Below are 72,089 nucleotides of genomic sequence, written 5' to 3'. Positions count from 1 at the left end.
ACTTCAGGTAACCCCCAAAGCCAATAATCGCACGGACTGAGGTCTGGGGACCTGTGAGGCCGAGCATGACGAAATTGGCGGCTGAGCACACGATCATCACCAAACGGCTCGCGCAAGAGATCTTTCACGCGACTAGCAATATGGGGTGTTTTCTTTTTTTTGGTTCTAATAAAATCCCATGTCATTTCAAGCATGTGTGTCAATTTTTATCTCTCTATCTACATTATTCCGTGGTTTATTGAGTTTTCAAATTTATACAGGCTTTTCGATCACTCGGTATTTTTTATTTACCTCTCTAAGAAGAAGTTGGCCACCCTAAACATAGTTGTTGTGTAACAGAAAACGCTGAAAAAATTAAAGAAATCACTCAAACCCGGGGACCAAGTGAAAACACTGATATAGCTGAGATAACCGACAGAGACTTGGGCCAGTCGGTTTGTCTTACACCGAGAGGAAACACTCAAACTCGGAGAGTGAGTTAATAACACTCGTGTAGCTGACATGGCCGCAGAGACTAATTTCATTCGGTTGTTTCAATGGGCTGAAACAAACGACTGGACGAAAAACAATCGACAATCTTATCATTCTCCCATCACTGGGAACACTGCGATCATGATGAACTGCATCTAATGACTAGCAACCAGCCATCTTTCTTGACTGTAGAATTTTTATTTTATTTTCCTGTTACCGAATTCCTGTCGCCTAGCAACTCGTCATTAGATGGCAGACAGTTGTTTGATATTTTTGTAACATTGTGTGAGTAGTTGTGTACGTACCTGTGCCAAGACAGAAAAATCGAAACAAGGCAGCACTGAACGTGCAGCGGTGTCTGGACTTATTTATAGAATAATGTCGTCTCTGTGGCGTTATTCACAGCGAGTGTGTTGCGTAAGATTACTTCGGGTTGTGCACCAGGAGTAATATAGCTCCAGACAATCTCTCAACGTTCAGCAGTTACGCGTTTGGATTTTTGTCAAATGTCTGAGAGGAGCGAAAGCAAAGATTCCCTAGAAATTACAGTATCGCTCTTTGTCCGAATTTTCTTAACCGAATGAAGAGCAGAAAATGGACAAATGCAGTATCAAACTGACCAGCGTATGGTATAATTATGCAAGAAAAAAGGGTTAAATTGCTTGAAAGTAATCAGGGTACTTGAGAAATACGTAGTACGTGACTTGATAGAAAACTGGAATATTTCGGAGACAGCTGCTGCCAGCTGGTAAAAAAAAAAAAAGTGTCAAAAATTTCATCTCTTCAAGGAGTAACTATTTTGAGCATAAAATGTTACGCTGGTGTAGAAATCGTGAAATTCTTCCTTTGGCGTTGAAAGAATTATCAAATTATAGTATAAACTGAAATATCTCCGATTCCTCGTGATCTACATACTCTTAATAACAACAGAATACCATTCTCTATTCAAAAATATTTCATGCTTTCCGAACAACACTTGACAATAAAAAAAAAATTGAAAAAATACAGTCAAATGTTTTGTGAAATGATTTGTCTGAAACTAAAAAATAAAACAGATTAGAGAAACATTGAACGTGCCTCATTTGCTGTGCATGTTTCTGAGCATAATGCGAAGGCGTATCAAATGTTTCTATACTCTATTTTACTTCTTACTTTTGAGAAATTATTCCACAAAACATTTGACTGTCTTTTTCTTCAATTTTTTAATTCCGTTTCGCCACAGGTACACAGCAAGCCCAACAATGCTACAAACAATGACGAACAACCGTAGACCATCTCATGGTTAACTAGGCGAGTGGACATCGGTAACGGCAGAATAAAAGTTCTACCATCACGAAACGCGACAGGTAGCGGTCATTACTGGAGACCTTTACGTCCACCTCCTCTACACCACTTGTACTGTGCGAGTATATACTATTTTTTTCTTTTCTTTTGTTAACACACCTGATACGTATACCAAATATACACAAAATGCAAAAATTGTTTGCTAAGTTCTAATTTTATTAAAGAAATAGTCTGGGCCCGCAAATTAAATGGTATTCATTTTTTTACACTGCGATCCATTTAGAACAATGATTCCCAAACTATCTTAGATAGACCATTATCCTTGAGTGCCATCAGACAGTAGCTAGTAACCCACCCCCCACCCTCCACCGTCACCAAATTTACTGCCTAACTAAACTGTAGAATGAAAGACTCTTATTAGAACACTTTTATTTTTAATATAATGAAAGGTGGATGATGATGATGATGATGATGATATGTGTGTGTGTGTTTTATAATGGATGACGGAGCCATTAGTGATGCATCACAAGTGCTACCCACAACTCATTCTCTCAGGTAAGAAAACTAACCACCCACAGTGAGGACATCGTACTACCTCTGCGTCACTCCTTTCCATTGCAGCAATTGCTTGACCTGCACACTGCAACCCCATTTTAAATCAACAAAGTTCAGATGTGTACACTATTCTTACTGTTTGTAAATCACTTCATTGGTGCACTCCTTACTTCTGAACTGGCAGAAATTGGACAACTTCAGGCTGTTAATGCTTTGTATCTAATCACTGTGATAATTAATAATAATAAGAAGAAGAGCAAGGTGTGCGGCACTGTGGTAGCCATTATGTAGTTACTGCTATGTTGTGCTGTCAATTAATTCATTTATCTGTCTCGAAGCGAGCAATGAAGCAACTTCTGGAGTATTGCAGTTACAGCCTACAACTCGGAGAAGACATTTTCTTGAGATATTTAGCATTTCTTACATTTATGACTCACTTTTGTCATCAGCGATGTAAGGAACAAACCGAAAATGTATGTAGTGGGTGGACTGTGTAGGAACACCTTCACCACATCAATATTAACTGAATCATATACCGTTCACCGTCATTCCGGAAAGTGACAAATTTTGCCTTCTCCATCATTCCTGAAAGTTTGTAACATCACCACGGAATCATCAACATCAACATCATCATCATCATCATCATCATAGTCATCATCTTGGACAGTTTCCAGCCTCTGGCCGGGTCTGTATGGAACATAGGCCTCTCCATCGTCTTCTGTCTTGGCACCAGCACTCCGTCTTCACCCTGGTCCAGTCTTCTCCTTTCTTCTGGATGCATTCTTCAACTCCTTTCAGCCACCTGTCTCTCGGTCTTCCTCTTAGTCTCTTTCCTTCCAGTTTCGTGTATCCTCCTGAGTATTCTCTTCTCCTCCATTCTCTTAACGTGTCCTACCATCTTAGCCTTGATTTCGCTATCTCCTCTGGCAATGGTTCCACCTTCATTATCCCTCTGATGCTCCCATTTCTTAATCTGTCTTTTTTTGTCACTTCAATACAGTTTCTCCAGAATTTAATCCCACTAGCTTGTACTTTACTTTTGTCTCTTCCTTTCATAACCCAGGTTTCTCATGCACATGTCAGTGTCGGGACATACTATGACTGGTATATAACCTTTTTACTGATTTGGGGTGAAACGTCCCCTTAGAAAAATTAATGAATTACTGTGCTGATACACCTCTCACGTTATTTGAGTTTCAAACAGCTGAGCAGAACTGAACGTAATCAGATATTTCTCTCTTTACTTATCCTGATCAACACTAAACTCACACACAACATTTTTAGCGCAACGCAATCTGACTTTCAATAATCCCTACAAAAGAATGCCCCTGACCAACAATAACCTATATCTTACATGAATCACTTACCTCACAAAAATCTTCGTTACTCGAACTACTGCAATACAGCGAGCGCCAATACTGCCAGCTAAATAAAAGATTCTAACTAGTGAAGGCACTGACTACTGATAGGCATAGTTAGCAAATGAAAGATTTTGATAGAGAACAAACAATGTATTTACCTTAATAATATTCAACAGTCATTATATATATATAAATCAGTTCATGATACACAGTACGGCAAATTTACTCTTTCTGATGGACACACGTCCAGATCGTCCGCTTTCAAAATTCTGCCATCTCTCTCCCCACATCCACCACTGCTGGTGGCTCACCTCCAACCGCGCAACGGTACGCGCTGTTCACATCCAACTGCCCAACACTACAATAGCGAATATTCCATCAATGCCAACCAGCCACTGACTGCACACAGCACAGCCAGTGATTTTCATACAGAGCACTACGTGACGTTACCAACATAAAAACCTGAACAGCCTACTTACAGGGGTACATCCTTGCTCCATATCAGGCTTCTGACACTCACCACAAATGCTTCTGCTTTTCTCCCCCGCTCGTTTGTTTCTCTGTCGCTTTTTTCCATCTTCCTGTATCAGGCTTGCTAGGTACTTGAAACTCTCCACTCTCCTCAATCGTTCCCCACCAATTGTTATTCCAGTTCTTGCTCTCTCCTTCTTTCTTGTTGTGATAATCATCTCACTCTTACTCATACTAAATTTCTTCCCATATTCTTGTACTGTTCGTTCCCATACTACCAACTACTCTTGTACTTCCTCCTCCTTATTGTCCCAAATCATCAGATCATCTGCAAACACCATAGCTTTCATATTCCTTTCACCAGGTACTTGTCCTACTGTACTCATTATATCATCCATATCGACAATAAAGAGTAATGGTGTAAGTGCACTTTCCTGCCTCGAGCCATTCTTCTGTTCAATCCAGTCACCACGGAATCACCCTGTAGAAATCTTACATACTTGTACTCTACATAAAAATACGTGGTCGTTGCTGTAATTACTTTACCTTGCGCCAACTACAAGGGAAGTGCCGCGAACACAGAGTGCCATTATATGTGGCTTTTGTTGACCTCAACAAAGCCTTTGGCACCGTCAGTAGGGAGGGACTCTACAGCATATTGGAAAAAATTGGATGTCCCCCGACTTTGGTGTCTTTAATAAGATCTTTTCACTTTTTGGAATTTTCCTCTCGGGTCTGCTCCAAGTGGCTTTCGAGAATTGCAATGTTCGAGTACATCTGCATACTAGGAAAGATGGAAGGCTTTTCAATCTCGGTCTTCTGAAGAGTAAGACAAAGCGCTACGAGATAGTCCCTCGTGAACTCCCGTATACTGATGATGCTGCAATTGTTGCGAACTCCGCAGAAGAGCTGCAAGAGCTAGTATCAAGATTTAGTCACGCATGCCACCTATTCTCGATGAGTGTAAACAGCAGTAAGACCGTAATTATGGTTCAGCGTACTAACACAAAGCCGAATATCACACTAGATGGCACTACTCTGCAAGTCGTAGATAACTTCTGCTACCTTGGATCTACTATAGAATCAAACATGTCTGTTGACAAGGAAATTGATGCTCGAATTGGAAGAGCTACGACAACTTTTGGCAAACTCTGCACACGTGTTTGGAAAAAGAACAAACTCTCTTTGGCCACCAAAATTCTTGTGTATCGAACTTGCGTCCTCAGCATCCTTTTGTATGCATCGGAAACATGGACTCCCTATGCCAAACAAGAACGTCGCCTTAATGCTTTCCACATGCGGTGCCTGAGATCCATCCTCGGAGTAACGTGGAAGGACCGAGCGACCAACGAAGCAGTGCTATCTGAAACTAACGGCAACAGTATCTCAGCTATCTCGAAGCAGAGACGACTCCGCTGGCTGGGACACGTCCACCGTACGGATCCTGACAGATTACCACGTGAGGTGATACTTGGAGAGATCTCTACAGCCAATAGACCTGTAGGACCTCCTGTAAACGAGATATGGAGAGCTTTGGAATCGACACAAACAGATGGGAGGCACGGGCTAGCACGAGACCAGAGTGGCGTGACGATATATCATCTGGAATGTCGAAGCACGATGAAGGCTTGTTAGACAGATTGAGGCACAAAAAGCTTCGCAATGCTACCACTGCTCCTGCCTCAGCAGCCAGATACACTTGTGACAATTGCGGCAAGAGATGCCGTGCTGCCATTGGCTTGACAAGTCGTATGAAAAAATGCAACCCATAAAGACATACACTGCAACAATCATGTACCAAGATGTCGTGGCCAATATATATAATTCTGTTATCATTTTGCCATCCGATTGTTTTCTGCACGGAATCTGAATAGTGTGATGTCTTTTGCGGAGTTCTTTCGAAGTTTTCAGAACCAGAAATTTTATTTGAGAGACGGGAACTATTAACACACAGTGGTTACCATCGCTCCTGACACCTCGGCTGTACAGTTTGCTCGCGACGGGAGTCCTGGTCCACCCCCTGCCGGAGTCGGCTGCTCCGCCGCAGAGCACTTCCGCGGCACGCACGCGCCCCGCGCGCCAACGCATGCGTACAGGTAGCATTCACCTCACGCTAGATGAGGAGAACCCTACGTCATAATGACGTAACGCTACGCCATCGTGACGTAAATAACCTAAATCGACTAAATGAGTACGTATATCGATCTTTGTAGTTGTACCGATAACGTCAAAGCTAAATGTGAATACATGTGTACAAACGAAGTGGCAGGAGTTGTGTGATGTGCTCATCCCAGCTGAATGAATTATTAAATGTAATCCCAACAATTTGCGATGTTATTGTGTATTTTTGAACATAATTAATGTCTGAACGAAGGAGCCGTAACGAAATAAAAAAAGCTTGTCATTCTTTTTAAATCCGATGAATCGTGCATAAATCGTGTGGACACAAAAGTGAAGTAATTAATTATTAAGCTGCAATCAAAAGAATGTGGGATGTCATTGTGTGTTTCGTGAACGTAACGAATATCTGAATGAAGGAATCATAACGATAACGAAAGTTAAAAAAAAGTGTCTAGTCATGTTTTCAATCCGATTAATATTGAATAAATCATGTGGATAAAAACGTGAAATAGGAAGAAATTAAAGTGTTTCGTATATTTATAAAATCCAATGAATTGTACATAATTCATGTGGGCAGAAACGTTAAACTGAGAAACTGAAGTGGTTCTGAAGATGGTTTAATGTTTCTAGCAACATTCGGAACTATCTAGTTCCATTTAATTTTGCCTTCGTGTTGTAAATCAACTAAGAAAGATAGTGACATCTTTCAGACTATCTTCATGGATCTGCTCGAAAGTTCTCTCATCTCCGTTAGAGCCCATGTTCAGAACGACGTACACGCTAACAACACCGGACAATACGACAATGAAAGCACATAAACAAATAACAATGCAGATTCAAGACGCAAACAACAGTTCATATACACAGAATGCACACAACAGTCGATAGGACAACTCGTCAAACTCATGATGAGCGTGCCTACGTCACTATGACGTAGGGCTCTCCTCACCTAGCGCGAGACGAATGCTACCCCATGCGTACACGCAGACACGCGCGCGCGCGCCGCAGCCGTGCGCAACGGCCGACTTCCGCTGTCGCTGCCTGCCGCGCCAGGGCCCTGCCTGCGTGTACGCACTGCGGACAACGCGTTGTAAACAGCCGCATCGGGGCTGCCTCCAGGCGGCGGCAACTTTCCAGTTTTCGCATTCGCCGCAAACCGCCTGTTACACAGCTTCTACGTCTGCGTCTTTACTCCACAAAACACGTAACGGTGAGTGGCAAAGGGTACTTTGTATACAGTGCTAGTGTCGCCCACTTTTCCTGTTCCAGTTGTGACTGGTGCGCGGGGAGAACGATCGGATTTCACATTCGCGATATTTTTGCGAGATATACGCAGAGGGAAATATTAAGCCGGTATTCCACGATGCGCCTGACGTGTACCAGTGAAGTGTAGACGGCATGCCACCTAGCGGAGGAACGGGTGAATCTGCCAATTCAGTAGACGTTTTATCCGCCGCGGAGAAATAGGAACCGTTCTATTCTGCCACATGCGCGAAAGGTGTACGGGTGCATGTTCAAAACGCAGCGTATCGCTCGTGTTTTACTGCTTGTATTGTTTTCACCTGCGGTCAGCAAACGAGACATACATGACCTCCAGAGAAAGATGCCTATTGTGCAAGACGTTCTACGCGTTTTTCAGTGAGCAATATCTTACAAGTGCAGTAATAAAACAAATGAAACAAAACCAGAATCTGTCTTGAATGACGAAAATGACAATATTTACAAATGTATCACCTCTGTTTGCAGTAACTGGTTGCATTGTTAAATTTACAATCTACACACACATAATCAAACAATGAAAAATCCAGGATGGAATGTAACAGTATTTTGACAAGATTAGTTTCGACTCACCATATACCAGAGATGCTGAGTCGCAGATTAGGCACAACAAAAAGACTCTTACAGTTAAAGCTTTCGGCGGCCATAAGGCCTTCGTCAACAATAGACACACATACGCACACACACGACTGCAGTCGTGTGTGTGAGTTGCGTTTGTCTGTCTGTGTGTGTGTGTGTTTGTGTGTAAGCTTTAACTGTAAGAGTCTTTTTGTTGTGCCTATCTAAGACTCAGCATCTCCGCTATGTGGTGAGTAGCAACTATCCTTCTCATAATATACATTTACTTATATTACCACGACATCCCCCAAATGTACAAGGGATTGACTTCATTTGGAATATCGTCACACCAACAGTTGTAACCCATGTCAGCTTGAAACTGTATGTACATCAACTAATGGTACAAATTGTACATCTGTCTGCATATCTTAAAGCATTAACCAGTGCACTGCCCAAAACATTTACGCAGTTGTTATATTTAACAGATATAACCTTAAGAACCCCTGCTTTGGAAAGTTTGCTCTTATCCAATCTCTGCTTCCAGTCTCTCTCTCTCTCTCTCTCTCTGCCTCCAGCCTTTTATTCCTATCTGTGAATCTCAATCAAAATACGTATAATTTTACCACTGTAGCCAGCATTATTATTGTACTTAAAGTTTGCAACATGTCACTCGATTATATAAACGAATATGAAGTTTAAGCCATATAAACTTGAAAAAACCCAATTTACATATAGCTCCTGAACTGTTTATTCCAAAGTATGTGTTCAACACCTGGAAACTAAGATCACCAAATTGCTTTACAACTTTTTCTGCAATAATGTTCTTATGATGTATATTTTTTGTGCTTTGTGACAATGTTTCTCTTCTGTTATATGATCCTTTCACCTAATACTTTCCAGACTTTCCACAAAATATAACAGTATATATGTGATGTGTTGCGACAGTGTGAAACTTCCCCTTTGAATATAAAGAAAGAGTGTCCTGGTAAACTTCTGCGTTATTTGATACTGAAACAGCTGAGTAAAACTGAATGTACTCAGACATTTCTCTCTTTACTTATTCTGATCATCACTAAACTGACACACAATGTTTTTTTAGCGCAACGTAATCTGACTTTCAGTAATCCCTACAAAAGACTAGCCCTGACTGACAACAACTTATACCCTTCATGAATCACTTACCTCACAAAACTCTTCGTTACTCGAACTACTGCAATACAGTGAGCACCAATACTGCCAGCTGCATAAAAGATTCTAACTACTGAAGGCACTAACTACTGATGGGCGTATAGTTGGCAAATGAAAGATTTTGATAGAGAAGAAACAATGTGTTTACCTTAATGGTGTTCAAATGTCATAATATATATATATAAATTCTTGACATCTATTTTGACAAATTTCCTTTTTCTGGCAGACACACGTCCAGATCGCCTGCTCAAAACTCCGCCATCTCTCTCTCCACATCCACCACTGCTGGCGGCTCACCTCCAACTGCCCGACGCTACGCGCTGTTCGCATCCAACTGCCCAACACTACACAAGCAAATATTCCAACGATGAGTCCAACCACCCACAGACTATGAGAGGTTCCATGCCCTCTTTGGCATGTCGCCTCTGATTTTCATCAATTTTATTAATGTTCTATGTCACTGCACGATGGTAACAGACCGAATACGGTTACTGTAATGAGAGTATTTGTACTGAGAACTCAGAAAATACTTTTCATCGATTCCTATGCATTTTGTTTTACGTCCCTTCCTTCCTCTACCATAACCTATCGGGTATGGAACCGAGGGTAGCGAGCGATACTCGAGTACTCTTCAGACGAGGGTTTTGTAAGCTGCTTTCTTCGTGCGTGGGCTGCGATTTAAGAGGACTCTTCCAATGAATCCGACTCTCGTGTCTGCCTTATCTGCGATTAGTTTTACGTAGTCGTTCCACTTTAAATCGCCCCGTATGAATATTGCCAGATACTTTGTTGACTTGACTGCTTCCAGTGATTGTTCTGCGTGATCATCCAGTAATGGACATTTCTCCCTATTTACGAGCAATACGCTACATTTATTTATGTTCTGGTACAACAAACAATTCGTGCACCAAACGACGATTCTATACAGGTGTTCGTGTACTGCGCCACAATCCTCTAGCGTCGCGACTTCTCCGTATAGAACAGCATCATCACCCGCGAATAGCCTCATCCAACATCCCACGCTAACCATTAGGGCAGTGGCTGGCAACCTCTTTAGTCAAAAGAGGCCATATATCAACAGCACAACGACTGAAATTTCTTTTAAGAGCCAAACTTTTTACACCTTAACTATATACGTACATACGTTGTTATTAACTTCATTTGAGTACTGCTAATCTGTTTTTTTTTAACCACATTAATCTGATACAGTAGCAGAGGTCTACCATTTCCAATTTTCCCGTCCACACTCATCTACCTCCTTTCGTAAATCCTCTCCATATGTCCAAACCATCTCGACATACCTTCGTCAGTACTCGGCAATACATCATCTTACACTCCACAACCGTCCCTAAAATCAATGTAACAAACTTTACTTGAAGTTTTAAATCTTAGTTAGACCTTACATACGTTGAATAAAACTTGATATTACACTTCATAACAAAATTAGATTGTAAACTTTCCATAAAATTAAATCATGACAGTGACTGAGTAAATCTCATGTCAACAACGGCCTTACGTCTGCTTGGAAAGTTTGGATGAATCAGTTTTCTATGTTGTTTTTAATTTTAGGTAAGATTGCTGGTTCTCAATTTACTTTTGATAAGGTTCATGCCTTAAGTCACCAGACAGTCACACGGCAACCAGAGCCGTTATCGTCTTATGAGTACTGATAGTACTTATAAGTACTGATAGTATGCCGTGTTCGCATCGACCATCTCTTTATAAAATGGTTCAAATGGCTCTGAGCACTATGGGACTCAACTGCTGTGGTCATAAGTCCCCTAGAACTTAGAACTACTTAAACCTAACTAACCTAAGGACATCACACACATCCATGCCCGAGGCAGGATTCGAACCTGCGACCGTAGCGGTCGTGCGGTTCCAGACTGTAGCGCCTTTAACCGCTCGGCCACTCCGGCCGGCTCATCTCTTTATAAGTATGCTGTACTGATGGAGGTGATATTTTAATTTTAACTACTGACGACGCCTTTGGCACGATTGTTTTATGCAACTTCACAGCAGGATGTGATTTTAGCGTAATTTTGCTTCTGATGAAGGTGTATTTAGATATACCGAAACCGTGGTCAAGGATTTCATAAATCTTAATCCTGCAACTATTTGGCTGTTATCATTTACTGTATTAGAGAGAGATTATATATATATATATATATATATATATATATATATATATATATATATATATATATATACGTCTGATAAACCCCTAACCCTAAGAAATGTTTCTCTCCTTCATACCTCCTCTGTGTTACCACAGATGTATCACTGATCTCATTTTTTCGGCGACTGCAGTACACGTGACATGCCTATTTGCTTCCATCGCTCTGGGTGTAATGTGTAAGTTCCCTGCGCAGAAAACAGCACGTTGATCGTGAGTCCTTTATCCTGAGGCTGTAGGAGACCCTTAGCGAGGAACCGTTATTTTAGAAATAACTAAGTTTCCAATGCTTGCTTATACGGGCTGCCACTCGCTTTTTATTAGAAGGACACGAGAAACTACACAACTACATTACCACTTTAGAGTCACAATTTCTGTTCTTCAGGAAATTAATGAACTGAGTATTTTACGTAATTACCATCATACTGTTCTCAGTTACATGTCTGAATAACCACATTGCCAATAAAGTCTTGACACTGACTGCGACACACAGCATGTCTGTCCTACGAGACTACCCAACGAGCTCTCACGTTTATAAACTGGACATTGCAAATTAGGTCTTAAATGATACTTCGCCAGCCATCCAATGTAGGCACGATCCGAAGATCCCCGAAATGCTTTGTCTGCATTTTCGTCAAGCAGTTGTTTATTATTCTGCTGGTTATTAATGGCAGATTAACTATCTTTTGGTTCAAGAAATCGATTTTTTAAAATTGTATTTTTCGATCGATAAAAGTGTTTGGAATCCACCCCTGAAACGGTTTTTCCGAATACGGAAAGGAAATGTTTGCTATTCACGGTTGAACAAAAAAAAAAAGCACCTGCCTGAAATCGGCCTTTTTCACGGACCAGTTTTTTTCTTTCGGAGGACGAGTTATTGTACCGGTGCTTGGGAGCAAACACACAGAATTCAAATGAAAGTTTGAACGCGTGTGTTTGGAAGTTAGCCCCCAAGCATTTGCATTCTGCTGCGAAGACTGTGGAGAGTGCGACTTTCCTGGCAGTGAGCAGCTTCAACGAAGGGTATTCAGCAATTCTGAAGACCGTGACAACGATGGACGTCACCCTGGGACCCTATTCGACGCAGTTCGCTAAGCATTCGGACGACCACCGGATTCAGGCGGCATAAAACCGCTTGTCACCGGCCGTACGAGCGGCTCTGGAGCAGCGCAGGATGGCCCAGATTGAGTAGAACGCCCTCTGTGAGCAAGAGGAAGGACTAGTTTATGGGCCCGGAATAGCAGACTGAAAGTAAGTTGCATAATGTTGTATTTATATGTAGTTAAAACTTCAAACGCCTTTTCCTCGAAATGACTTTCTTTTTATCGCGCGGTGTGGTAACTTCAAATCTACTGAACCGATTGGCATGATTCTTTGTTTCCGACGAAGCTAACTAAATTGTCTAGGAGTTGTACCACTTTTATTCCGATCCATCAACTAACAATATTTTTACTTGGCCGACGAAGTCGGAAAATCGATGAAAAGCCCCTATTTTTTTCAAATGGCCGCCATTTTGTTTCCTATAATCCAAATAACTTAAGCGAGGTACAAATCCTAAAGAACCTTATATACTTCGCTAACGTCAACTTAATTTTGATTTCAGACGAGCCGGCTGACCTGTGACATACCGTGCGTGGAGGTCTACATCAAAATTTTGTTTCGTTCCGACGGCACTTCCGCCTTTGCTCTTAGACATTGCCGGTCGAAAAAATTCCAGTTTGTAGAGGAAATATCAATAAACATTTTGACCAAATTTGACATTGATATCAGTAACACATCCTGAGAAAAAAATTCTGTAAGATCATGCTTTTTTTCGGGCCAAAGATAGTAAACCTCCCCTTAATACTTGTTAGGCCTAAATAGTGGAATGATAGCACGTTATTGAGAGATGTTTTAATTTGAAATTCAAGTAAATATGCTGTTTAGTTTTCGTAATATAATAATATAAGATTATCATTTTGGCGCGCAACTTCCGGACGCAGAAGCCAGTCGCGGGGGAGGACCAGAATTTGGGCCGTCTTTCTCACGACACCAAACCATCTACCATCTGTATCTCACACCACGTTACGTTATCTTGCCACTTCTGCCTTCTAAACTGCTCTAAGAAGAGCTCGTTTTACCTGAATATGATGGCTGGAAAGTCAGAAATATTACAAACACATGGTGGCTGGTTGAATGGGTTATCTCCATAGGCATATAGATTAAGGGAAATACACTACTGCCCATTAAAATTGCTACACCACGAAGACGACGTGATACAGACGCGAAATTTAACCGACTGGAAGAAGATGCTGTGATATGCAAATGATTAGCTTTTACGAGCATTCACACGAGGTTGACGACGGGGGCGACATCTACAACGTGCTGACATCAGGAAAGTTTCCAAACGATTTCAAGTACACAAACAGCTGTTCACCGACGTTCCCTGGTGAAACGTCGTTGTGATGCCTCGTGTAAGGAGGAGAAATGCGTACCATCACGTTTCCGACTTTAATGAAGGTCGGATTGTAGATTATAGAAATTGCTGTTCATCGTATCGCAACATTGCTGCTTGCATTGGTCAAGATCCAATGACTGTTAGCAGAATATGGAATCGGTGGGTTCAGGAGAGTAATACTAAACGCCGAGCTGGATCCCAACGGCCTATCACTAGCAGTCGAGATGACAGGCACCTTATCGGCATGGCTGTAACGGATCTCGCAGCCACGTCTCGATCCCTGAGTCAACAGATGGGGACGTTTGCAAGACAACAACCATCTGCACGAACAGTTCGACGACGTTTGCAGCAGCATGGACTATCAGCTCGGAGAACATGGCTGCCGTTACCCATGACGCTGCATCACGGACAGGAGCGCCTGCGATGGTGTACTCAACGACGAACCTGGGTGCACGAATGGCAAAACGGCATTTTTTCGGATGAATCGAGGTCCTGTTTACAGCATCATGATGGTCGCATCCGTGTTTGGCGACATCACGGTGAACGCACATTGGAAGTGTGTATTCGTCATCGCCATACTGGCGTATCACCCCGCGTGATGGTATGGGGTGCCGTTGGTTACACGTCTCGGTCACCTCTTGTTCGCATTGACGGCACTTTGAACAGTGGACGTTACATTTCAGATGTGTTACGACCCGTGGTTCTACCCTACATTCGATCCCTGCGAAACCCTACATTTAAGCTGGATAATGCACGACCGCATGTTGCAAGTCCTGTACGGGCCTTTCTGGATACAGAAAATGTTCGACTGCTGCCCTGGCCAGCACATTCTCCTGATCTCTCACCAATTGAAAACGTCTGGTCAATGGCGGCCGAGCAACTGGCTCGTCACAATACGCGAGTCACTACTCTTGATGAACGGTGGTATCGTGTTGAAGCTGCATGGTCAGCTGTACCTGTACACGCCATCCGAGCTCCGTTTGACTCAATGCCCAGGCGTATCAAGGCCGTTATTACGGTCAGAGGTGGTTGTTCTGGGTACTGATTTCTCAGGATCTACGCACGCAAATTGCGTGAAAATGTAATCACATGTCAGTTCAAGTGTAATATATTTGTGCAATGGATACCCGTTTATCATCTACATTTCTTCTAGGTGTAGCTATTTTAATGGCCAGTAGTGTACAAAAGTTGACGATTGTGAACTACGCGGGAGTTGGGTACAATTGGGGGAAACGCCGCATCGCGGTCTGGTGAGGTCAGGCCACGTCCCACAAGGCGGACCCCGGGCCTTGGGTCAAAGCTCCCAGCAGCGTGATACGGCCGGCCCGCGCTTGTCTGTCAGGACACACGCAGCCACGCACGCACGCACTTCCTCCGCCAGTACAGCTGCCGCTCTCAGCCATAAACTCCGCACTCACCAGCAATCACTGCTCAAGCTCATCCACTAAAATTTCGGGAGATCAGCCGCATAAACTTCGTTTCTTCTTTTCGTAATGTTTCGGCCGTACTTCTTCCGCTCATCTTCAGAGTGAGACAATTGAACCAACACTAAGCTACAGTACTTGTTCCGTCACATTTAACCAAAGAAAATACAAAGTACTTCTAAACTGACTGTGTTGCTGCGCGGTCGACCTACGGTGGGCTATCGAGGTGTCGTTATTTAGCTGTACAGTAGCGGCCACTTTGTACGTTTACTAAAGAAAGCGCCGGATCCCACGGTTTGTTTAGCCTCAAACCGGTATCTATGTCAATTAAATTCTTCTCCAACTGAATTTCAAATGCTTCTTTCACCACCGAGTCCCCAACAGGTGACGTCGACACTAGAATATCGACATTATCATCCCGCACATAGTGTGGCTCGTATGGATGTAGCGCTGTGCCACAGCCGATTTATTGGGCTGTTAAGATCCAGGTGTAGCTGCGACGTTCCATGCATCTTTCACGGACTGTACGATGATGATGATGGTTATTACACTACTGGCGATTAAAATTGCTACACCAAGAAGAAATGGAGATGATAAACGGGTATTCATTGGACAAATATGTTATACTGGAACTGACATGTGATTACATTTTCACGCAATTTGCGTGCATAGATCCTGAGAAATCAGTTCCCAGAACAACCACCTCTGGCCGTAATAACGGTCTTGATACTCCTGGGCATTGAGTCAAACAGAGCTTCGATGGCGTGTACATGTACAGCTGCCCATGCAGCTTCGACACGATACCACAGTTCATCAAGAGTAGTGACCGGCGTATTGTGACGAGCCAGTTGCTCGGCCACCATTGACCAGACGTTTTCAATTAGTGAGAGATCTGGAGAATGAGCTGGCTAGGGCAGCAGTCGAACATTTTCTGTATCCAGAAAGGCACGTACAGGACCTGCAACATACGGTGGTGCATTATCCTGCCGAAATGTAGGGTTTCGCCGGGATTGAATGAAGGGTAGAGCCACGGGTCGTAACACATCTGAAATGTAACGTCCATTGTTCAAAGTGCCGTCAAGGCGAACAAGAGGTGACAGAGACGTGTAACCAATGGCACCCCATACCATCACGCGGGGTGATACGCCAGTATGACGATGAAGAATACACGCTTCCAATGTGCATTCACCGCGATCTCGTCAAACACGGATGTGGCCATCATGATGCTGTAAACAGAACCTCGATTCATCCGAAAAAATGACGTTTCGCCATTGGTGCACCCAGATTCGTCGTTGAGTACACCATCGCAGGCGCTCCTGTCTGTGATGCAGCGTCAAGGGTAACCGCAGCCACGGTCTCCGAGCTGATAGTCCATGCTGCTGCAAACGTCGTCGAACTGTTCGTGCAGACGGTTGTTGTCTTGCAAACGTCCCCATCTATTGACTCAGGCATCGAGACGTGGCTGCACGATCCGTTACAGCCATGCGGATAAGATGCCTGTCATCTCGACTGCTACTGATACGGGGCCGTTGGGATCCAGCACGGCGTTCCGTATTATCCTTCTGAATCCACCGATTACATATTCTGCTAACAGTCATTGGATCTCGACCAACGAGAGCAGCAATGTCGCGATACGATAAATCGCAATCGCGATAGGATACAATCCGACCTTTAACAAAGTATCAAATAATAGGCCATATTCAAACTTAGAAAACAAAATTAACTGCAGGAAATGCGTCCAGTCACAATTATTTGTACCTAGGCACGTATTAAATGCATCTACACTACTGGCCATTAAAATTGGTACAACAACGAAGGTGACGTGCGACAGACGCGAAATTTAACCGACAGGAAGAAGGTGTTGTGGTATGCAAATGATTAGCTTTTCAGAGCATTCTCACAAGGTTGGCGCCGGTGGCGACACCAACAACGTGCAGACATGAGGAAAGTTTCCAACCGATTTCACAAACAGCAGTTGACCGGCGTTGCCTGGTGAAATGTTGTTGTGATGCCTCGTGTAAGGAGGAAAAATGCGTACCATCAAGTTTCCGAGTTTGATAAAGGTCGGACTGTAGCCTATCGCGATTGCGGTTTATGGTATCGCGACATTGCTGCTCGCGTTGGTCGCGATCCAATGACTGTTAGCAGAATATGGAATCGGTGGGTTCAGGAGGGTAATACGGAACGCCGTGCTGGATCCCAACGGCCTCGTATCACTAGCAGTCGAGATGACAGGCATCTTGTCCGCATGGCTGTAACGGATTGTGCAGCCACGTCTCGATGCCTGAGTCAACAGATGGGGACGTTTGCAACACAACAACCGTCTGCACGAACAGTTCGACGACGTTTGCATCCGTGTTTGGCGACATCGCGGTGAACGCACATTGGAAGTGTGTATTCGTCATCGCCATACTGGCGTATCACCCCGCGTGATGGTATGGGGTGCCGTTGGTTACACGTCTCGGTCACCTCTTGTTCGCATTGACGGCACTTTGAACAGTGGACGTTACATTTCAGATGTGTTACGACCCGTGGCTCTACCCTTCATTCGATCTCTGCGAAACCCTGCATTTCAGCAGGATAATGCACCACCGTATGTTGCAGGTCCTGTACGGGCCTTTCTGGATACAGAAAATGTTCGACTGCTGCCCTAGCCAGCTCATTCTCCAGATCTCTCACCAATTGAAAACGTCTGGTCAATGGCGGCCGAGCAACTGGCTCGTCACAATACGCGAGTCACTACTCTTGATGAACTGTGGTATCGTGTTGAAGCTGCATGGGCAGCTGTACCTGTACACGCCATCCAAGCTCTGTTTTACTCAATGCCCAGGCGTATCAAGACCGTTATTGCAGCCAGAGGTGGTTGTTCTCGGTACTGATTTCTCAGGATCTGTGCACCCAAATTGCGTGAAAATGTAATCACATGTCAGTTCTAGTATAATATATATGTCCAATGAATACCCGTTTATCATCTGTATTTCTTCTTGGTGTAGCAATTTTAATGGCCAGTAGTGTAAATTAATGGATGGGGGAAGTACGCGTTTCATACATCAGACAATATGCCTACAACACGCACACTGCTCAGTCAAAACAACATGACCGCAACATTCTGTGACAACCAGCGTCATCAGTTGCAGACGAACAGCAGCCGCAATAGAGAATTATGGCCTCCATGCGTGGACTGCCGCTAACACCGCAACACAAACGGCTGTGCTTGGAGCGGTGCCGTCACCAGGAATGGTGTCGTATTGTGTCCAGTGATGAACTGCGGTTCTCGGCGAGTGTGGCGGCCATCTCGGTCGAGGTCCAGTTCCAGTTCTCGCAGTGTTTTGGGGAGTCACGGCCATGCTACTCCCGGCGACGTGGTGTGAATATCCACCAGGTCACTACTCGCAGTGTCAGAGAGAACTCTGATAGAAGCAACATAAGTTACAACATCCTGTGTCCTCGTGTGTCGCCTATCAATCGACAATATCTTGGTGCCATTTTCCAACATGACAATGCTCGGTCAAATATGGCATGTGACTGTGAAATACCTGCCTGACGTTCTGTTACTCCTGTGGCCAGTACGATCCCCAGATCTGTCGCCGAGAGAACACGTGCGAGAGCAACTGGACATCAACTACATCCCAGGGACAGTGTCCACAATACAGAGGATTGTTTACAAAAGTTGTGGGCCAGCTCGCCTCAAGGGAGGATACGATACCCTCCGAACTGAATTAGTTCATCGATCAGGGCCAGAAGAGGCCAGAGGGCCATACTAATAAGCAGGCGCGTTCTGTGAAGTTCCTCATAAGTCTGAGTCGATTTTGCACTGAAGAGCCAAAGAAAATGGTGCACCTATCTCATACCGTGTAGGGCGGCCGTGACCACGCAGTAGTGCCGCAACACGACGTGCCATGGACTCGACTAATGTCTGACGTAGTGCTGGAGGAAATTGACACCACGAATCATGCAAGGCTGTCCATAAAGCCGTAAGAGTACGATGCAGTGGAGATCTCTTCTGAACAGCACGTTGCAAAGCATCCCAGATATGCTCAATAATGTTCATGCCTGGGGAGTTTGGTGACCAGCGGAATGGTTAAGATCAGAAGAGTGTTCCTGGAGCCACGTTGTACGAATTCTGGACCTGTGGCGTGTCGCATTGGCCTGCTTGAATTTCCAAGTCCGCCGGAATGTACAATGGATGAAGGTGATCAGACAGGATGCTTATGTACGTGTCACCTGTCAGAGTCGTATCTAGACGTATCAGGGATTCCACGTCACTCCAACTGCACACGTCCCACACCATTAGAGAGCCACCACCAGCTTGAACAGTCCCCTGCTGACATGCACGGCCCATCGGTTCACGAGGTTGTCTCCATACCCATACACGTCCATCCGCTCGATACAGTTTTAAACGAGACTCGTCCGACCAGGCAACACAGTTCTAGTCATCAACAGTCCAATCTCGATGTTGACGGGCGCAGGCGAGGCGTAAAGTTTTGTGTCGCGCAGTTCAAAAATGGCTCTGAGCACTATGGGACTTAACATCTGAGGTCATCAGTCCCCTAGAGCTTAGAACTACTTAAACCTAACTAACCTAAGGACATCACACACATCCATGCCCGAGGCAGGATTTGAACCTGCGACCGTAGCGGCCTTGCGGTTCCAGACTGCAGCACCTAGAACCGCACGGCCACTTCGGCCGGCTGTCGTGCAGTCATCAAGTGTACACCAGTGGGCCTTTCGCTCCGAAAGTCCATATCGATGATTTTTCGTTGAATGGTTCGCACGCGGACACTTGTTGATGGACCGGCATTGAAATCTGCAGCAATTTGCGAAAGGGTTGCGCTTCTGCCTCGTTCAACGATTCTCTTCAGTCGTCGTCGGTCCTGTTCTTGCAGGATCTTTTTCCGGCTGCAGCGATGTCGGAGATTTGATGTTTTACCCGATTTCTGATATTCACGGTTCACTCGTGAAACGGCCGTACGGAAACTCGCCACTTTATCGCTACCTCGGAGACGATGTTTCCCATCGGTCTTGCGCCGACTATAACACACGTTCAAACTCAGTTAAATGTTGATAACCTGCCATTGTAGTAGCAGTGACCGATCTAACAACTGCGACAGACACTTGCTGTCTTATATAGGCGATGCTGACCGCACCGCCGTATTCTGCCTGTTTACATATTTCTGTATTTGAATACGCATGCCTATAGCAGTTTATTTGGCGTTTCAGTGTCTAATAATCAGAACCACATATCACACCCTTTCATCGCGTGTAGTTTCATTTCTTTCAACCTCCGTTTGTGGATGCTTCAGTCCTTTTATCAGGCAGTGTCGAGTGAAGCCATGTCCTAATTTCGTAATGACTGTTGCTGAAGATGTAGCTGGCACTAAGTCGAGAGATTTTTCAAAATTTATGAATCCGGAGCGAAGCGGTAAGTCGTTCTCGCTGGTTCGTTCACGACTTGAAAATTGTTCGTCGCGCTACATCCACTTCTAAAGCCAGCTTGTTCCGTCGCCCAGTGACAATCTAGCGTTTCTGTTGTCAAGGCGGTTGATATAAAAAGCAGTTATCCGACACGAGTGTTTGATATCTCATAATGACAATAGGTTTGTTACGTCAATGCCATTTGCTTTCGGAATAAGTTTCTCAGCCGACACTCATGCGAGCTGACGTAAAACGATAGCAAGCTCAGAAGAGATGTCTTCTGGGTAGATGTAGATTGCGCGATAAGATAAATTTCCACTTGATCAGACCGTACATAGGCAAATTAAGAAGTAATAACGGTTTTATCTTTGATAATATGACACAAAATGGGATTTCGTTTGGTATAATACGTAGAGAAACATGATTTACAAGTCGACCAACTAGCAGGTGCGTCAGCTTATCTACTGAATGTTACAAACAAGTTCTTTTCAGTTTGTCGAGTCTTTTAGCCTTTAAACTTCGTTATGTTGATTTGTAAATTATATAACCACACATAACACTGTCATAAGTGTGGAACTGTTGTTAGAATCAAAGATGTGTTCCTCTTTCGGAGAAATGTACGAACACGCGAGACGCCTTATCTTAGAAGATAAATTGAAGAAAGAAAAAATTATGATTATAACATTTGTAGACTCAGAGAAAGCGTTTAGCAATGTTTCCTCGCATATACTTTTTGAAGTTGTGAAGGTAGTAGGGATAAAATACAGACAGAGAAAGTTAACCGGACTGCAGTTACAAGAATCGAATGACGTGAAAGGAAAGCTGTAGTGGATGTGAGAACAGAGACAGCATTTAACCTCTTACCAACATTGTTCAGTCTGTACGTTAAGCAAAGTGTGCAGTAACTAAATTGAAATTTGCAAAGAGAATTAAAGTCCAGGGAGAATAACTTAAAACTCTGAGATTTTCGAGTGACACTGTAATTCTGTTTCAGGCGCTAAACGAGTTGAAAGAGCGGTTGGACGGAACGTATAGTGTCTTGAAAAGAGTTTATAGGATGAACATCAGGAAAAGTAAAACGAGAGTAATAGAATGTAGTCGAAACAAATCATACAACTCCGCGGGCATTAGTGTACGAAATACGACGCTAAAAGTAACAGATGAGTTTTGCCATTTGGGCAGCAAAATAATAACGACGGTCGAAGCAGAGTGTATATACAATGTAGACTGGGAATGGCAAGAAAGAGAGTCAAAACGCCTTCACACCACGAAGGAAATATCCGAATGGGTCGGAAATCTGTGATGTGATGTAGATAGAGAGACAAACAAATGATTACAGCTTCAGAAAAAACTGGATGACTTATTCAAGAGAAAGAGCTTCATAAATTGAGCAAGTTATTAACGCGTTGTCGATCTTCTGATGGGAATTGTTGGATTCTTCCTGGGGGATATTGTGCCAGATTTTGTCTAAGTGCCGCGTTACATCGCCAATATTTCGAGCGGGTTGGAGAGTCCTGCTCGTAGTGATCCAAAAGATTTCAGTTGGGGAGAGATCCGGCGACCTTTCTGGTCAAGGTAGGATTTGGCAAGCACGTAGACAAACACCTGTGTGCGGGCGGGCATTATCTTGCTGAGATGTAAGCCACTGGTTGGCTCCCCATTAAGGGTAACAAAACGGGGCGTAAAATGCCATCGTCGTACCCGTGGGCTGTAAAGCTGCCAACCAGAGGTGTCCTACTGTTAGAAGGAATGCCACACGAGACCATCACTCCCGTCTATAGGGCCTTACGTTGGGCGACAGTGAGGTTGATGTTCCACCAGTGTCTGGGGCCACTTCATACACGTCTTTGGCGTGCAGTCTCAGGACCGAAGTGAAACTGTCTTCAGTGGTGAGTCCCGTTTCGAACTGAGCCCGATGAGCAAAGAAGAGGTGTTTGGAGACGCTGCAGACAGCGGTGGGATTCCAAAATGACTGTCGCCTGCCATGCGCCCCGACAACCAGGAGTGGTGGTCTGGGATGCCATTTCTTTTCACAGCAGGACCTCTATGGTTGTCATCAGCGGCACCCTTACAGCACAGCGGTACGTCGACGATATTTTACGACCCGTTTTGTTGTCCTTCATGAGGAGCCATCATGAGCTAACATTTCAGCAAGGTAATGCCCTCCTGCATACGGCTACAGTTTATGCTGGTTCGCTTGGCTAGCAAGGACACAGGATCTCTCCCCAATTGAGAATGTTTGGAGCATTATGGACAGGGCCCTCCAACCACCTCGGCAGTTTGACGATCTAGAGCGCCAATTCTGGAACACGTATTATGTTCGAGTATAATGACTTATCTGGAGACTAGAAATCTACTCTGTAGGAATCAGCATGGGTTTCGAAAAAGACGATCGTGTGAAACCCAGCTCGCGCTATTCGTCCACGAGACTCAGAGGGCCATAGACACGGGTTCACAGGTACATGCCGTGTTTCTTGACTTCCGCAAGGCGTTCGATACAGTTCCCCACAGTCGTTTAATGAACAAAGTATGAGCATATGGACTATCAGACCAGTTGTATGATTGTATTGAAGAGTCCTAGATAACAGAACGCAGCATGTCATTCTCAATGGAGAGAAGTCTTCCGAAATAAGAGTGATTTCAGGTGTGCCGCAGGGGAATGTCATAGGACCGTTGCTATTCACAATATACATAAATGACCTTGTGGATAACATCCGAAGTTCACTGAGGCTTTTTGCGGATGATGCTGTGGTACATCGAGAGGTTGTAACAATGGAAAATTGTACTGAAATGCAGGAGGATCTGCAGCGAATTGACGCATGGTGTAGGGAATGGCAACTGGATCTCATTGTAGACAAGTGTAATGTGCTGCGAATACATAGAAAGAAAGATCCCTTATCATTTAGCTACAATATAGCAGGTCACCAACTGGAAGCAGTTAATTCCATAAATTATCTGGGAGTACGCATTAGGAGTATTTAAAATGGAATGAACATATAAAATTAATCGTCGGTAAAGTATATGCCAGACTGATATTCATTGGAAGCATCCTAAGGAAATGCAATCCGAAAACAAAGGAAGTAGGTTACAGTACACTTGTTCGCCCACTACTTGAATACTGCTCAGCAGTGTGGGATCCGTCCAGATAGGGTTGATAGAAGAGATAGAGAAGATCCAACGGAGAGCAGCGCGCTTCGTTACAGGATCATTTAGTGCAAGAGAGACGCTCAGTAGCTCGGTACGGGCTCTTGTTGAAGTTTCGAGAACATACCTTCACCCAGCACTCAAACGCTATATTGCTCCCTCCCACGTATATCTCGCGAAGAGGCCGTGAGGATAAAATCGCAGAGATTAGAGCCCACACAGAGGCATGCCGACAATCCTTCTTTCCACGAACAATACGAGACTGGAATAGAAGGGAGAACCGATAGAGGTACTCGAGGTACGCTCCGCCGCACACCGTCAAGTGGCTTGCGGAGTATGGATGTAGATGTAGACGTAACATGAGACAATATACCTCAGGAGAACATCCACCAAATCTACCAATGAATGACAACTGGAATAACCGCTTGCCTAAGGGCCAGAGGTTGGCTCAAATGGCTCTGAGCACTATGGGACTCAACTGCTGTGGTCATAAGTCCCCTAGAACTTAGAACTACTTAAACCTAACTAACCTAAGGACATCACACACATCCATGCCCGAGGCAGGATTCGAACCTGCGACCGTAGCGGTCGCGCGGTTCCAGACTGTAGCGCCTTTAACCGCTCGGCCACTCTGGCCGGCGCCAGAGGTTGGCCAGAGCGTTGTTAACATGCTTTGTTTGTGAAGCACTTTCTCTTATTTAAATCATCCAGTTTTCCTGACACTGTAATCATTTGTCTGCCTGTAAATGTACATCTAGCGATTTCTGTCGTTTTTTTTTTTTCGTCGAAGAGTGTATTTTTCCCCAGAGTGGCACGATAAAATGCAGTTAAGACAAGAAGAGAAGAGAAGGTTTCAAAATGTGGTTTATGCATGGTAATGTTGAATTTTAGACGGGTAGGTCCGATAAGGAAAGAGGATATACCAAATCTAATTGGGGAGGAATGAAATCAGCGGGAAAATATAACTAAAAGAATGGGTTGGTTGGTGGGACTCACCCTGGCGGATCGAGGAACTGGCAGATTGATGGAGGAAGACTGGGGGCTAAAAGCTGTAGAGGGAGACTGGGACATGAATGCGGTGTACCGATTCAAAGTGGATGTAGGTTGGACTGACTACTGAGAGCAGACAGTTGAAAGGCGGAGCATCTCTACCTTTTCAAAAAAGAAGAAAGAGATTCATAGATCATGACAAAAGGTTAAAAGACATTAAAAAAGTATATAGCGTCTCGGGGCATATCAAAAAATTGTTTAAAATCTGCGACTTTCTTACAAAAACTGAGCGAAAATTTAAAAGTAAAACATGAAAAGCAGTATAATCGTTTGCGGCAGTAATATTATAAAACAATTGCCCAAGTGCGAGTAATACACACGCACTGACGGTTCGTACAAGCTTAATTTTCCATATACGTAATTTGCAAAAAGGCGGACCCATCCTTGATTCACCTTATGTACACTCCTGGAAATGGAAAAAAGAACACATTGACACCGGTGTGTCAGACCCACCATACTTGCTCCGGACACTGCGAGAGGGCTGTACAAGCAATGATCACACGCACGGCACAGCGGATACACCAGGAACCGCGGTGTTGGCCGTCGAATGGCGCTAGCTGCGCAGCATTTGTGCACCGCCGCCGTCAGTGTCAGCCAGTTTGCCGTGGCATACGGAGCTCCATCGCAGTCTTTAACACTGGTAGCATGCCGCGACAGCGTGGACGTGAACCGTATGTGCAGTTGACGGACTTTGAGCGAGGGCGTATAGTGGGCATGCGGGAGGCCGGGTGGACGTACCGCCGAATTGCTCAACACGTGGGGCGTGAGGTCTCCACAGTACATCGATGTTGTCGCCAGTGGTCGGCGGAAGGTGCACGTGCCCGTCGACCTGGGACCGGACCGCAGCGACGCACGGATGCACGCCAAGACCGTAGGATCCTACGCAGTGCCGTAGGGGACTGCACCGCCACTTCCCAGCAAATTAGGGACACTGTTGCTCCTGGGGTATCGGCGAGGACCATTCGCAACCGTCTCCACGAAGCTGGGCTACGGTCCCGCACACCGTTAGGCCGTCTTCCGCTCACGCCCCAACATCGTGCAGCCCGCCTCCAGTGGTGTCGCGACAGGCGTGAATGGAGGGACGAATGGAGACGTGTCGTCTTCAGCGATGAGAGTCGCTTCTGCCTTGGTGCCAATGACGGTCGTATGCGTGTTTGGCGCCGTGCAGGTGAGCGTCACAATCAGGACTGCATACGACCGAGGCACACAGGGCCAACACCCGGCATCATGGTGTGGGGAGCGATCTCCTACACTGGCCGTACACCACTGGTGATCGTCGAGGGGACACTGAATAGTGCACGGTACATCCAAACCGTCATCGAACCCATCGTTCTACCATTCCTAGACCGGCAAGGGAACTTGCTGTTCCAACAGGACAATGCACGTCCGCATGTATCCCGTGCCACCCAACGTGCTCTAGAAGGTGTAAGTCAAGTACCCCGGCCAGCAAAATCTCCGGATCTGTCCCCCATTGAGCATGTTTGAGACTGGATGAAGCGTCGTCTCACGCGGTCTGCACGTCCAGCACGAACGCTGGTCCAACTGAGGCGCCAGGTGGAAATGGCATGGCAAGCCGTTCCACAGGACTACATCCAGCATCTCTACGATCGTCTCCATGGGAGAATAGCAGCCTGCATTGCTGCGAAAGGTGGATATACACTGTACTAGTGCCGACATTGTGCATGCTCTGTTGCCTGTGTCTATGTGCCTGTGGTTCTGTCAGTGTGATCATGTGATGTATCTGACCCCAGGAATGTGTCAATAAAGTTTCCCCTTCCTGGGACAATGAATTCGCTGTGTTCTTATTTCAATTTCCAGGAGTGTATGTACACTGAAGCGCCAAAGAAACTGGTATAGGCAAGCACATTCAATACAGAGATATGTAAACAAGTAGAATACGGAGCCGCGGTCGGCAACGCCTGTATAAGACAAGTGCCTGGCTCAGTTGTTACATCGCTTACTGCTGCGGCAATGGCAGGTTATCGAGATTTAAGCGAGTTTGAACGTGGCGTTTTAGTCGGCGCACAAGCAATGGGACCCAGCATCTCCGAGGTAGGGATGAACTGGGGATTTTCCCGTACGACCATTTCACGAGTGTACCGTGAAAACCACGAATCCGGTAAAAGCATAAAATCTCCGACATCGCTGTGGCCGGAAAATGATCCTGCGAGACTGACGACTGAAGAGAATCGATAAACGTGACGGAAGTGTAACCCTTCCGCAAATTGCTGCAGATTTCAATGCTGGGTCATCTACAAGGGTCAGTGTGCAAAGCATTCAACGAAATATCATCGACATGGGTTTTCGCAGCCGAAGACCCACTCGTGTACCATTGATGACTGCACGACACAAAGCTTTACGCCTGTCCTGGGCCCATGAACACCGACGTTGGACTGTTGATGACTGGAAATATGTTGCCTGGTCGGACGAGTCTCTTTTCAAATTGTATCGAGAGGATGGACGTGTACGGGTATGGAGACAACCTTATGAATCCATGAACCCTGCATGTCAGCAGGGGACTGTTCAAGCTGGTGCGGGTTCTGTAATGCTGTAGCGCTTGTACAGTTGGATGGAATGGAACCCCTGATGCGTCTAGGTACGACTCTGACAGATGACACGTACGTCAGCATCGTGTCTGATCACCTGCAGCCATTCACGTCCATTGAGCGTTTCGACGGACTTGGGCAATTCCAGCAGAACAATGCAACACCCTATACGTCCAAGATTGCTACACAGTGGCTGCAGGAACATTCTTATGAGTTTAAACACTTCCTCTGGCCACCGAACTCCCCAGACATGAACATTATTGGGTATATCTGGGATGCCTTGCAACGTGCTGTTCAGAAGAGATCTCCACCCCGTCGTACTCTTACGAATTTATCGACAGCCATGCAGGTTTCACGATGTCATTTCCCTCCAGCACTGCTTCAGACATTAGTAGAGTCCATGCCACGTCGTGTTGCGGCACTTCTGCGTGCTGGCGGGGGTCCTACTCGATATTAGGCAGGTGTTACAGTTTGTTTGGCTCTTTGGAGTATATTTGCTCAAACAGCCTGGAAATCGAGAGTCTCAGCGATTTTGCCTGTTTTCGATAAATATACTGCCAAGATATCGGTCCACGGATTTCCATGAGAATATCAAGAACTATACAGTATTCTCTCAGACTAGCATGGACATACAAAAAGAAGCGATCAGAGGACTTCAGTTGAGAGATGATTTAATAAAACATTTTTGTTCACTCATTTAAACATGGCTATAACTTACATTTTATGCTACCATGCAGTAATGTACGTATGTACGTTATAATAGGAAACACGCATTTATTATGTGATATAATTCCAGTTTAACAATTTTCCGGTTTTTTAAGTTTACTTGTATTGTTAAACCTTGCTTCTCGCCAAATTTCACGATTCAGAGTCAAAGGGAAGTACCCTATAGGTTTTGATGAGTGAGTTTTCAACCATCAAAATATGTGACCTAAATGGCCGGATCTTTGACTGCATTATTTTAGAAGCTTAAAATTATTTCATCACCAAGGGACCATACGCCTTGATAAGTGACATAAATGTCAATTTGATACGCTAAACTGTTGACGAGAGAAACGGGTCTTAACAGATCGACAGACAGGCAGATGGATAAATAGAAAAATATTTTTTCTTGTTGCATAATTACCAATTAACAACTTTCGGATTTCTTCCGTACTTTTGCTGTGAAGCCTTGGTTCTTTACAAATTTCATGATTCTAGGTCAACGGGAAGTATCTTACAGGTTTTGATAAGTGATTTTTCGAGTATTCAAATATGCGACATAAACTGACGTATCTTTTGAATGAATTGACTTAGAAGCTTAAAAATTTTACACTGTGAAGACACCATCGATCTCACTATTTGACATAAATTGAGATAACGTAAAAAATGTTCAAATGTGTGTGAATTCCTAAAGGGACGAAACTGCTGAGGTCATCGGTCCCTAGACTTACACACTACTTAAACTAACTTATGCTAACAACAACACACCTACCCACGCCCGAGGGAGAACTCGAACCTCCGACGTAACGTGAAATGCCTACCAGTTTCTGATAAAAAGGGAACTTAGCAGTGGGGGAGACACAGAGACACGGAGACATAGCCAGACAACAAAGCGATCATATAACGGGCTCTGAAGCATTACGTGGAGAGACCCACGTAATTTTTTGGAAATGTAGCGTCGCAAAAGCGACTGAAAGCACAGAAATGCGCCTATTTTTTACTGTAACTAACTTCATGTCTAAGTAACTTACGTACATTAAATTTGTGAAATGTTACTATAATGTCATAAGTAACTTTTCAAAGGTGTAGCCTGTGGCTGATTGCGATTAATTGTAATACGTTTCTTCGGTCTGAAATGTAAGTGAAGAGCGTTCCTGCTCGTATCTCTGTCTTGTCTGTTAGCCTTTGTACTGACAGGACGCACTATAGCTGCGTTCCTTGCGTACGAATAACCGATCTTTCTGTTGTGTAGTTGGATCTGACGTAAGCGTACCCTCAAAACCATTCGTAATTAAATTAATGTAAATTAGTTAAGTCTCACGAGTTCTCATTTTAACAGTTCTCCTAATACAGTATTAAGGTACGTGAAATGTTTTATTGTTACAGTCAACGAGCAATTTGAGCTTAACGGATCAGGCAGTGGAGGCGCAATGGCCGAAGACAATCAGTATTCTGCCTTTTATTCTTTTGTAACATACTACAGCGTCTCTGAGATTAACTACCTATCACCAAGCGGCGTTTTGCGAACTTGAATGCAAGTGCGGAACCTTAAATCACCTGGCCACAGCCTCGAAGCTACGATTCCATTTCACCCGTAATTAACCGACACAGGCCCCATATAACTGATGGTGGTATTATGAGATGTAATCTTCTCTAAATTTTACAGCATTTTTCTACAAGTCAATTTGGTCACTAACAGAAGTGCATACACCATCAACAATGGCCGTCTTCCCTAGTTAATATTAACAATTTTCTTTCCAGTGATTAATTACAGTTCCTAATTAAAACCAAATTTTAGTGATCTTGCGTGACAGATTGGTCAGCTCCGTTTTTACAAGGTGTAGAACTTTGTTTCCGCCGTTTGCCGATAGGTGGCTACAACGGTAAGTAGCGGACGAAGGAAACAGATCGCAGACGTCAGGCAGTTAGCTTGGACATCGGTCAACATAACCTCAGTCAAACATTAATCGATTTGTGTCTGTATCATAAAGTTGTACCTGATTGAAAAGGTCGGTTTACGAGCCTAACAGTCGTCATTTGAAGGAGTTGTTACTGTTTTGTTTCAATATGAAGAAACAGCGGCTGAGTCTCGTCGAATGCTCTCAAGTACGTACGGTAAGGAGGCCGTTAGTGAAAGAACGTGTCGTAAGTGGTTTCAACACTTCAAGAACGGTGATTTTAACGTCATAGACCGGCATAGTTCTGGAAGGGCGAATGTTTTCGAAGATGCAGAATTGGAGACATTGTTGAGTGAAGACTCGCGTCAAACTCGAGAAGAATTGGCACCATTAGTGGGAGTGACGCAGCAAGCCATTTCAAATCGTCGCAAGGCTATGGGCACGATTCAGAAAGAAAGAACTTGGGTCCCGTGTGAGCTGAAACGAAGAGACGTTGAACGGCGTTTGTGTGTTTGTGAACAGTTGCTTCAGAGGCAAAAACAGAAGGGATTTCTGCATCGCATTGTGACCGGGTACGAAAAATGGGTTCGTTACGATAACCCTAAATGCAAAAATTCATGGGAATATGCCGGCCATGCTTCCACGTCGACGGCCAAACCGAATATTCACGGCTCCAACATCATGCTCTGCATTTCGTGGGACCAGCTCGGCGTCGTGTATTATGAGGTGTTAAAACTAAGTGAAACAATGACAGGTGCTCTTTATCGAACGCAATTAATACATCTGAGTAGACCATTAAAAGACAAACGGCCGCAATACAGCGAGAGGCACGATAAAGTGATTTTGCAGCACGACAACGCTCGACCCAACGTTGTACAAGAGATCAAAACGTGCTTGGAAACGTTAAAGTGGGAAGTCCTACCCCACCCGCCATATTCTCCAGACATTGCTCCCTCTGACTATCACCTGTTTAGATCAGTGGCGCATGGCCTGGCTGACCAACACTTCCGATCTCATGAAGAAGTCACAAATTGGACCAATTCGTGGATCGCTTCAAAAGATGAACAATTTTTTTCGACGCGGGATTCTTACACTGGTTGAAAGATGGGAGAAAGTAGTGGCCACAGATGGAAAATACTTTTAATGATACATGTGAAACTAATTTGTTTCATTAAAGCCTCAATTGTTGGGGAAAAACGGTGGAAGCAAAGTTGTACACCTTGAACAGACTGAGGCACAGAGCCCTAAACAGATACAAAAATAGGTGAAATAACAAATAAATTAAAAAAATTAACAGTGTTTACGTATTTTGTGCATAGCCTGGACAAAATATGTAGGCGTGTTCTTATCACAAAACAGTAGGCAGAGCCTCCGCCATTGGTGAGACTTCTTTTAAATGTTGGGAGACAAACGGCTAAAATATTTGTGGTCGGGAGCACCACGTTGATGTCACGGGTCGCAAAGCCCAAAGATGTTGTTGTTGATGATGATGATGATGATGATGATGATGATTGGTTTGTGGGGGCGCTCAACTGCGCGGTCATCAGCGCCCGTACAATGTCCTAATTTTTACACGGTCCAATTTTTACACAGTCCAATTTAGGCGCTGTCACGAATGATGATGATGGCGATGAAATGATGAGGACAACGCAAACACCCAGTCCTCGAGCATAGAAAATCCCAATGCCGGCCGGGAATCGAACCCGGGAGCCCGTGATCTAGAGACAGCAACACTGGGCAGGCTCGCACTGGTGACCCAACACAACAGGTGGCGAAATTTGACGCCGACTGAGGTTGCGGAGACAGATCGCGCTGTGTCGGGAGCAGCAGATGGTAAGCAGCGAAGTCACGTCTGGAGTGAGCTGGAGAAAGCGACAGTTCGAAAGCTACGTCCAGGTAAAACCACGCCAGCGGATGTGCTGAGCGGAAAAGGTTCTCTCCAGTCCACCAGGTACGGCTTTAGGCAGGCCACAGTAGAGGTGGGCACTTCATCTCACGTCTATTCCTTTAGCACTGAACTGAAGCTACCTAGCTCCGCGCCTCGACCTCCTAGGTAGACTGCGAACTCGCCATTTAATTTTTGGTTCTACGCACGTTATCTTGAATGGAGTCATCGACTGATGTACGGGGCGACACTCGGAAGTCTGGTGGTTCTGACCTGCTTAGTAGTGATAGCGCCGTGGTGGGATAAGATCGTGCTAGGCGTAGTTCTTCTCCATACAGGAAGCCATTTCAGTTTTAATGGAGCGGTGGGACTTGCAACGTCGTTTGTCCTTCTGTGACAGTTTCGTTAGAAATGGCGAGTTTGTTACAGCTACGCGGCGAATATTTCGTGTACAACTCTATGTCGGTCGACACGGAGTTGTTCCGGGTCGTAACGCAATCCTCAGACGGGTGCAATACTTCAGATCAGCTGGGAACCATTAGTGTTGGTTTACAAACTACAACTTAGGTCGATCATTTTCTTTTTTTTTCTCGGTGTCACAGTTAGGTAGAAATGTCGGTAAAAATGGGATCCTTATTGGACAAATGCCTTGTCCGTCTATGTGCCTGTTCGACGCCCTTTTCTCAGGAACGGGATGACGTATGAAGTTGAAATTTATATCACGTATTAAGGTCTACGGTCCGATGGCGATGTAAAAAATACTGAAGCTCCAAAACCAAAAGTTACGGCCATTTATGTCACATATTTTGATACTCGGAAACGTATTTATCAAAATCCTCAGGGTACTTACCTAGAATCATGCACTACTGCACGGAAGAAGAGTCACAGTACAACCGAAGGAAAAAATTGGAAAATTTCGAATTTGTAATTAAATTTTTAATTATATCACGCGAAAATAATTTTTTGTCATTTATTAGGTGATTGTCCGTCTGTCTGTTAATACTCGTTTTTGTCATGATCAGCTACATGTATCAAGTTGAAATTTATGTCACATACTGAGTTCTACAGACCATGGGTGGTGTCAAAATGTTAAGCTTCTAAGTCAATGGAATCAAACGATACGACCATTTATGTCACGATTTCGATACTTGCAAAATCTCTCATTAAATTTACAAGTTGTGGCATAGTCACGAAAAAGGCTTCAGCAATCTAGGAAAATATTTGGCTTCGCTATAATTCCAGTCTTGGATCACAATGCTTATCTGTAATCACGTGATTAATTTCGGTAGCTAAAGACCATGTTCAGACCCAGAAAAATATAAGCACATAGACGTAGCCTCATTTACAAACGCTGTATGAATGTAAAGCAGAAAACACTACATATCCATTCCTGAGTAGAAACGTGTTCCATTATACATATCACGCCATTACCTGTGGCAGTGCACTCAAAATTAAAACCTACAGGGTTCTCCTCCCCTGATGTAAAACCATGGATGTGGACAAAGGGGATTTTTGTAGAATAGATTTGAAAAGTAAGTTTATGGTAAAGGGAAAGTTAATTCAGGTGTAAATAACAATAGTAAATAACTCTATGCATAAACAAAACTTCAGCATTTTAGATAATTACGTCGGTAAAAAGTGCATTCATTAGGTTTACTATTTTGCCATTGGTTATTGAGAAAAAGCGCGGACTGACGCGGGAGAATGTTGTTTTGCTATTGGCTGTTGAGTAAGCTGACCAAAGGTAAAGCAATATTCTTCGCGTGCCTTTCTCTGCTGGTAGAGAAGACTTAGAGTATTCTAGAGAGAGTGGGAGCCTAGCCATGACAGAGATCGGACGTGTGTAGTGGAAAGGATAAGTTGCCGGATCTAGCAGTTTTTCATACATCAAAAGCGTGGTAAAGTGACGGCATAATTATTCCGATGTGAGTGTAGAATTTTCGGCAATTTTAAGTGAATTTTGTGACGAAAAAAGACATATATTCCGCGTGGCGTATTGAGCAGGTCGGTGGCTAAAAACTGTGACTGCATTTGGTACCGACAGACTTAATATTTGGCGAGCGTTATCAGTATTTTTGTACCTATTACGTTTTCGGAAAATGCAACACTTGCTAACGTGGGTGAAAGGGATTATGAGTGACTGTGTTAAGACTAGCACGGGCTTGGCAGTGACACTTGTTCACCTAAGTTTCAATATATATTGAGGACAAAATTTCCAGCCTTTCATTCGTGTGAAAACTTTCTCCCGAAACGTAAATTAGTAACTTTAATTGCAGCCTGGTTCACGTCGAAGTACAGTAGGTTCCACTCGGCTTTCCTACTGATGATCTGCTGAGACAATGTTCACAGGTAGATGCAGGTCCATCGTAAAAGGGACGGAAAGAACCGCGCCACCGCAACACCCTCTAAAGATAACTAAGTTTGTACATAGCCCTCAGTGCGTGAGTCCAGCTCGCACCTGGGCAGTTGTTTTCTTATTATACAGTCCTACAATTTCAACTCTATACCTATTCTCAAGTATCAGAATTATTTCAGTCACTTCAGAATTGCAATCGCGCCAAAAAGGCGAGACTGCTATCATTCACAGACTATACCCTGTGGCAGCAACAACAACTCTAGCCCCACTGAACGCCGAATCGAACAGAGCCTGGACAACACGAGGCCCACGAGAAAGATAGGCCGCGGCGCGTACGTCACGAAGGTAGTCTTGAACTCGCTCGCTCAGCTCAACAGACAAAATGCGTTTCTGAACCTGTTAACTCGCAGCTGGGCGTGTAAGTACTAACGAGAATTGCATCTTCCACTGGAATCTGCTATTATGAAGTCTTACTGGTTAACAGTACACAGCAAAATTTAATTTTAGATCAATACTCGATATAAATGGTAGAACGGCTTGTTTATAGCATTTAGTCTCATCTGCTTAACAGTACTCGTTACATGCTCGAAGTGGTGCCCTATGCAACTGATAATCATTTTAGCATGATTTTATTTTATTGTACGCCAGTACAGCCGTAACACATTATAAGTAGAAATTCTTCCAATTCATATGTGGCATACAGCAAACCAGTGCTTAACAGTATTGGTTAAAGAAAGTATTGGTTGCAATTTTAGTTTTTTTTTATATTTTTCAACTACGCGTTTCGCCTTATTTAGGCATCTTCATGTTGATCTTAATTTGTTATTTCTTAGAACGACCCTTCAGACAGTGTAGCCGAAGGGCATCGTCGAATACATCAGGCCAACATCGCCTTCGTTAAACTCAGTAAAAACTTTTCTGGATGGACGCGTAGTTGAAAAATAAAAAAAAAAAACTAAAATTGCAACCAAGACTGTTTTTAACCAACACAATTGTAAGTAGGCCCATGGACTTCCCATCATTATATGACTAATAACAGTAAGATTCCATAATAGCGGATTCCAGTAGAAGATTCAGTTTTCGTTTGTACGGACACGCCTAGTTGCGAGTTAACAGGTGTAGAAACGTAGTTTGTCTGCTGGTCTGAGCGACTTACACACTTCGGCCTGTCTTTCTGGTAGGCCACGGGACGACACGGATGACGTCATTCTGTGTTGCTGCAGCTCTCTGTCACATTTCATCAACTACAGTGTCTCGTGATTGGTGGCACAGCAGTCTGGTGGCAACCCGTGCTCAGATGTTTTCACTGGCTGCGAGCAATGGTCACGGTGTAATTCACAGTACCACTCAGCTGCCTGCACACGAGTGTGGTTAACTGGATTGGTGTTGCTTGCGATATTAAGTTGAATGCACTTCTTAATTCAGAGATGTTATGGAGACCGTGAGATGTTTGCTGAGTGCAGGAACGAACAAAGAAACAAATTAGAATATTTTCTGTACTCACAGCGCACCACACTGCACATGCTTCCGCTTGCACACGTCACGCCTTACCTGTAAGCAAAAAATAAAAACCACAACTCATAATACGGTACGAAATAATGTGTAACCATTCTTACACAGGAAATGGAATTTGAAATTTTAAGCCTGCAGTACGCAGCTGTTAACTACGCTGCTCGCAACTCCATAAAGGATAGTAGATAACCCTACTTCCTACGTTAGAAATACTATGGCGTCTATGCAAGGGACTTGGAAGAGCAGTTGAACGGAATGGACAGTGTCTTGAAAGGAGCGTATAACATGAACACCAACAAAAGCAAAACGAGGATAATGGAATGTAGTCGAATTAAGTCGGGTGATGCTGAGGGAATTAGATTAAGAAATGAGACACTTGAAGTAGTAAAGGAGTTTTGCTATTTGGGGAGTAAAATAACTGATGATGGTCAAAGTAGAGAGGATATAAAATGTAGAGTGGCAATGGCAAGGAAAGCGTTTCTGAAGAAGAAAAATTTGTTAACATCGATTATAGATTTAAGTGTCAGGAAGTCGTTTCTGAAAGTATTTGTATGGAGTGTAGCCATGTATGGAAGTGAAAAGTGCACGAAAAATAGTTTAGACAAGAAGAGAATAGAAGCTTTCGAAATGTGGTGCTACAGAAGAATGCTGAAGATTAGATGGGTTGATCACATAACTAATGAGGAGATATTGAATAGAATTGGGGAGAAGAGGAGCTTGTGGCACAACTTGACTAGAAGAAGGGATCGGTTGGTAGGACATGTTCTGAGACATCGAGGGATCACCAATTTAGTATTGGAGGGCAGCGTGGAGGGTAAAAATCGTAGAAGGAGGCCAAGAGATGAATATACACTAAGCAGATTCAGAAGGATGTAGGTTGCAGTAGGTACTGGGAGATGAAGAAGCTTGCACAGGATAGAGTAGCATGGAGAGCTGCATCAAACCAGTCTCAGGACTGAAGACCACAACAACAACGTACACCTATCAGAAAATAAAAAGTGGAATGCCAAATGGGAATTGCCTTACAATGGGAATTGCCTCACTTTTCGTATCGTTTGAAGGCCAGGCGAAGTGTCTAATGTGCACAACTCCAGACACCAGACACAAATACGATACGATGCATCTGCCTTCTGTTGAACGGCAGTCAATGTTCGTTGAACAGAAGGCAGCCATTAGGGAAAAATTGATTTAAGGGTAAGTAGAATGGTGACAATATCTTTCGTGGTCAACATCACGTGTTACTGGAATTCATTAAGCGGAAACGACAGGGTGACGGTCGAAAAAACCCTAAATTTTTTTTATTACTGAATTCGAATGTATAACATTGAAGAATTCTGTGAGCGTTTGAAGCCAAGCGTGCACGGCATGTCTCAGCGTTATAGAACCGGTTCCCGCAAGTCATTATCGATGCTGTCACCTTTATCTATACTGATTTGAGTAAACCTAAATTGCTGGAGCGTTTTTTGGGGCGGCTTTACTCAAAATGTGAGAGAACGTTTCAATAGTCTCATTTGGAGACACGTTCCAAAAACAACATCCAGTCGAAGCGAAATTGTCAACATTGCTTCAGATTTGGCAGTATGTCTACTCAATGTAGGCCATACTGTATTAATGCAAGTGGCTGATGCCCTTCAAATCAAAAGCGGTGATGAAATGCGACGATTCTGTGAAGACAGAGACGCTTTGAGGACGAAAATGAGGGCTTATCAGGTCAAAGTAGCAGAAAGCGGTTATCCACTAGTCGGAGCAATAGTTATTATGGACGAGGCACCGATAATATCCCGTAACTTTCAAGCTTTGTCGCTTCTTTTATGTCAGAAATACTTGTCACATTTTAAACGCGTTTTTCTCAAAAACGTGTTTTTCGGTATGGATGTCGTCGCCCGCGCTTCAGTTTTCATCCGATTTTAATGATTTTTGGTCTCCCTTCAAGCAAATAGAATTTTCGTCATCGTAGCCGATATTTTATGTTGATATTTACCACTTATTTCGGCCAAAAAGGAGGGTGCCAAAAATGCCTATTGTTTCCAAATATCTATAATTTCGCCAAAACATTTTTTTTTTCAAATCCCCACGACGAACTAAAATTATATCTGTAAGGATTAGGGTGATATGTGAATTTCACGTTTCTTATAACCACAACTGATGTTACAGCGACAACCGTCGATCTATCTCCTTTCAGAGCTACCTTGGAAAAATTCCAATTACAGAATGAAGATATTAATGTTTTTTAATATAAAAATACCAATAAAAACTTCAATGTATACTTTACTCATTGCAGGAAACTCCTTATCTGTACTACGTTCCAGGACAGAGGGAAAAAAGAAATCCTCAATTTGAGCAATATTTTCGTCCTTCACTGTGTCGTTCCCCCGTAACTGTCTTAATGCAAAAGGAGAATCGTTTGGTAACATATGGCGGACGAGGTTAATGACATCAAACAAAAAGTAGTTGTATGCAAAAATCAGCTCAGGTTCATGACGAAGAACACTTAGCATAACTCAACACAGTCGTTTGTGGACCAGACGTGACTGACAATGTCTCAGTAATATAAACATTTCAGCATTATTTTTCAAAGAAATTCCAAGACATTGCGTGACTGAAGACGGATTTTGATTTATTTGACAGACTGTTCTTCCCTTGGGCTGCCAATCTACGTCATCACTTCCAACCAGAGCTGATAGACCTACACCCAGCTCAGCGATCGGCCTGTCAAATTTAGGTACTTACGAAACTTGTATTAAATGTCACCCCAAGAGCCATATCTTCAACTACACAGACACACTGCTACAGTTATTTCTATGCTTGGTTCAACGCAAGTGTTCAAACTTTTTTTTTTATTGGTTCAAATGGCTCTGAGCACTATGGGACTTAACATCTATGGTCATCAGTCCCCTAGAACTTAGAACTACTTAAACCTAACTAACCTAAGGACATCACACACATCCATGCCCGAGGCAGGATTCGAACCTGCGACTGTAGCAGTCCCGCGGTTCCGGACTGAGCGCCTAGATTGCTTTTGTAGATTAGGAGTTTATAAATTAACGTGCAGTGACTGACAAGACATACATTGGTCAAACTGAGTGTAGTTGTTTTTTTTTTTTTATTTTTCTATTATCAAAGTGCTAATGTCCCACCAACCTTCAGATTCAAAATATTTTAATCTGCATAGCTCCATGTGGTTAACTGTATCACCAACGATTCTTCTAGATATATTACATGTTATCAAATTGGAATGTATATAAATTTATAAACAACTTGAATGTTAAGTACCTATGTGTAAAATTTTTGGAATTATGCGCATTGTGTCAGCATGGTCTAATGTAAATTTGTAATCAAATAAATAAAGTTATTGCTTTGACACGAAAATAAGAAGTTGAAAATAAACACACATGATAAAATCCTGCTTATAAAACTACGCTGCAATTTTCACACTTCGAAGTAGTTCTACTGTGTTGCAAACATGTTTTCCTAAGTTCCCCATGTGTGCCAACTCCAGCACATAGCCGTCTCATCTGCACGGCTGTTCGTAATAGGGTAGTGGTGAGGGGAGCCGGAGCACGGGGCAGACGCGTTTGCACTCTTGGCTGGGCCTGCAGTATAATATGGAGAATACATGATGGAATTTGCAGCAGATTTGGAGTTAAAGATGGTATGAAATTTAGTACCACAGAGCTGCCGTACTGGCACCAACACTGTCTCTAATCCTGCTGGTCGTCAAGTCGAATTGAGCTCAGATGACACATGGGTATTTCATTGCACACTGATTCACCCTCTGTGCCAAAGTTCAAGAACCATACTGACCGGTGAGTGCTCTCATTCCAGTCTCTCGGCACCCCGTGACCAGATGTTTCCGGTGGGTGAGGTGTCTGGACGATGTGCTGGCCGTGGCAACAGCCAAACATCCTCTGTATTGAGAGAGGCCAGGACAGCACGAGCAACATGCGATTGTGTGTTAGCTTGTTGAAAGCAAACGATAGAGATATCTCAAAACCAGGTCACAGTTACTGAGCTTAATAAATCAGAAATGTATTGTCTGCCGTCCAAATTATTGGCGACACATGCCAAGATAATCATACTGTCTATGCAGTGGAAGTCCATACCATCGGAGCCAGTACTGGGCTCTTGTGACAATGACAAATGCACTGTGGCAACTTCCGAGCTCCTCCGGCCCTCCATGCGTCTATTTATGTTTGTTTTATGACGTCACGTTAGAAAGTCTTTGCTCCTATTTTTATTATTCTAACTGATCCACCACTTGCAAACAAAATTACAATAGGAGAACAGGAAATGAAAATTGTTGATAAATTTAAATATTTAGGCGAAATAATAACATACAATCTAAGTGAGAAGCCATCATGGCAAAATAGAATAAAAAAACTGAACTACGCAAATGACATTACCAAAACTACATACAAAAAAAAGCCTATCTATAGATGCAAAATTAAAACACTATAAAACAGTTACACAACCAGAAATAACGTATGCAGCTGAAACTATCTTCAAAACAACTAATACAGCAGAAATTGACAGAATACTAAAAATAGAAAGAAGAATAATTAGGACATGTATAAATAAACGGTATAAAATAAATGGACATTGGAGAATAGCATCAAATGAAACAGTATATAAGAAAATAGAACCAGTCATGAGCACAATCAGGAAGAAACGCATCTCATTCTTTGGACATCTGATGAGAACTCCAGAAAACAGAATTAGTAAAAAAATAATTCAAAAATTGTGGAATAGCAAGAGCGACATTAAATGGATCACAGAAATTAAGGAAGATATAAAATAACTTCAAATTACAGTAGATGACCTAAAAAACAAGACAGAGAAAACCAGAATACTGCAAGACCCGCAAACCAGACTACAAATGAAAATCAATAAAAGGAGTACAGGAAGAGTTGTCTCAGATGAAGAAAAAAAAAAAAAAAGCTCCGTCTTTAGGCCACAAGTGGCCCTTCCGGGACCGTCCGGCCGCCGTGTCATCTTCCGAGGAGGATGCGGATAAGGAGGGGCGTGTGGTCAGCACACCGCACTCCCGACCGTTACGACGGTATTCTTTGACCGAAGCCGCTACTAATCGGTCGAGTAGCTCCTCAATTGGCATCACGAGGCTGAGTGCACCCCGAAAAATGGCAACAGCACATGGCGGCGGGATGGTGACCCATCCAAGCGCCGGCCACGCCCGACAGCGCTTAACTTCGGTGATCGCACGGGAACCGGTGTAGCCACTGCGGCAAGGCCGTTGCCTCAGATGAAGAAAGAAAGAAAATATCTGAAAGAATGAAGAAATATTGGGCAGACAGAAGAGCAAAACACCTTTCATATAGCCTCTAATAATTATATTACCTAAACATCATATTAAGTTATTGTCGAACCAAATTGTATCCATGTGTAACAACTTGTTTAGAACTTTGTATTTTTGACTACAGTGGTCCAATGAAGGCCATAAAATAAATAATAATAATAATTCTAAGTAAGGTACATACAGGTAATGAATGACAAACATACATCCTACTCTGTGTACCTTACACTATTTTTCTACATAATCCCCACACCGATTCATACATCTGTCCCATCACAGCACTAAATTTGAGATGCTCCTGTGTAAGGTGGCTACAATTTCGCACCTTACAAGCACTCATCCATATACTTTGTCTTGATCTTCAAACACAATTAGATATCATGTGACAGGTTGTACATCGTATATATGAATATATAAAGGAGACTGGCATTGTCAATACGTCTTGTAAATAATTGATAACGCTTATTCCATGAAAGGTGACGGAGTGTCTTTATTATAAAAACGGCGTAATAAATTATTGCCTATACTAGTAGAGGTTGGAATGCCAGTGGAAATCAAACGGCTGGCGGAACTGAAGCCCTGGGTGTTAAGGCCCACACAGGTGTGTTGGTCGTGCTTAAACACAGGAAGTAGCAAGACGGACGTCGTGGCACCCAAGCGCTGGAGCACAATAGAGTCGCGACCAGCCGGTGTTGTAGCCGAACCCAGAGGGATTATATTTCGGAAACGCTGAAAATCTTGGACGCAGGTGAGAGGAACGAAGAAGCGGCACCTCGGAAACCACGCAGGCTGGGTTATTTCCAAGGATTTTTACTCAGAAGCATACCATTGTACGAGTATAGGTTTTTCCTCGCAAACTTACCTCGCTGGACGACAAAAGACTAAAATATGGTTGGTCGGAGTTCGGAAGGATCTGTTCAGAGGGAGAATATTCCGTGGTTTCGGGAATATGATTCGTTTTCGGAATTACGAGGGTGGAGAGCCAAGCCTTGCTGGGAAGCCAGCGCTGGAGAGAAGAGGGCTTCCGTTTTGAGTTCCCGTCTGTGACGGTCGCTCAGTATCAGCTTCTTGTTGGTACGGACGGACTTTTTGTCTTAGCTCTCAGGGGAATTTATAGTTAGAACGGTTAGGCACTGTACTGTTGTGAGTTTATACGATTCTGGACTTCGCCTCCGGGTTGTAAGTCGTCGTTGAGTACGCAGCGTTCAGTGATTAAGAGCACTTCCTCTACCTAGATTTACGTTGAGACGTTATATGAACTCCGTCCTTGTGACTGGGGGTTTGTGTTTCTCATCTGTAGAACAGAAAGGAGAGGACAGTATTAGAGCATAGTAGTCAGAGGACCACATTCAGCCGTCCTACTCTTTGAAAGAGTTTATTTTGTGGCAGGAGTTATTCCATCGTCGCAGACGTGTACGAGAACCATCACTCCGACGTACCGGATGCAGTACATACGGTGATATTGGTAATTGCTTTGGCTTGTTAGGGGCTAAAAGGCTAAACAGCTGTGATCACGTAGGATTTATTTCCACTGACGTTGCACTCCATTGCAGATCATCTTTAAATGTAGTGTCTTCTTGTGTCTGGTACATAAATGATGTCAGTCATTTCGCGTTATTTATTTTAGATCACGCAGTCATAATAAAAGGGGCAGAGTTGTTCAATGAATCAGTAATTTTGGCTAGGAAATATAGACATTTCTAATAAAGATTGTTTTTAATATACAATAAGTGTATAAGCAGCAACAACGTTTATCATTTTGTATAATTAGTTCCCTTAATCATTCATTTCTGTTTAGGTTGGAATTTATACGTTAAAGAGCATTAAGATATCCTAAGAACTGCTTCAGGGGTTTGTCAGACATGGCCAAATCTTCATTTAGCGTTTATTATTTTCCGTTAGTTTACACCCGCCTGGAGTAGCATCTTGGACCTACACTAGAATTCGTCCGGCTGACTATGGAACCTGTGGTGTCACCGCCAGACACCACACTTGCTAGGTGGTAGCCTTTAAATCGGCCGCGGTCCGGTAGTATACGTCGGACCCGCGTGTCGCCACTGTCAGTGATTGCAGACCGAGCGCCGCCACACGGCAGGTCTAGAGAGACTCCCTAGCACTCGCCCCAGTTGTACAACCGACTTTGCTAGCGATGGTTCACTGACAAAATACGCTCTCATTTGCCGAGACGATAGTTAGCATAGCCTTCAGCTACGTCATTTGCTACGACCTAGCAAGGCGCCATTATCAGTTGCTATTGATCTTGTGATTAATGTACCGTCAGACCGACGTTCACCATTAATGGATTAAAGTTAAGTATTCCACCAGCTACGTCCGTTTTTTCTGAAGTCTAATTTCCTTGTCCTGTTCCAGACCTCACGCCAGCCTGCGTGAGCTAAAACGCGTGCCTTTCGGCTTCCTCTATTATTAAGGTGTTGGCTCTCCTGCCAACCCACAACAGAACCACCGTTGGACTGCAATCTTGGCTTCATCGTTACTTGCGAATCCCTGTCCTCCCAGCAATTTCTTCAGCAGTCTGAAAACGTGGAAATCACTAGGCGCAGAGTTTGGACTGTACAGTGGCTGGTTCAGAATCTCCCAATAAAATGCCCGGACCTTTCTGGCATTTCTGATTGCCGCATGTGTTCTCGCATTGCCGTGGAGCAGAATCACGTTGTCCATGCCGAGAATCCCTCGGCACATCATACGTGACAGTGTGGAACAATAGCTGTTGGCATTGATTGTTGCACTCTGGGGCACAGAATCGAGCAGGAGCAGTCCAAGGCTATCCGAGAAGGCCGTTTACATCACTTTCCCAACACATGGCGCTGAACGGATTTTTTTTTGTCACAAGTGAACCCGGTCGTTTCCACACCACGCTCTACTGCTTGGATTCCTGCGTGAAATGCAGTATCTAGGTGTCATCGCCAGTAACAATGCGGTCTAGGAAACCTTCATCCTCCTTGGAGCACCATTCCAGACGATTCAGTGAAGGCATCATTATGGTTATAAAACAGTGTCTGATCATATAATGAAACTGGAATGCAGGTCATATTGATTAATGCAGAACTATTTTTTCACAAAAAACAATGTACTTGGAAGCCCATAAACCGTTATTGGTCGAGAAACGACGTGACCGTATAAAACCTGGTGATAATAAAAGAGTATGGTCAGTTAGTAAAACGAAAAAATCCTAGACACTCATGTGAACATTTTGTTAATAAATCCACAGTAATATAATTATATGTATCTATCTGTTATGAGATTTTAATTTATAAAATGAAAATACCACTGGAATTACGATAAAACGGAAACGCAGCAGTATACTTAAATGAGCATGAGACATGTAAGACTGCGATAATGACAAAAGAAATAATACATGAAGAGAAACAAAAAATGAAAAATAAAACCAAAAATAGTCATGAAATGTCACTGGTCATAGCAATTAACAATAAACTTGCGTTACATAAGTCCATCATTACGAAAAGGGATAAGGGTAATACTATGATTGTTGTTAGAGAAGAAGAATATATTTCTAAAACAACAAGATTTTTAATGAAAACGATATAGTCGAGATACCAAAAAATGCAGTTGCAATATTTCAAGCCACCATTAGAAAATTAATTGATGAAAATGGCTGCTCATTTTCGCCTATAGATAAAACGCAATAAAAAATTATGAATCCTCAGTTGCCAAGGCTCTGAAGAAGTAATTAATGATTTGCATCCAAAATTAAAATTCACAACTGAACACGAAAAAGAAGGGACCATCAATTTTTTCGACTTCACTATTTATAATAATACGGGTAAACATCCACTTGCTATCGTTAAGGAAACCAACCAAGACTGATGTCAATATTAACGCCAATTCGTGTCAACGCCCAAAATATAAGACCTCTTTTTTTTCATCAAAGCCAAACAGGATAATTAAATGACCTTTCTCTGCAGACCAGGTGCAAAAAAAAATTTATTGATTCTAAAACAAATGGGGTTCAACAATGACTATGATCCAAGTATCGTTGACAACATACTTCAAAAAATTTAGTTGAAACAGCTACTATCACCCACGAAACAAATTTTTACAAAAATGACATACATGGGAACGATATCTGAGAGAATAAATAAACTATTTTGAAACTCTGGTATGACTCTCGCCTTTTCGACTACAAATATGGTTTTGAGCAAACCCAAGCTTGTGATTGCCAGTACTAATAATCGCTTTTGTAGATTAGGAGTTTATAAATTAACGTGCAGTGACTGAGAAGTCAAACTGGGTGTAGTTTTAAAACACGGTTCAAAGAACAACATCAGAAATGTAATACTCATTCAGAAGGACATAACATCAATAACTTGAAAATTCTGCATACTATGCCAAAAGGTTTATTCCTGAACAGCAGGAAGAATTAGAAATCTTTGTGCATTTCAAAAATAATTAATTCGTCCACCCTGTTGAATGAACACGTGGATTTCCGAGAAAAATCTTTCTTCGAATTATTTGAAGACGTCATTTATATAGACTGCTGCTTTTTTGTTTTACCTTAGTTCCAGTGGTATTTTCATTTATTAACAAAATGCTGACGTAAGTGACTACTCTAGAATTTTTCCAGTTTTATTAACTGACCATCCGCTGCATCACCAGGTTTTATATGCTGACGCAATTTCTCCACAAATAAAGGTTTATTTGCTTCCAAGTGCTAATGTTCTTTTGTAAAACAGGTCTGCATTACGAGTATGACTAGCTTTTTACTGGTAACTTATAGTAAAAACTGTACTGGCGTCACTTCAGAAGACACCATCGTGATTATCTCTGAAAGCTGCGATCGACCTCAGTCGTTATGGTAACACATGGCGTCCATGATATACATCGTTCATACTTGCAGGCCATCTTACTACGACGTCTCCATGGAAACAGCAACTTCCGGCCAGAAGGGTGCGCCAATACTCTACTACATTTCGTATTATGCAGAACACAGTGTAATTACTGCATAATTATCATAGATGATAATTATTTTACATAAACTCATTTGTTTATTCTATAATCACACCGTATTGATTAAAAAGCCGATTCTATGGATATTTTACACTAATTACATAAATTCTTCCCCCCATGAACCATGGACCTTGCCGTTGGTGGGGAGGCTTGCGTGCCTCAGCGATACAGATGGCCGTACCGTAGGTGCAACCACAACGGAGGGGTATCTGTTGAGAGGCCAGACAAACATGTGGTTCCTGAAGAGGGGCAGCAGCCTTTTCAGTAGTTGCAGGGGCAACAGTCTGGATGATTGACTGATCTGGCCATGTAACATTAACCAAAACGGCCTTGCTGTGCTGGTACTGCGAACGGCTGAAAGCAAGGGGAAACTACAGCCGTAATTTTTCCCGAGGACATGCAGCTCTACTGTATGATTAAATGATGATGGCGTCCTCTTGGGTAAAATATTCCGGAGGTAAAATAGTCCCCCATTCGGATCTCCGGGCGGGGACTACTCAAGAGGACGTCGTTATCAGGAGAAAGAAAACTGGCGTTCTACGGATCGGAGCGTGGAATGTCAGATCACTTAATCGGGCAGGTAGGTTAGAAAATTTGAAAAGGGAAATGGATAGGTTAAAGTTAGATATAGTGGGAATTAGTGAAGTTCGGTGGCAGGAGGAACAAGACTTTTGGTCAGGTGATTACAGGGTTATAAATACAAAATCAAATAGGGGTAATGCAGGAGTAGGTTTAATAATGAATAGGAAAATAGGAGTGCGGGTTAGCTACTACAAACAGCATAGTGAACGCATTATTGTGGCAAAGATAGACACGAAGCCCACGCCTACCACAGTAGTACAAGTTTATATGCCAACTAGCTCTGCAGATGATGAAGAAATAGATGTAATGTATGACGAGATAAAAGAAATTATTCAGGTAGTGAAGGGAGACGAAAATTTAATAGTCATGGGTGACTGGAATTCGTCAGTAGGAAAAGGGAGAGAAGGAAACATAGTAGGTGAATATGGATTGGGGGGAAGGAATGAAAGAGGTAGCCGCCTTGTAGAATTTTGCACGGAGCATAACTTAATCATAGCTAACACTTGGTTCAAGAATCATGAAAGGAGGCTGTATACATGGAAGAAGCCTGGAGATACCGACAGGTTTCAGATAGATTATATAATGGTAAGACAGAGATTTAGGAACCAGGTTTTAAATTGTAAGACATTTCCTGGGGCAGATGTGGATTCTGACCACAATCTATTGGTTATGAACTGCAGATTGAAACTGAAGAAACTGCAAAAAGATGGGAATTTAAGGAGATGGGACCTGGATAAACTGAAAGAACCAGAGGTTGTAGAGAGTTTCAGGGAGAGCATAAGGGAACAATTGACAGGAATGGGGGAAAGAAATACAGTAGAAGAAGAATGGGTAGCTCTGAGGGATGAAGTAGTGAAGGCAGCAGAGGATCAAGTAGGTAAAAAGACGAGGGCTAGTAGAAATCCTTGGGTAACAGAAGAAATATTGAATTTAATTGATGAAAGGAGAAAATATAAAAATGCAGTAAATGAAGCAGGCAAAAAAGAATACAAACGTCTCAAAAATGAAATCGACAGGAAGTGCAAAATTGCTAAGCAGGGATGGCTAGAGGACAAATGTAAGGATGTAGAGGCTTATCTCACTAGGGGTAAGATAGATACTGCCTACAGGAAAATTAAAGAGACCTTTGGAGAGAAGAGAACCACTTGTATGAATATCAAGAGCTCATATGGCAACCCAGTTCTAAGCAAAGAAGGGAAGGCAGAAAGGTGGAAGGAGTATATAGAGGGTTTATACAAGGGAGATGTACTTGAGGACAATATTATGGAAATGGAAGAGGATGTAGATGAAGACGAAATGGGAGATAAGATACTGCGTGAAGAGTTTGACAGAGCACTGAAAGACCTGAGTCGAAACAAGGCCCCGGGAGTAGACAACATTCCACTAGAACTACTGATGGCCTCGGGAGAGCCAGTCCTGACAAAACTCTACCATCTGGTGAGCACGATGTATGAGACAGGCGAAATACCCTCAGACTTCAAGAAGAATATAATAATTCCAATCCCAAAGAAAGCAGGTGTTGACAGATGTGAAAATTACCGAACTATCAGTTTAATAAGTCACAGCTGCAAAATACTAACGCGAATTCTTTACAGACGAATGGAAAAACTGGTAGAAGCCGACCTCGGGGAAGATCAGTTTGGATTCCGTAGAAATGTTGGAACACGTGAGGCAATACTGACCTTACGACTTATCTTGGAAGAAAGATTAAGAAAAGACAAACCTACGTTTCTAGCATTTGTAGACTTAGAGAAAGCTTTTGACAATGTTGACTGGAATACTCTCTTTCAAATTCTGAAGGTGGCAGGGGTAAAATACAGGGAGCGAAAGGCTATTTACAATTTGTACAGAAACCAGATGGCAGTTATAAGAGTCGAGGGACATGAAAGGGAAGCAGTGGTTGGGAAAGGAGTGAGACAGGGTTGTAGCCTCTCCCCGATGTTATTCAATCTTTATATTGAGCAAGCAGTAAAGGAAACAAAAGAAAAATTCGGAGTAGGTATTAAAATTCATGGAGAAGAAGTAAAAACTTTGAGGTTCGCCGATGACATTGTAATTCTGTCAGAGACAGCAAAGGACTTGGAAGAGCAGTTGAACGGAATGGACAGTGTCTTGAAAGGAGGATATAAGATGAACATCAACAAAAGCAAAACGAGGATAATGGAATGTAGTCAAATTAAGTCGGGTGATGCTGAGGGAATTAGATTAGGAAATGAGACACTTAAAGTAGTAAAGGAGTTTTGCTATTTAGGGAGTAAAATAACTGATGATGGTCGAAGTAGAGAGGATATAAAATGTAGACTGGCAATGGCAAGGAAAGCGTTTCTCAAGAAGAGAAATTTGTTAACATCGAGTATAGATTTAGGTGTCAGGAAGTCGTTTCTGAAAGTATTTGTATGGAGTGTAGCCATGTATGGAAGTGAAACATGGACGATAACTAGCTTGGACAAGAAGAGAATAGAAGCTTTCGAAATGTGGTGCTACAGAAGAATGCTGAAGATAAGGTGGGTAGATCACGTAACTAATGAGGAGGTATTGAATAGGATTGGGGAGAAGAGAAGTTTGTGGCACAACTTGACTAGAAGAAGGGATCGGTTGGTAGGACATGTTTTGAGGCATCAAGGGATCACAAATTTAGCATTGGAGGGCAGCGTGGAGGGTAAAAATCGTAGAGGGAGACCAAGAGATCAATACACTAAGCAGATTCAGAAGGATGTAGGTTGCAGTAGGTACTGGGAGATGAAGAAGCTTGCACAGGATAGAGTAGCATGGAGAGCTGCATCAAACCAGTCTCAGGACTGAAGACCACAACAACATGGTACTACAAGAAATACGAGAAATAATTTTTAAATATTCTTATTACAGTTACTACTTTTAACAATCTGTTCTGTCCTATAGGCACTACTTTTTCATAATTATTCGTCTATAGATAAACTGTTTCTTCAAATGAGACGTAATCTTTGTAAATCGTTCCTCATTGGATGACGCTGACGGCATACACCACAATCATGCCCTCAGCAGATCTATACAGCTCAACTGTGCCCAGACAAGAGCAGCAGTTTCAGGGACTGAGGTCTACTGACTGTTCTGGACCACAACTTCAGTTGAAAGACAACTCTTCGATTGTAATACGTATAAATTATTTTAAGGCACTGACTTCTTTATGTAAGTAGCACGTTTTCTACTTTCACAGTGCTATTCTGAAGACGGCCTAAGACGAGGCCGGAGCCGGTCATTTTAAATAAAGTAACCATCGCGATCTAGACTGTTTTTTCACTGATTTTATGGAGGAGATGTGTTTGACAGCAGCAAAGATGAAGAAGTGCTCATAGCCCTCTAAGGTATGCGTTTCAGAGCCAGTGTTTACTGAATATTTTTTCTTGATTTGGTCCATACTACCGCGTCTGAAAGTTGCCTACATTACAATCTTAACAACAACATTAACAGTGCCAGTAACAGAGTGTCAGAGATATCATAACTGTTTTCGCTTATAATTTTTGACTCTTTCCTCTCCGGTAGGGGGACCCTGAACTCAAATGTACGCATTTATCTGTCCGTATCTTTCTAGAAAGTTTGTATAGTCATCAAGAATCAAGTGCATACATTTACAAGCGCTGGCTTCTGTAAGCTTGACCGTCTGTAGTGCCGATGTATGACGTCTCTCCACAAGGGTCCGTATGTAAAACTTTGTCTACTACGTCCCCTGAACAAACTATGGAAGTGTGTAACACGAATTGTGAAACATTCTACATATCATCACTCAATTTCTAGACAGTTCACGTGAACCGTTGATTTATTTTCAAAGAATATTCGTAAGAATTTATTCTACTTACTAGCGATTCATCAAGAACTTTAACACTTTTAATCACACTACGTGCGCGTGGAAGTAACTGATGAAATCATAACCAAATTGCTTTTAACAAATGGTTATTTTATTTACTTTGCTAGTGCCTAAAAGCATTTTTTAAAAAAGAAACAGATTTAAAATTATAATCAGAAAGCACCCTCTAAATATCAAGTTACAATTTATTCAGAGGGAGAAAGAAACAAATTTTTGTCTGTATGAGCTCTCGGGCTGAAAACCTTGCCGCTCCCTTTTGACAAGGCCGTAGTTACGACTGCTTACAACAACCTCTGAAAGACTGGTGCAAATCTACAACACACCAGATTACTTTAAACTAAAAGTTTTAACAATTCACACAAACTATGCACCCCGTAGGGGGCACGAAAATGGTACAAAACACTAAAATAAAAAAAAAATTAACTTTGCCACCGAAGGTGCAACTTGATTTTAACTTCTAAAAAGAATCTTACGGTGAAAAGGTGGCAACTTTATACACTAAAATGACAATTTAAATAAAAGCCCATGAAATGCAATCTTATATAAAATTATCCAATGTTGGCCAAACAAGTTAACATGCTCTACAGTACACAGATAGCGCCTCTCAAGATGATAGGTAAGATCAAAACATATGTCAGGAATTAGGCCGTTACACTCCAAGCAATAAATTCGTTCTTTTTTTTTTTTTTGTCGTCAGTCTACTGACTGGTTTGATGCGGCCCGCCACGAATTCCTTTCCTGTGCTAACCTCTTCATCTCAGAGTAGCACTTGCAACCTACGTCCTCAATTATTTGCTTGACGTATGCCAATCTCTGTCTTCCTCTACAGTTTTTGCCCTCTACAGCTCCCTCTAGTACCATCGAAGTCATTCCCTCATGTCTTAGGAGATGTCCTATCATCCTGTCGCTTCTCCTTATCAGTGTTTTCCACATATTCCTTTCCTCTCCGATTATGCATAGAACCTCCTCATTCCTTACCTTATCAGTCCACCTAATTTTCAACATTCGTCTATAGCACCACATCTCAAATGCTTCGATTCTCTTCTGTTCCGGTTTTCCCGCAGTCCATGTTTTTAAATACCATACAATGCTGTACTCCAGACGTACATCCTCAGAAATTTCTTCCACAAATTAAGGCCGGTATTTGATATTAGTAGACTTCTGTTGGCCAGAAATGCCTTTTTTGTCATAGCGAATCTGATTTTGATGTCCTCCTTGCTCCGTCCGTCATTGGTTATTTTACTGCCTAGGTAGCAGAATTCCTTAACTTCATTGACTTCGTGACTATCAATCCTGATGTTAAGTTTCTCGCTGTTCTCATTTCTACTACTTCTCATTACCTTCGTCTTTCTCCGATTTACTCTCAAACCATACTGTGTACTCAATTAGACTGTTCATTCCGTTCAGCAGATCATTTAATTCTTCTTCACTTTCACTCACGATAGCAATGTCATCAGCGAATCGTATCATATCCTTTCACCTTGTATTTTAATTCCACTCCTGAACCTTTCTTTTATTTCCGTCATTGCTTCCTCGATGTACAGATTGAAGAGTAGGGGCGAAAGGCTACAGCCTCGTCTTACACCCTTCTTAATACGAGCACTTCGTTCTTGATCGTCCACTCTTATTATTCCGTCTTGGTTGTTGTACATATTGTATATGACCCGTCTCTCCCTATAGCTTACCCCTATTTTTTTCAGAATCTCGAACAGCTTGTACCATTTTATATTGTCGAACGCTTTTTCCAGGTCGACAAATCCTATGAAAGTGTCTTGATTTTTCTTTAGCCTTGCTTCCATTATTAGCCGTAACGCCAGAATTGCCTCTCTCGTCCCTTTACTTTTCCTAAAGCCAAACTGATCGTCACCTAGCGCATTCTCAAATTTTCTTTTCCATTCTTCTGAATATTACTCTTGTAAGCAGCTTCGATGCATGAGCTGTTAAGCTGATTGTGCGATAATTCTCGCACTTGTCAGTTCTTGCCGTCTTCAGAATTGTGTGGATGATGCTTTTCCGAAAGTCAGATGGTATATCGCCAGACTCATATATTCTACACACCAACATGAATAGTCGTTTTGTTGCCTCTTCCCCCAATGATTTTAGAAATTCTGATGGAATGTTATCTATCCTTTCTGCCTTATTTGACCGTAAGTCCTCCAAAGCTCTTTTAAATTCCGATTCTAATACTGGATCCCCTATCTCTTCTAAATCGACTCCTGTTTCTTCTTCTATCACATCAGACAAATCTTCACCCTCATAGAGGCTTTCAATGTATTCTTTCCACCTGTCTGCTCTCTCCTCTGCATTTAACAGTGGAATTCCCGTTGCACTCTTAATGTTACCACCGTTGCTTTTTTTAATGTCACCAAAGGTTGTTTTGACTTTCCTGTATGCTGAGTCTGTCCTTCCGACAATCATATCTTTTTCGATGTCTTCACATTTTTCCTGCAGCCATTTCGTCTTAGCTTCCCTGCACCTCCTGTTTATTTCATTCCTCAGCGACTTGTATTTCTGTATTCCTGATTTTCCCGGAACATGTTTGTACTTCTTCCTTTCATCAATCAATTGAAGTATTTCTTCTGTTACCCATGGTTTCTTCGCAGCTACCTTCTTTGTACCTATGTTTTCCATCCCAACTTCTGTGATGGCCCTTTTTAGAGATGTCCATTCCTCTTCAACTGTACTGCCTACTGCGCTATTCCTTATTGCTGCATCTATAGCATTAGAGAACTTCAAACGTATCTCGTCATTCCTTAGTACTTCCGTATCCCACTTCTTTGCGTATTGATTCTTCCTGACTAATGTCTTGAACTTCAGCCTACTCTTCATCACTACTATATTGTGATCTGAGTCTATATCTGCTCCTGGGTACACCTTACTGTGGTGTCACCGCCAGACACCACACTTGCTAGGTGGTAGCTTTAAATCGGCCGCGGTCCATTAGTACATGTCGGACCCGCGTGTCGCCACTGTCAGTGATCGCAGACCGAGCGCCACCAAACGGCAGGTCTCGAGAGACTTACTACGACTCGCCCCAGTTGTACGGACGACTTAGCTAGCGATGCACTCTGACGAAGCCTCGCTCATTTGCAGAGCAGATAGTTAGAATAGCCTTCAGCTAAGTCAATGGCTACGACCTATCAAGGCGCCATAGCAATTGATAGTTATCATATGAAGCACGTCTCATCAAGAACGATGTATACAAATGATGGATTAAAGTTAAGTATTCCAGCAGCCTCGTACTTCTCTTTATAGCATTCATTACGTACCCTGTTTCAGGCCTCACGCCATCCTGCGTGAGCTTATAGCGTGCATATCGGTCTCCTCAAACCACACTGTGTCGGCACTTCTGTCGACACATCACTTACAATCCAGTATCCGATTTCGGAATCTCTGTCTGACCATGATGTAATCTAATTGAAATCTTCCCGTATCTCACGGCCTTTTCCAAGTATACCTCCTCCTCTTGTGATTCTTGAACAGGGTATTCGCTATTACTAGCTGAAACTTGTTACAGAACTCAATTAGTCTTTCTCCTCTTTCATTCCTTGTCCCAAGCCCATATTCTCCTGTAACCTTTTCTTCTACTGCTTCCCCTACAACTGCATTCCAATCGCCCATGACTATTAGATTTTCGTCCCCCTTTACATACTGCATTACCCTTTCAATATCCTCATACACTTTCTCTATCTGTTCATCTTCAGCTTGCGACGTCGGCATGTATACCTGAACTATCGTTGTGTTGGTCTGCTATCGATTTTGATTAGAACAACCCGGTCACTGAACTGCCCTACCTTCCTATTCATAACAAATCCTACACCAGTTATACCATTCGTTAACATACCGAATCCGACAAACATGACAGACGCAGCTCCGAACGACAGACAGACACTAACTGCCTAACAAATGCAGACGAGAGACAGACCCCGACTTACTCCGACTGACCGGCTGAGACTGACTCACTGGCGAGCTCATAGCGCCCCTTAAATGCACGTGAGCAGGCAACCTTTCCCCTTTCCCACCAGAGGGAGACACCAAAGCTGCGATTGCTACAGCGGCGCCACCTCCAAAAACGGAGGTAACTGGGTGCTGGTGCCCGCAGGTGTCTGGCCGTGCTCCAGGCACCTCACAGGTAGCGTACACAGTACACACGCTGCCCAGGACAGACCAGCTGGGGTAGGCCGGCTTTCTTTTGTGTCCGCAGCTTGCCCAATACAATAGAACACAGATCGTTCCTCAGAGCAGACCAGCCGGCGCGCTACCTGCTGTGTAGCGCTGTCTGCCAGCAGGGGAGGGGATAGCAGCACACCTACTGGCCTCCTCGCCCCCCCCCCCTTCCCTCCAGCAAAAGCGGCGCAGGAAGCGGCCGCGACTGCCGTGACGTCACAGCTGGCGTAACGGAGCCCGGTCGGCAGAGTACGGTGGTTCCGCGCGCTTCCCCGCGCCAACCAGCCAGCCGATCCTGCGAAAGAACCACGCTGACCACCTCACAGCTCGACTCGCATCCGTGCAGCACGACGCGAATCGTCCGCGAGACACACCGCCACTCGCGTGCAGGAGTTTGCTGCGACCCTCACTGCCTCGTGGCCCTAATGACGCAGTAGTCTCCGTCATAATCGGTAACTGTGCACAGGCAAGAAGATGGGCGCTTAGGAGTGGACTCTGCGCAGCTAGAGACGGGGAATACTTTGCGTCCCTGCGCTACAGCGCAGACTCCTACTGTCGCTTAAAGAGTCGTCACACGGACCGTGCTGTCTGACGTCAACGATGAGCGTGCTGGGTCCTCTGGTCCAACTGAACCGATCGTTGAGTGGAAGTGGTTATGTTTGGCTCCTTGGGAGGTCATTTGCACCCACTCGTGAACTTCATGTACCCATGATTATGCAGCATGTCACTGGGTCACAACTGTTCGCCACTGGTTTGAAGGACATTCTGGACAATTCGTACGAACGATTTGGCCACAAAGATCGTCAAACATGCAGCCCATCGCCGGCCGCGGTGGTCTCGCGGTTCTACGCGCTCAGTCCGGACCTGCGCGAATGCTACGGTCGCAGGTTCGAATCCTGCCTCGGGCATGCATGTGTGTGATGTCCTTAGGTTAGTTAGGTTTAAGTAGTTCTAAGTTCTAGGGGACTGATGACCACTGATATTAAGTCCCATAGTGCTCAGAGCCATTTGAGCCATGCTGCCCATCAAACATTTATGGGACGCATTCGAGAGGTCAGTTCGTACACCAAATCCTGCACCGGCAACACTTTCGTAATTATGGACGACTATTTGGGTAGCATAGCTCAATATTTCTGCAGAGGACTTTCAGTGACTTGCTGAGTCCACGCCATGTTGAGTCGCTGCACTACGCCGGACAAAAGGAGGTCCGACACGGTATTAAAAGGTATCACGTTACTTTTGTCAACTCAGTGTAACCTCACGAGACACTGTCCTTTCCGCCCCTCACAGAATTAGAAACTAATCGGCAAACTGCTAATATTTTATTTCTTGTCCCTGAACTTTAATTCGCTTTCCATACTTCTCCCTGGTTTTCTTCACAATTTGTTCAGTGTACAAATTGAATAAATGGCGGGTAGGCTAAAGCGCTCTCTCACTTCTGAACTATTGCTTCCCTGTCGTGTCCTCTGACTGCCATCTGCTTTCTGCGCAAGTAATAACAACATTTCGAGTCCTGCATTTCATTCTTACCATCTTCAAAATTTCCAAGAATGTAATCCAATATACAGTATTAAAAGCTTTCTCTAGATCCACAGATGCTACTGACCAGGGAGTTCCTAACCCTGTGAGAGTAGAAACAAAACCGTTAGATTGTTCACGAAAGTAATTTATTTAATCGATCATTACTTTTAGATGACTATTTCGTAAGAGTGTACTACTGACTAGGGAAGTCACTAATAATTAAATTTATTCCAAATAGTATCATTAATAATGTGGAGGAGGTTAAAGCTTGTGAAATGAGTGTATGAAAAAAATCTGTCTTGTTCCTGCTTCGGACTTATTTAGTATTTTGTACCGTGCATCTATGTCAGTAAAATTGAAACATAAACACTTAAATCTCTCACAGAAATGTCTTCGCTGAGTTACAGGTACTTCTCACAGTAGACCAGAAATTTCTTAATTATTCGCTTCACAACAGGCAAACGAAATAATTTACAGGGTAACACAACAGTAACAATGTAATGGCTACTATACTGCTGTAGCACCTGCACGGTATTATTATTATTATTTATTTCTTTTCTCAGACGTTATGTCTGGTTAAAAACGGAAAGTGACGTGGACCTTGATCAAGCGTCACTTCCTTTTAACTGTGCGGTATATGTTACATTGCATTTAGGAACTTTCGGGTAATTGAACATGTATCAATAATTACAGATTTCTGTAGCTGTATATATAAGTTTGGATGTAGCTGTATTGCGTTGATGTACTGGTGGATATTGTGTGGTATGACTCCTGTAGTTGATAGTATAATTGGTATAATGTCAACTTTATCCTGATGCCACAGGTCTTTGACTTCCTCAGCCAGTTGGATGTATTTTTCAATTTTTCTCCTGGTTTCTTTTGTATATTTGTTGTATTGGGTATGGATATTTCGATTAGTTGTGTTGATTTCTTCTTTTTATTGGTGAGTATGATGTCAGGTTTGTTATGTGGTGTTGTTTTATCTGTTATTATGGTTCTGTTCCAGTACAATTTGTATTCATCATTCTCCAGTATATTTTGTGGTGCATACTTGTATGTGGGAACGTGTTGTTTTATAAGTTTATGTTGTAGGGCAAGTTGTTGATATTTTTGCTACATTGTCATGTCTTCTGGGGTATTCTGTATTGGCTAGTATTGTACAGCCGCTTGTTATGTGATCTACTGTTTCTATTTGTTGTTTGCAAAGTCTGCATTTATCTGTTGTGGTGTTGGGATCTTTAATAGTATGCTTCCTGTAATATCTGGTGTTTATTGTTTGATCCTGTATTGCAATCATGAATCCTTCTGTCTCACTGTATATATTGCCTTTGTTAGCCATGTGTTGGATGCGTCTTGATCGATGTGTGGCTGTGTTAGATGATACGGGTGTTTTCTTTTTCCAATTTACTTTCTTCGTATCTGTTGATGTTATGTGATCCAAAGGGTTGTAGAAGTGGTTATGAAATTGCAGTGGTGTAGTCGATGTACACTCCTGGAAATGGAAAAAAGAACACATTGACACCGGTATGTCATACCCACCATACTTGCTCCAGACACTGCGAGAGGGCTGTACAAGCAATGATCACACGCACGGCACAGCGGACACACCAGGAACCGCGGTGTTGGCCGTCGAATGGCGCTAGCTGCGCAGCATTTGTGCACCGCCGCCGTCAGTGTCAGCCAGTTTGCCGTGACATACGGAGCTCCATCGCAGTCTTTAACACTGGTAGCATGCCGCGACAGCGTGGACGTGAACCGTATGTGCAGTTGACGGACTTTGAGCGAGGGCGTATAGTGGGCATGCGGGAGGCCGGGTGGACGTACCGCCGAATAGCTCAACACGTGGGGCGTGAGGTCTCCACAGTACATCGATGTTGTCGCCAGTGGTCGGCGGAAGGTGCACGTGCCCGTCGACCTGGGACCGGACCGCAGCGACGCACGGATGCACGCCAAGACCGTAGTATCCTACGCAGTGCCGTAGGGGACCGCACCGCCACTTCCCAGCAAATTAGGGACACTGTTGCTCCTGGGGTATCGGCGAGGACCATTCGCAACCGTCTCCATGAAGCTGGGCTACGGTCCCGCACACCGTTAGGCCGTCTTCCGCTCACGCCCCAGCATCGTGCAGCCCGCCTCCAGTGGTGTCGCGACAGGCGTGAATGGAGGGACGAATGGAGACGTGTCGTCTTCAGCGATGAGAGTCGCATCTGCCTTGGTGCCAATGATGGTCGTATGCGTGTTTTGGCGCCGTGCAGGTGAGCGCCACAATCAGGACTGCATACGACCGAGGCACACAGGGCCAACACCCGGCATCATGGTGTGGGGAGCGATCTCCTACACTGGCCGTACACCACTGGTGATCGTCGAGGGAACACTGAATAGTGCACGGTATATCCAAACCGTCATCGAACCCATCGTTCTACCATTCCTAGACCGGCAAGGGAACTTGCTGTTCCAACAGGACAATGCACGTCCGCATGTATCCCGTGCCACCCAACGTGCTCTAGAAGGTGTAAGTCAACTACCCTGGCCAGCAAGATCTCCGGATCTGTCCCCCATTGAGCATGTTTGGGACTGGATGAAGCGTCGTCTCACGCGGTCTGCACGTCCAGCACGAACGCTGGTCCAACTGAGGCGCCAGGTGGAAATGGCATGGCAAGCCGTTCCACAGGACTACATCCAGCATCTCTACGATCGTCTCCATGGGAGAATAGCAGCCTGCATTGCTGCGAAAGGTGGATATACACTGTACTAGTGCTGACATTGTGCATGCTCTGTTGCCTGTGTCTATGTGCCTGTGGTTCTGTCAGTGTGATCATGTGATGTATCTGACCCCAGGAATGTGTCAATAAAGTTTCCCCTTCCTGGGACAATGAATTCACGGTGTTCTTATTTCAATTTCCAGGAGTGTATTTATATGAGTGATTGCTTTGTGTATTTTGCTAGTTTCTGCTCGTTCTAGAAAGAATTTTCTTAAATTGTCTACCTGTCCATAATGTAAGTTTTTTATGTCGATAAATCCCCTTCCTCCTTCCTTTCTGCTTAATGTGAATCTTTCTGTTATTATTATTACTATTATTATTATTATTATTATTATTATTATTATTATTATTACTATCATTATGATGGTTATTACTAGGAGTGGTCAGGCACAAAGCGTTAGCAGTCAATCTAATTTCTGCCAGTTCAGAAGTTATTATTTGCTCGTGTGAGTAGAATTCTAAGTACTGTATATACAGTCAAACATACAGGGGTTTACTGACTTCAAGGTTAAGTTCCTTACGCAAAAACGAGCAAAAAATCTACTAACATGGGCTCTAAAATACATACCTTAAGAGCTGTGAGAGCTTCTTCATTAGAGGAGATGTGTTTCGTAGTAGTGAAAATGAGCAAATGCCCATAGTTCTTAAAGTATGTCTTTTAGAGCCCACGTTTACTGGATTTTTTTCTTGTTTTGTTCCATAAAAACCTCCTTCCAATATATGAAGAGCATAGAGCCTGTGGGAGAAGAGACATATCTTACAGAAACAAAGTAATAATTTTTTCTCCGAGCAAAATGGTTCAAATGGCTCTGAGCACTATTGGACTTAACATCTGAGGTCATCAGTCCCCTAGAACTTAGAACTACGTAAACTTAACTAACCTAAGACCATCACACACACCCATGCCCGAGGCAGGATTCGAACCTGCGACCGTAGCAGTCGCGCGGTTCCGGACTCAAGCGCCTAGAACCGCTCGGCCTCAGCGGCGGGCTCTCTCTGAGCAGGAAAACGGACAGAGAGGGCGTTGGCACATACGGATGTTCTCGGCCACACTCGCACTTGCTGTCCTCTGATGTGAAGCCCGTCACTTATGTGATGACTTTGGATTGGTTGGTTGGCTGATTTGGGAGACTGGACCAAACAGCGAGGTCATCTGTCCCATCAGATCGGGGAAGGATTGGCCTTTAAGGTACCATCCCGACATTTGATTGAAACGATATGGGGAAAACACGGAAAACCCAAATCAGGATGGCCGAACTTGAATTTGAACTGTCGTCCTCTCGAATGCGAGTCCAGTATTCTGACCACTGTGCCACCTCACTCGGCATGACTTCAGAGCTCAGTTACAAACTGCACATATAGTGCACACATTTTAACTTGATTGATTTTAATTGGGGGGGGGGGGGAGAATCATGTGGGTGAAAAAGTGTCGCTAAGGACAGGAATTTTGCTGGCGAATTACGTTGTAACAAATGTCTACCTTCTGTAGTATCATAGATCGATACCAAACTCACCGGAAATGAAAACGCACGTTTCCGACAGAAGCCGATAGCGGTTACAGGAAGGTTCGGCAGAACCAGTAATGCGCCCCCGCTGAGCCACAGCTTCAGTGGCTCCGACTGCGAACGCACTCTGCCGTCGAGGTGTAAGATGGCCGGCTGCAACTACACGGCCCCATGTCAGTTGCACTCTTCGGCAATTTTCAGTCTAAGCCTTTGAACAGTTCGCTGGTGCATTGGTAGTGGGCGCCTCAGACTGCATGATGCCCTTTAGTTTGCTTGTTGTAATAGCTGGACTTCACTGCCGTTTATTCTTTTTCAAATTTTCTTCACAATACTCGGAGAATGCCACAGGTCAAATAAAAATTCTATTTAGAATGTTTGCGTGGTCGCTACTCGTTTCTATTCCCGTCTAGTTTCCCTACGACGACAGCTGCCACAACACTCTGTGGCCCATCTCTCATTACCATTGTGTCTGAAGTGGTTCACATCAAAAAAAAAAAAAAATTTTGCGTCACCGCGGTTCCCAGATTCCCTGAAGATAGATGTTCACTGTGGATATTGTATCCCTTTGACTGTTCAGAGATATCACTAAACCCGCCCAACGATTAAAACAACCATGCATGAGCAGCGGAGGGGGTCCGACAGCCGATGAGTTCCAGTTATTCCATCAGGAAGGAGGTAGACGGCTCGTGTTGTCTGTAGTTCAACCATGCCTAGACCGCCAATACCGCGGTTCGATTCCGTACGCATTGTTACTTTGTACCAGGAAGGGCTCTCAACAAAGGCGTCTTGGAGTGAACCAAAGCGATGTTGTTCGGACATGGAGGACTTACAGAGGGACAGGAACTGTCGATGACACGCCTCGCTCATGCCGCCCAAGGGCTACTACTGCGGTGGATGACCGCTACCTACGGACTATAGCTCGGAGGAACCGTGGCAGCAACGCCACCATATTGAATAATGCTTTGCGTGCAGCCACAGGACGTCGTGTTACGATTCAAACTGTGCACAACACGCTGGATGAAGCGCAGCTTCACTCCCGACGTCCATGGTGAGGTCCACCTTTGCAACCACGACGCCATGCAGCGCGATACAGTTTGGCCCAAGAACATGCCGAATGGAGCACTCAGGGTTGGCATCTCGTTCTCTTCACCGATGAGTGTCGCATATGCCTTCGACCAGACAATAGTTGTGTTTGGAGGCAACCCGGTCAGGCTGTACGCCTTAGACACACTGTCCAGCGAGTGCAGCAAGGTGGAGGTTCCCTGCTGTTTTCGGGTGGCGTTATGTGGGACCGACGTATGCCGCTGGTGGTCATGGAAGGCGCCCTAACGGCTGTACGATACGTGAATGCCATCCTCCGACCTACAGACAACCACATCGGTAGCATATTGGCGAGACATTCGTCTTCGTGGACGACAGTCCGTGCCATCATCGTGCACATGTTATGAATGACTTCCTTCAGGATAACGACATGGCTCTGAGCACTACGGGACTTAACATCTGAGGTCATGAGTCCCCTAGAACTTAGAACCACTTAAACCTAACTAACCTAAGGATATCACACATATTCATGCCCGAGGCAGGATTCGAACCTGCGACCGTAGCGGTCGCGCGGTTGCAGACTATTGTGCCTAGAACCACTCGGCCACTTCGGTCGGCGATAACGACATCGCTCGACTAAGGTGGCCTGCATGTTCTCCAGACATGAACCCTATCGAAGATGCCTGGGATAGATTGAAAAGGGCTGTTTATGGACGATGTGACCCACCAACCACTCTGAGGGATCTACGCCGAATCGCCATTGAGGAGTGGGACAATCTGGACCAACATTGCCTTCATGATGTTGTGGATAGTACGGCATGACGAATACAGTTATGCAACAATGCAAGAGGACGTGCTACTGGGTATTAGAGGTAACGGTGTGTAGAGCAGTGTGGACCACCACCTCTAAAGAACTCTCTGCACGGTGGTACAACATGAAATGTGTGGTTTTCATGAGCAATAAAAGGGGCGGAAATGATGTTTATGTTGATCTCTATTCCAGTTTTCTGTACAGGTTCCGGAACTCTCGGGACCGGGGTGATGCAAAACTTTTTTTGATGTGTGTAGTACACAACATCCTCAGTGTGGATAGTATGGCTTCCTTTCTGCCAAGGAGGTACACGCACCATTCATGATGCACTAAGAAGTACTTCATAAATATATTCAAAAACGGTTTAAACGGCTCTGAGCACTATGGGACTTAACATCTGTGGTCATCAGTCCCATAGAACTTAGACTTAAACCTAACTAACCTAAGGACATCACACACATCCATGCCCGAGGCAGGATTCGAACCTGCGACCGTAGGGGTCGCGCGGTTCCAGACTGTAGTGCCTAGAACCGCTCGGCCACTCTGGCCGGCCGTAAATATATTTAAAAAAATGTTTTACAAATAAGCAGCACCTACTGTCTTATAGGCTCATTGGTACATGATGATTCATCGTTCATCATTTTAAAAATAAAACGTCCAAAGAAAATTCTTTTTCATTCCACAATTGAGTTAGGCGCTAATGTTCATGATGGGGTGCGGGATATCAGCTAGCACCTGATGGCACTCAGGAGTAATGGTCTCAGAAGTGCTGGGAACGTTTGCTACAGATGGACCGGATTTTCCACAATTCATCCTGGTGACAACACTGGTGTTTCAGAATCAGACAGCGACGAATGTGATGGGAGCTGTCGAGAGCACCGACCCCACGACCACCACGGGTAGCAGCTGGCAGCTGGTAGAGACGCGTCGCGACAGCCTAGCAGCAGCCTTGGCAGAAGCGCAGGCCGGCTAGCCTTCAGGCGGGACTGCTGCGGCTAGAGTAGTCGCGGGGGTGGGGGGGGGGGAGGCAGTGACGGAGTGTGGTGTGGGGGGGGGGGGGGAGTGGCGGCGTGTGGGCGGCAGGTGGTCTGGGCGCGCCGACAGGCAGCTGTCTCGTGTCCGCAGCAGCAGGGGGAGTGGGGAGGGGGGGGGGCTGCTCTGCGGGTCCGTAGCAGAGGGCGGCAGTCGGCACAGCAGAGAATAGCTAGCCTAGGGCCAAGTGGGGCTCAGTGGTTTGTGTGTGTGTGTGTGTGGGGGGGGGGGGGGGGGGCGGCTGGCATCGCGATTGCGTCTCTTCAGCACACTCTGTCTCTTAATGACATTACGCACTGAAGTAAAGCACCGAAGCACCGAGAATGCGAGAAGGAAACAAAATGAAACTTCAAGGCTTGGAAGATATGTGATAATATTTTGGTGATTACAAAATCGAGTCAAGTTTACGAAGAACTAGCAGTACCAGGTGGTGTGCGGACATTTGCCACGCCGGACATATGCCACGCCGGACATATGCCACGCCGGACAGTTGCCACGCTTTTACCTGCTCCGAAGGGTTGGCTCCCTTCTCTCCCCCGCCTCCTCCTCATCGCTGTCGCCCAGTACTTACTGAGCCTTTCCGTTGGTTTACTTAACATAGGACCAGAATCTCTGGATTATCCGCCACATTTCTAGAGAGACTTCTGTTGTGGAAACTATTAAATGCATCTCGCATTGAAATCCGCACCAAATTTCGAGCCTCAGTAAAACTTCGCCAACCTCGGAGATTTTGCGTTCGTCTAAATTATACGTGCCCTTTTCGGTGCTCCTGTAGCAGCTTCCTGTAGTGTTTTGTGTACCACGAGGGATCAGTTCCGTCTCTTATTAATTTATTTGGCATCAATCTCTCGAGTGCTGTTGATACTATTTCTTTGAACTTAAGCCGGTCAGAGCGGCCGAGCGGTTCTAGGCGCTTCCGTCTGGAACCGCGCGACCGCTACGGTCTCAGGTTCGAATCCTGCGTCGGGCATGGATGTGTGTGATGTCCTTAGGTTAGTTAGGTTTAAGTAGTTCTAAGTTCCAGGGGACTGATGACCTCACATGTTAGGTCCCATAGTGCTCAAAGCCATTTGAACCACTGAACCTTTGGACTTAAGCCACATATGATCTTCGCTAACATAGTTTGGAAGGACTGGAGACTGTCGCTCAGAAAGACGTCAACCGAATTTTTAGCTGCTTTTATAAATAGATAGATTACACGTTTAGTTTTGGTGAATTTCTTTGTTACGGAATTGAGCCTCATTCGGCTATGTGTTCACTAATCCCTGTATCCATCGTGATGCTCAGGATTATTTGTGGCTAAGAGGTCAAGTGGTCAAGTGTGTTTTCGTAACCATTCACAATTTGAATGGCCTCGTGAACTAATTGTTCAAAATAATTTTTAAAAAATCATTTAGAACAATTACGGAATGTTTTCTATCAACAATAGGGTCTGACAATGTATTTTTGTCAACTTACGGAAGGTAGATTGAAGTCACTGCCAACTATAATTGTATGAGTAGCGTACCGATTTGTGATGAGACTCAAGTTTTCTTTGAACTTTTCAGCAACTGTTTCATCTGAGACCTTTCTTGTTGCTCCCATTCCGATGAATTGTTTCTATCGCAATCAGTAAGCGTGATAGGAAGCTACCCTACAGACAGAGGGATCTATATTTATACTTGGTAGAACTAATTACATACTGACATAATCGTCGGTATTGCTTTCGTTTCCAAAAAGTCATAAATATTTCGAATTCGGAAAAGAAGCTATGTATTTCGCCAAGATGTCTAAGAAGAAGGTCCCTTACATACTGGTTTTATCGAGTAAGATGTGCAGCCGGCGGTTGGAAAGCAGACAGAAGTACTACGAGGAAGGGCCTCCCTTACCTGAGGGATCGCTGCTCAAGCTACCTGGCGAAGGGGCAACTGTGGCAAAGGTCCGGCGTGGCAAGTGTCCGGCATTCGTGCCTGGTCATGCATTGCTGTGTCTCAGTCTGCACAAAAATAGAGGGAGAAAGCACATGTTTCTCTCTCTATCTATCTTCTCCTCCCCCTCTCCATCTCTCCCCCCTTCTCCTGCCACCTAACTCTCCCCCCTCTCAGCCTATCACCTCCTCCTCTCTTCCTGTGTCCATCTTCTCATGCCCCCTCACTCTCCCTGCCACTCCCTCTGTGCACCTCCTCCTTCCCATTTTCTATGTGATTTCTTCCCACCTCTCTGCCCACTTCCCCCCTTCTCTGATCTTGACCCTTGTTTAAATCAAGAGCCTTGTTTATTGTTGTTGCAAAGTGAGATTGTGTAGTACTGTTCTAATCAGAAGCTAATAGCCCATAAATACAAATTTCCTGTTCGCTATATACAGGACGAGTCGCTAAGTATTGCCACCAATAATAACTCCGAAAGTAGGAGCTGAAAAGTTTGTGGGACAAATGTTGCATGGGGCAATGGGGACTATAATATGACGTTAGTTTTTTGTTGCTACGTGGGATCGCTTCAGAGATATGAAGACCAACTTTTTTTTTATTTTATTTTTTTTAGAAGGGATGCTATAGTTTGCCACTTATTTTCTGGTAGTGGCTATCGAGACGAATCCAATGATGTGTAACAGTAAGGTCTTTGAAGGTCAACGAAGGTCACTAACGTGGCATGAACGTACCTTTACAGAAGGTATTCGAAATGATGACCATTGGTATCAGTACAGTGCTGTAATCTTCTTATCATGGATTGAGGGGTATTCCTTATCACTTCGGAAAAAAAAGGTTCAAACGGCCCTGAGCACTATGGGATTTAAGTTCTAAGGTCATCAGTCCATCAGTCCCCTAGAACTTAGAACTACTTAAACCTAACTAACCTAAGGACACCACATACATCCATGCCCGAGGCAGGATTCGAACCTGCGACCATAGCTATGGCGCGGTTCCAGACTGTAGCGCCTAGAACCGCTCGGCCACACTGGCCGACCACTTCGGCACTTATCGAAGCACATGATCTGATAATCCTCTCTCATATCTTCAGGTGTAGTTGGAAAGTTTTTATAAACAATGTCTTTTACAAATCCCCACAAGAAAAAATCCAGAGGTGTCAAGTCCGGCGAACGAGCCGGACACGACATATCTCCTCCGGGTCCAAACCAACGATTTGGGAATTGTCTCTGCAACTAATTTCTAGCCATCAATGAAAAATGTGCCAGACACCCATCGTTTTGATGCCACCTTCTATTCCTTGTTCCTAAAGGTATTTCTTCCAGTAACAGCCGCGCGGGATTAGCCGAGCGGTCTCAGGCGCTGCAGTCATGGAAGTGTGGCTGGTCCCGGCGGAGGTTCGAGTCCTCCCTCGGGCAAGGATGTGTGTGTTTGTCCTTAGGATAATTTAGGTTAAGTAAAGCTTAGGGACTGATGACTTTAGCAGTTAAGTCCCATAAGATTTCACACACATTTGAACATTTTTTTTTCCAATAAGAGACGTGATGTTTCTTGCAGAAATGTGGTGTCCTTCCTACCAGTAAGGTTTCCTCTGATGAAATAGGGTCCTATAATTCTGTCCTCCAGAATCCCACACCATACATTCACCGACCACGGTTTTCGGTGTGCAACTTGCCGCAGCTAGCATGGATTTTCTGTTGCCCAGTAATGCATGTTATGCAAAGTAACATTTCCATGTTTTCTGAATGTAGCCCTCTCAGTAAATAAAATCAAATTAATAAATGTGTCATGCCTCTGAATCTCAAGTTCAGCCCATCGGCAGAATTCAATGCGATGCGTACAATCCATAGCAGTTAATTCTTGCTGAAGACTGAAATAGTAAGCATGACATTTATGGCGATGCAGAACACGAACAACACTACCCTGGTTCATGCCAGATTCCCTTGCGATTTGACGCAAAGTAACACAAGGATCTCGAACCACAGTGGCAAGAGTACCAATTTCCGTTCCTTCGTCAGTAACTTACCTTTGCCGGATCTGTTTCCGATTCGTTAAAGGTCCAGTTGTTCTCAATTTATTATACACTTATTTAAATGTACGACATGTTGGGTGAGTATGTTGAGGATATCTTTCAGCGTATAAGTCTCAAGCTTTCACTGAATTTCGTTGGCATTCTCCGTAAATGGGAAGCATATCGACTTGTTCCTCATTCACATTTGTTTGATTTGATGATACTAGTCTTACCGTTTCTATCAGTGTTGTATTGCGAAACCGTCTTATGGTGTTTACATGTCAATGGCAGATGGATACTCGTCAGAGCATATGCTTCGATACGTGCCAAAGTGATAAGGAATACCACTCAATGCATGATAAGAACATTGCAGCACTTCATTGATACCGATGGTCTTCACTCTGAACACCTTCTGTAAACTGAGGTCCGTGCCACGTTTTTGACCTTCGTTGACCTTCAAAGACGTTAGTGTTACACATCAAATGACTGAAATGACTCTGAGCACTATCGGACTTAACATCTGAGGTCATCAGTCGCCTTAGAACTACTTGAAGCTAACTAACCCAAGGGATCACACACTTCGATGCCCGAGGCAGGATTCGAACCTGCGCCCGTAGCGTTCGCGCGGTTCCAGATTGAAGCGCGTTGAAATGTTCGGCCACAACGGCCGGCTGTTACACATCATTGGATTCGTCTCGATAGCCGCTATCAGAAAAGTAGTACCAAACTATAGCATCCCTTTTTAAAAAACAAAGTTGACCTTCATGTCTCTGAAACGACCCCAGCTAGCAACAAAAAACCAACGTCATATTGCGGCCCCCATTGTCCTATGCAACATTTTTTACATTATGACAACCGACCTACTATCGATACAAGCCCATCCAGGAGATAGCAGCATCACGTGGCAATGAGCGACTGCTGCTCAGACACGGACATGGTGCATGTAGTAACAGTGAGTGTGCTGTCTGTGTCTGGAATGGGGAAGACGTATTCTCTCTCTGACTGTGACAGAGGGCAAAGTGTGATGCCCCAGAGGCACGACTCAAGCATATCGGAAACTGTACGACTTGTCTGGTGTTCGAGGAGTGCTGTGGTGAGTGTCTTCAAGACGTCGCGAAACCAAGGTGAGACCGCGTCCAGACGCCGTGGGGTTGGACAGGCACCTGCCGTTACGGATGTCGGACGTTGTGGGCTGGGCAGACTGGTAAAACATGACAGGCGGCGGTCTGTGGTGGAAGCACAGCCAGACTTCAATGCTGGGCATAGTATAAGTGTGTCTGAAGACACAATGCACCGGACACTTCTAATGACGGGCCTCCGCAGCCGACAACTCGTGCATGTGCCAATGTTAACGCCCCGACATTGGCAACTAAAACTGAAATGGCCACGTGAACACCGGCACTGGACATTGCTCCAGTGGCAGAGTATTGAATGCTCTGATGAATCGCGATACCTTCTTCATCATGCTGAAACTAGGGCACGGATCCGTCGTCTTGAGGGGAACAGCTCCTTGGGATGGAGACAATCTGGCATAGGGTCCATTCTGCTCTGCAGAACATTCATGTTGGCATCCGTGGTCCAGTGGAGGTTGTGCAAGACACCGTGATGGCCAAGGAGTCTTGTATTCTGGTTGCATACCACATACACGCCTTCCTGATGGCAGTAGAATTTTTCGACGAGATAATACGCCATGTCAAAAGGCCAGGTGAAAGGGTCCTGTAGCCACCTTTCATTATTCCGGTAGCCCATTTCCACTAGCATTTCTCTTTCTTTCCCTTGTTTCTCTTTTCACATAACTCTCGTAGTGGTGTGATTGAATGAATGTGGTTGTGTGTCACGTAGCTAGACGGTGGCGTAGTCTGCTGCAGAAAGTCTGCGGTAGTCATACAGATTCAGCAGCAGTTGTACAGAATAGGCAACTCTCGTAGTGGTCAAGTAGGCAAAGAGGTTTGCGCTACTTGTGAGAAATCCACCTGCGTTAGGTTGGTGGCGGAAACGGCATCTTTGGGTTTTCCGGGCCACGCGGAGCGCGGAAGAGGCTGGAGAAGTAAAAGGGAGGCAGTCTGCCGCCGGTACGGGAAGCGTCCACAGCTGCGCTCCAGTCGAAGAAGGGTGAGTTATACCGTGTGGCGCGTTGTTACTTGGCGAGGGGAGAGCTGTTAGCTTTTGGTCTCGCTTTTCAACTCTGAAGGATTGCTTTGCCTTGTCGCAGCAAGGAATGAAAACCTTTCGCAGATTTTTCTTTAGTAAATTTCTATAGCAGACTTGGATCCGCCGGAAGAGCGCCACACAAAGGTGTCGATAAGAAGTGAGCAATCGCTTCTGTATGAATCTCTGTTTGCCTTCAGCTGTGCTTGTATAAGTTTTTATTTTCCTAAATATCAATAGTTTTGCCTTCTCGTAAATTTTCCTTGCTTTATGTATCTTTCGTCCGTGGGGAGCCAACCACATGGTTGAACATTAGAGTTTGTTGGGCCATCACTGGCTGTCCGATCCCATGTTTGTTTTAAAGAATGTTAACTGTTCATGAATGTGTGATGTGATATTGTTGCAATTTGGCCACGATACCTAGAAATTGCGTCTCCACAAACCACGTGGACACGCGGGTGTACTGCGAAACGTGTACCGTTTCACGAATTATTGCGATTAGTTATCAGGCAACAGCAGTTGTATGAATGATTCACACCAATGATTTTAGGTGTAGATTATAACGTGACTGTATCGATGCTTTAATGTTTTAGGAATTAATGTTATGAGTAATTGTGTACATGCCTCACATCCATGTCTTAGGAATAAATTATTTTACCTACAATTTTCTCTTGTACTCCGAGGTTACGTTTTTGCACCTAAGCCACTCACCTCATAGCTTTCCTGGTTAGCACATCCAACGCGTTTCCTTACGCACAGGTACAGTGATTAGTTTCCCCTTTTATTTTAAAACGAATGCTTTAGATTAACTCTTATTTTCAGGTGTGGTGCTCGGAGCTCATCTTATGCACAGTGTTCATGCATTTTCTAGTTTATTTTAAATGTTTGATTCTCGTGAACAGTGCACGGGCAATACTATTAATTACATCGCTTCTTCTATGAGCGATATCACGACGTATGTATTTTTATGAGTTTTTGGTCTGTGATCAAATTAATTTATTTTCCGACTCGGCCTAACCTTTGATTAGTTGTATGGTTAGAGTCGGTGGCGACCCTAATCTTCTCACGTTAATTCCACAAGCAGTAAGTATTTCCATTCCCAATAATCTAAACGTAATAACCCGTAGAAACAGGTTAGTTATACAGGAGTGTGATGGAGTGGTTCGAGGAACACAGCGACGAGTTCCAGTTGATGTGCTGGCCCCTCAACTCACCAGATCTGAACCCAGCGGAACACATGTGGGATGTGATCGAACGTGGCGTCAGATCCCATCGCCCCCTCCCCAGAAGTTATTGGACTTGATGACATGGGTGTGCAGACGTGGTGGCAGCTGCCCCAGCGACCTACCGAGATCTCGCTGCTTCCATAGCACGACGTGTCGCTGTTGTTATCCGTGTCGAAGGTGGACATACCAGCTATTAGGTAGATAGTCGTAACGTTCTCGCTGATCAGCGTATGTCTATAAATATTTATTACACTAAGGTGTAAAAATTTGAAACAAATCGGGAAGGTACACTTTGAGATTTTTGGTAACAATGTTTTCCCTTTATATATTACATAGATATGTTTATATATTATGCATATTAACTTGTCCAGGCGCTATAGAACGGGACGTCCACAGTGTACAACACCACAAGAAGACCGATATCTCACCATCAGTGCCCGCAGACGGCCACGGAGTACTGCAGGTAGCCTTGCTCGGACCCTTACCACAGCTACTGGAACAGTTGTCTCCAGGCACACAGTCTACAGACGACTGAATAGACATGGTTTATTCGCCCAGAGACCTGCAAGGTGCATTCCACTGACTGCATTCCACTGACCCCTTGTCACAGGAGAGCCTGTAAAGCCTGGTGTCAAGAACACTGTACATGGTCATTGGAACAGTGGTCCCAGGTTATGTTCACAGACGAGTCCACGTATAGTCTGAACAGTGATTCTTGCCGGGTTTTCAACTGGCGTGAACCAGGAATCAGATACCAACCCCTTAATGTCCTTGAAAGGGACCTGTATGGAGGTCATGGTTTGATGGTGTGGGGTGGGATTATGATTGAGTGTCTCTGACAGAGGAACTGTAACAGGTCAGGTGTATCAGAATGTCATTTTGCATCAGTATGTCCGCATTTTCAGGGGTGCAGTGGGTCCCACCTTCCTCCTGATGGATGATAACACATGGCCGCACTGAGCTGCCATTGCGGACGAGTACTTTGAAACAGATCAAGCGACTGGAGTGGCCTGTCTGTTCTCCAGACCTAACTCCCATCGAGCACGTCTGGGATGCTCTTGGTCGACATTTCACTGCACGTCTTCAAACCCCTATGACACTTGAGGAGCTCTGACAGGCACTGGTGCAAGAATGAGAGGCTATACTCCAGCACTACGGCTCCAGTACATTAGGACTTCGTTTTTATGAAACAGATCTGATGATGGTCATTATAGACAGAAACCGGTAATCTGTTAGCAAAAATTTTGTGACCATTGATGTAAATTAAAGGAAACGCATACTGCAGCAGCTGCTCGACCACCTGATCCAGAGTAAGCCAAATCGTTGTGTGCCCTGTGTACATGTGAATGATGATCATATCCCATATTGATGTCAGGGAACATGCGCAGGAAACAGTGGTGCTTTGTAGC

Source organism: Schistocerca nitens, chromosome 10, assembly GCF_023898315.1.
Source record: "Schistocerca nitens isolate TAMUIC-IGC-003100 chromosome 10, iqSchNite1.1, whole genome shotgun sequence".
Taxonomy (NCBI): domain Eukaryota; kingdom Metazoa; phylum Arthropoda; class Insecta; order Orthoptera; family Acrididae; genus Schistocerca; species Schistocerca nitens.
This window is presented reverse-complemented; position numbering follows the sequence as displayed.